The following is a 72,089-nucleotide window of genomic DNA, read 5'->3' on the forward strand; positions in this document are numbered from 1 at the left end:
TTTGGCACATAAGTCCTCAGACCTTGTTTTTTGTTTATAAAATCTGTTCTTTTTAAAATACAACTATTCTAAAAGTTTCATTTTGTTCTTTCTAAAACTAACGCCAACGTAAATACTATTTTCTATTTATTTTGGGGTTTGTCAAAACTTTTTTTGTAAAACTTCTATTTTTATTACATTGCATATTACTTTATGTCAAAAGTTGTTTTCTTAAACTGTTAAATTGTTTAATATCTAGCTGTATATCCCTTAAGTGCATAAAGATTTAGTCGTGTCAGATTAAATTAGCAATCTAATAACCGAATAAAATTTATTACAGTATATATAGGACTCTGACAACCTGCCCCACAAACACATAAAAATTTATGGTGAGATAAAAATTTGGTTTTTACTAATGCCCTTGTTTATAACATCCAGATGTAAACTTTACAAAAACCTAGCTCAGTTTTTTCTTGTAAAAATTTTTTTATTATTGTGATTTATACAACGACAATTATTTTTTTTTGAATTTTACAATTTGTTTTTTACAAGTGTACACACAAAAATTATAAAAATATCGGCTGGTGTCTATCTATTACTGGTAAAAAAGATAGATAAAATGAATAGCATCGGTTTTGTAAAACTTAATGTTATCTCCAAAACTTAAATATTACAAAATTCTTCACAGAAATGTAAAACTCCCCTTATTTTTAAATTTAGATAAAAACAAACAAAAACATTCTTGGTCCATAATATGAAAAAAGTGCCTAATTTTTGTTAAATTACCCTTCACAAAAACTCACTTTATGTGGCCATTTTTTGACTTTTTGGACAAAATATATATTTTTTAAAATTCAACATAGCTATAATTTTCCCGTTCGAAACAACGCTGACCCAACCAGTAAACAAATAATGGTAACATTCTATTCAGACCCACCCAGTAAAACAAATAATGGTAACATTCTATTCAGCAATTGAATACTCACAGCTGATGCTGTTGTTATTAATAGCTTAACTTTTTGAAAAAGTTTTTAAAATTTTTAATGTACATTTCTGACAGTTGCGTACGAACTGTTGTTGAATTCGTATTCAGCACACTGATTTCCTACAAAACTGATGAGTTAAAATCTCGCTTTACGATCGTATACGGGAAGGTTTAAAACAAAAGCCACCGCGCACACTAAAAAAAAAAAGTTAGAAGTTAGGGTATATCACATATCCTACCTTTAAGGGTATATCACATATCCTACACCTTAAGGTAGAAAATTATATCCTTAAGGCAGAACATTATACCCTTGAGGTAGCAAACTATACCACATATGACCATTTTTGGTATAATATCCTACCTTAAGGGTTTAACTTTTAATATGTATAAATAACACGTAACAACTATTTTACAATGCAATTTGCGAAAATGTATCTAAACAAAAATAACCATGCTGTTTTTTCTGTCTTCATAGGAGAGCCGTAGCTTCCCTACCCAAACCTCGATTGGGAGACAGTAACACGTAATAATGAAGGTATTTTTAATGATTTTTGGCCCAAACTACACGTTTTGGGGGCCAAGCCATGGCACTGTTTGAATGAATGCGATAAATTAACGTTTCAACCTGTGGTGATATCGATTTGCTTCAATAATAAGCTTTGCTAATAATTGACAAAAGTCACACTATGCATTTTTCCTTCGTTTAGTAGCATTTCTATTGTAAAGTTGCAAATTGTAGACAAGACTCACCAGTTGTATTTTTAAGTGGTATTGTTGCAATTTATATATATAATTAACGATTTTTGTAACAAAATTAAATTGAAAGTGATAAAGCACTAGTAATCAAATAACAACAATATGACATTTAAATGCGACTAAACAACTAAACAACCACTGGTCGAATGTTTCCCAGATGGGTAGGTCGAACTTACCCCGCAATTGTTATATGCAAACAAACATTAATAAAAACCAAATTAATTTTTTTTAAGGAAACGTAACAATTAAGTTTCTTACTCATGATATCGTTAAGCAATAAATAACAACAAAATTTGAGCATTTAAGATTTTTCAAAAAATAACAAAATAACCTTTTATATCAATAATCATATTTGTTTCTAAATAAATGTGTATGCTCTTAAAGATGGATCAATACTTATATACATTTATAAAAGATCCATGCGGTAATATTAGGCATGTTGAGAAATATTTGAAAAGGTCAAATGTTCCCTGTCTTCCCCTAGAAATGTATACTTGATAAAAAAAATTTTCTTCTTGTTTATAATTTAACAAGCAGTAATTTGCAATTTGCAGTAAAGATATAAATATATCGAGTTTTAAAGATTTAAAAATTAGCAGATTCTCTTTTTTCTTATAATTTTGAATTTCATTTTATTGATGTGAAATTTGGTATGCTTGTGCAATAGAAAATATGCTTTAACTTCGATTAGTTGCATGTTGCTTTAAACATAAAAATGAAAAACACTTTTCATTTACTCTTTACTTTCATGTGGTGGTAATTTGGAAGAATTATTGCTAAAAAATCTAACTGAAGTATTTGTGGAGCAGTTTTCTCAAAAGCAATTCTTCTTGAACATTTTTCTCCATATATCACTATATTTTCAGTTAGTTTTTCTTTTCCAGTCAATCGACATATCGCTCCAACAACACAACCATCTGTTACTACAACGTTTGGCCCAATAAATGTTTTGGCTTCAAAAACATTATTGCTATCAATAGAAATCGCTTCTACATGGGCACCAATTTCAAAAACATTGCAGTGACCAATTACTAATACGCGACCAGGATGAGTGTTAATAATAGTAACCTGTTCTTCTATTAAGTTACCATCACCAATTACAATGCTGCCTAAAAAGACAATCATAATCATCAAACTAAAATTAACTAAATAAAAAAAAATCAACTTTTTAAGTTGAAGTTTACTTACTACAGATAATACCAGATAATAAAAGACAACAATAAAATCTGGACATGAATATGATATACTTTAAATGCTGAAGTCTGTGTGATCATGGTAATATCCAGATTTTAGTGTTACCTGGAATTAACTGATAAAAAATATTGATTACATCTTGATTTTTAGCCCATAGTGAAATATTATGAATATAATTTGAAATCACATTGTTTTTGTTAAGGATTGGAGTTAAGATTAGTTTAAGTCTAACTAAAATAACGAAGTGGCCAAACAAAATCTTCATAAAAAAACAAGGATATTAGAGGGTTTAAAGGAAATTGTTTTAAAAAGAGGACTATAGAGGAGTTTAGAGCAATCGTGGCCACTCAACTAACTTTTTAGTGTAACCTTTTAATTTGGGACTTTTCGTTTTAAATTATCATTTTTTCATTCTAAATTGTCACATTAATTTGGCCAATTTTTATTTTAAGTTGGCCAATTTTGGTATCATTTAATCAGCCAAATGAATTCTATGAATTTATTAAGCTGAATTTAATAAATTCATCATAGGTAAATGTTAGAATAAAATCTTTCATTTTTAAATTTAATAAAATCTACTCAAGACAATCAACAACCCACCACTGCTGCTCCAAAACGTGGCCACCACAAAAAGGTCACTGCTGCCAAACGCCAACGCATCTGCGATGCAGCCAATGCTGGGGGCGACTGGAAAGCAATTGCAGCAGTCATGGGTGTCAACGTTCACACAACACCTCGATACATTGTCAAAGATGATATGGAGCGAGGGAAATGCGGAGGGTACAAGAAGAAGAAGCTTACTGAAAATCACCTTGATGCCATACAAGATTGAAATAAAAACTATTGTCAAATGACTTTAAACGAAATCAAAGCCCGAATATACAATGACCTTCACGTAGATGTTGCTATTTCTACGAAACACCGAGCACTTGATGGTCGCGCTTTCTTACCTATAAAGACATTTATTAGGAACCTTTGCAAATGAACACAGAGGTTGAAAAAGAAGCTCAAAGCAACACGTTCAAAACATTTGTGAACTGCTTGGTGATGGCAAAGTTTCAATTTGGATAGATGAAACAAACTTTAATCTTTTCTTTGCACGTTCCAAAGGTCAACCCAAGCGCAATACCTATGCTGTGGCACCTCGTAATGCACCCCAAAATAGAAAAAATAAAAATGTATATATGTATATATATATTTATATATATATATATTTATATATATATATATATATATATATATATATATATATATATATATATATATATATATATATACATATATGTATGTATACAAAAAAAAGTATATAAATATATACAAAAATATAGGTCCTCAAAAAAAATAAGCGTGGGGGTAGTTTTTTTGGTTACTAAAATTATTTTATCGGTTAGTATACATGTTTACTTTTTTCTCTATATAATAATACTGAACTTAATAATAGTAGTGCCAATCCTACCCCTTCATGCGTTTTTTGATACAGAGGTTTTTAGAACCTTTCTACTAAATATTAAATCATAGAAAAAGCCTTTCCTTTTTCCGGTAGAAAGGCTTTTTGATATTTAGTTATCTGTTGGTATTAATTTATTTTTATATTATATAATTAGATAATTTTTTTACTTTGTAACTTTGTTGTGTTGCATTTTAGACTGTAAAGTTTTGATTAGTATTTATTCATATTCTGGAATTTAGTACTATTATTTTACTAATCTCTTTTACTGTAATTTTCATTTAACTTTCTGCTCTTGCTTAAATTTCCTTCTCAAAATGATTAAATCATTTTCTTTCAATTTCAAAATTTTGATTTTACTCACAAAGCTCTCTTTTTTTTCCTTCATATTATCCACTATTTTTGTGTTGCAAATAATTGCTAATTAATTGCTGTTTAATATACAGCGAAATCTTAAATCTTAAATTAATAAAAAAAAACACTTTAAGCAAGAATAAAACTTTTTTAATTTTTTTTTTCTTAATTCAAGAACCCTTCTTTGCACACACTCACATATGACCACTCCTTTCCACATAATATTAGCAAAAAATTTCCCTCTTCCCTTCTTAAATATTTTTATATTTTATTTAGGCTATGAACAACAATGGATTTTTTCAATTTTCTAGTAAAATAACAGTCATTGTTGTACATAACACTTTATTTGTGTGCATTTTTAGTTTGAAGCTGATCGCAGAGCAATGATGATTACTATAAATTCATTTGGTACTGAACTTTATAAAGATGATCGCGCCAAGTTATATCCTAATTGTGATAAGCTAGCTCCAGATGAATTAGCAAGGCTTGCAACGGCTGAAGATTACGACCAAGATCGACAAGTTGCTGATTGTTATAGTGTAAGTAATTGTATAATATCAAAACTTTTTGTTAACTAAAGATTTTAAGAAAGATTGTATACTGGTATTTAGATTTGAAACATTTAGGAAATAAAACTTTTTTATTTCCTAAATGTTTTAAATCTAAATTAATAAATAATTAAATTTCCAAAGATCTAACATAAAGTACCTCACAACTCATCTCACCTCCAACCATTCTAGGCAACTAAAAGATCTAACATCTACCTAGGAAAAGGAAAAAACTTTTCGTGTCATTTTCATTAAAAAAATGATATTAAGGAAAATTGTCCAAACCACACAAGTGTGGAACCATGGAAGTTAAAGTGTAAATAAAAAAGAAATACATAGGCAGTAGGCTGCAGTGTAAAAGGTGTGCAGCAGAGTACAAGTCGATTTTGCATTAAACATTGCATTTTTAATACTATGGCTCTTGGCTTGATTCTAACAACCTTGTACTCTAAGATTTTTATTGTTGAGAAATGTTTTTAATAACAATATTTAATAAAATAGCTATAACATTATGAAGTGGCCTCGTCCTGAATGTAGTGCTGTATGGTTTCTTTTTATGTTGTTTGGATTCATGTTCACATTGTTCAATGCCAAGTGGTTAAAAGGTTTGATTGGCTGAATTAGAAGTTTAGAAGTAAAAGTAGTAACTGGAGTACTGATCTTTTCCAAATTAGAGCTGACTTTGAAAGTGAGTTTGAAAAAATGCGTTTTTTTATCAATGTTGGCAGCAGCAAATTTTTCATTCAGCGAAAATTTTTATCTACTTGTAATTAAATTATGTTTTATTAAGTATACATATTTGTTTTACTTTTGTTCTTAGCACATTTTTTAACACTGAACTCAGTTTACAACTTTTGTAATTTTTTTTTACTAACTATTCATACTTTTCTCAATTCTTCATGTGGTGATACTCAGTGATAAGACCGTTTGATCTTCTTAGAGCTTCTTTAACAAACAGCAAAAAAAAAAAAATCTTTTATCCACACCGGTATTTTTATCCTCTCAAAATGGCTACATACTTCACTTTCTTTCAAATTAAAATTTTCTGCCAGTTGTTATCTCACAAACAGCAATAGATTTATAATGATAAATAACAATTTAAAAACTGAAAAAATCTTTTATGAACACGTGAAAAAGGCCTGTTGGTTCGCTACTTTTCTACTGAAACTATTAAAACAAAACAAACAAAAATTATGAATTTCTTTCTTTAAAAATTTCTCGGCACATTCTTGTCAGTTTGAGCCTAAAAAAAAAAGATTCATATAATGAAGGATTTTACAAACACTTAAAATATGAAACAATAATCTAAAATAAAAACAAATAGTAAAACATAGTTAAACAAATGTATACCACTTCAAAAAATTTAGAAGAAAATAATTTTCTCCACGCATAAATTAAAAAAAAAAAGAAGTCTCTCAGTTCTCTCACTCAACCAGATTTAAGAATTGATTGTAGAATTGCAGGGTATACAAATATGACAGGAATCAGGATGATCAGTAATAGGATTATTAGTTAAAAAAGACTGGAACTAGAATTGGATTGCAACAGAGAGTTCCTGGTGGTGTTGGTGATAAACAAGGTGGTATTTGAGAATTTGTTGGTTGTAAATGTTTGTAATTGCGATGGTTTTAAATGTGTTGGTAGAGTTAGGGAAATTATAAAACTTAGAAAATATTGTAAAACTGAAAACTGAATAATTATTATAACATTAAAAGAGTATATTATAAAAATATTAAAAACAGGATATAGTATAAAACAGTGGATTATGTCGAACGCTTAAGCTCGCTAGAGTTATAGAAAAGTTATTACAATTTTAGCCAGTTATTAAAAGTTTATTAAATTCTTTAAATACACTTTACAGTGATGTAATGATGACAGTGGCTGATTGTGGCTTATTATAGTGTTTAATGTATATATATAAGTGTAGTATATCAATATTATGTATATAATATACATATTTAAGGTGCACCTATGCACCAGTGGTGGTTTGGCTTATTAGCAGATGCTGATGCATAACCAGTATGCTGTTAGCCGTTTATATCGGGCAATTAATCCGCTGATAAGTCTGCCGATGATTACCGATGACAGACTAGAAGGTCGTGTCATGTCTGATGTTAGGTAAATCTTATATATATATAAATATATTTTACATCCCTAATATTATTACATTACCCTTATATATATATATACATTAAACCCTATTATTAGCCATAATCGGCCTTTGTCATCGGTACATCACTAACACTTTATTAAAAACTAAATATATTTATATGGTACATCACTAACACTTTATTTTTCACTAAATTAAATTAACGTACTTTCAATTTTTTTGTACAATGTTGTTAGTGTCTTGGCAAAATCCAACAAACAATGTTGAGCAAAACCAACCAATGGCAAATTCAATTCTACAATAATTGAAATAGTAAGCTACAATATAAGAATTCTAAAGTTTGTACAATGTTATGATAAAAATAATACGTTAATTTTATGAATAAATAGGATGAGCACCTCATTTCTATTCAAACAACTCATCACCTTGTATCAAATGTTTTTATAAAATATTTTCAAACCGGCATGCTAAATATTTCACTGTTACATGTTTCTAAAAAGTATACAAATGTTATCCAGTGTTTAGACTGATTTTATTTAAAAAAAACACCCTAATATACAAACCTCATTTTCATCCACAAAACATTTATTTAGCAGATAAATCATAAAAAATGTATCTGCTAAATACTATTAACAATATAATTATCATATAATATAATATTATATAATATGATATAATATTACATATTATTAAATATGTGAAACAAACTGGACACATACACAAAGAAAAGAATTAACTATTTTAAATATAACATATGCAAAGAAATTTCAAGCATTTCAAATTTGAAGTTTACCAACCACATAAATAACTACACCCTTCTTAATGGGGCATCAATTACATCTCAATTTGTGTATGGTATGTTACCCTCCTTGTTATTTGCCAAAAGAGCCAAATGAGTATTGATGTATCCTACAGAGACCGTTCCATTGTGAGACCATTTGACAACAACAAACTAGGACATTATGAATAACTAAACTTATAAAAATTTACAGATTACAAATTTTGGAGGTACAAGTTCTCAATAAAATGTATACCATATTGACAAATTATAGTTATAGATGCACTATTTTACTCATTTTACCTATTTTATTTTACTAATTTTACATATTTTATTCATTATATATATATATATATATATACAGTGGCGGCTCGTCAATTGGGGCCATAGGGGTCCGGCCCCACCTATATTTATTTAAGATAAAATATTTGATTATGTTAATATGTATTTTTATATATACAAATATGCAATTATCAGCCTAAACTATTTGCAGACAAGTTTTATAAAAATAAATAGTTCTAAGTTAGTTCTAATTTTAAACTATTTTAATTTATAAGTAATACGTTTATTTGCAATTAATTCAAAGTATTGTAGCGTTGTTTTAATTCATTGCCAATAACGGATGGGCCGATTTTCACTGGCCCTATTTATTTTGTTTATAGTGATATTATTTTTAATGCGCGCGCAGAATTTATTGTGCTTTCAGATGGGACGAAAAAACGCACCTCAGGGCCTCATTGAACTGGCCCTTAAAGAAAAGAACCATAAAAAACATCACGAATTTTAAAAACTTCATACACCATTTTTAATTCTCGATTTTAAGAGTGAAGAATTTAGTTTAGAAGTTTTGTTGACTCAATAAGGTACAGTAATATTAAGAAACTTTATAACATTAAATGTAAACATTTATTTGTAAAAATAATGTAAACACTATACATTAGTTAATATTGGAATTTCATTATGAATATTAACAGTGTTTATATTGCAATATTAACAGTGTTAGTATTAGTTTCTTAAACTGGATATGTAAATAAAAAATTTACGAAGTAGTTATTAGGAGTATAAATTAACAGGAATAAGAACATGGCAAAAATATGATATTTAAAACAATGTAACAGAAATTACTGGTATAAATGTTGGTCTGACATAAACATTTAAAGAGATACAGTTAGGTAAAAGAAATTAGTTTTTAATATTTTTCAGAAACTAGATTTTCTAGGACAAGTCATTTTATTCTATAATTATAAACAGGAATAATAAAAATTATAAGATTGGAAATTTTATAGTTTAGAAAATTGATTTTAAAATATCATAGAAAAGTCCTGCATTTTTTTTATTATCAACAATCTTATACATTTTATAATACTTGTTAGTAAACTACATTTTTCAAACATATATTGTTTTATTTATTTTTAAAAAAGTTTTTTTTTTTTTCTTACAGAGAAAAAAATTGTGGCTCAGCCATATTAATGATGATCTTGATTTGTGTATTGATTGGCAAGTATATATGTTGTGACATGAGAAAGTTTAGTCATTTCTACAAATATAATAAGAGCTTCTTGTTCTTTTCTCAATGAGGGATTGCTAAAGTTTATTTCTTCCAAATAGCTTATGTATCATATTCTGTGGCATAATGAATCAGCAATTGAAAATTGTTTACATTGTTTGGTGGCAGTTTAGTCATTCTATCTTTTAAGTTGTCAATTGGATTGACGCTGAACCAGAGCCAATATCAACCATGATAATAAGCATTAAACACAAGTTTTAAAGACTTGATTTTCAAGTAAAGATTAAAATTAGTCAATATTATTATTAGTTCGATACAACAAAGGTACAAACAACAGAAGATATAAAGAACATTTTTTTTCGATCACAAAAACTCTACCACTAGTGGTACTGTTGCATTTCATAATATATATAAAAATATACAAAGTTTAGATTATTTAAAAATGTTGGACATTTACCATTGCCATCGAAATAAAAAAATCAGAGTGTTTTATTGAAATGTTTTTTTTTTTTTGGTGGGGGGGGAAGGGGGGTTGGGGGGATGAATAAAGCTAAAGTCAAAGAACTAAAACTATATAAATATTTATGATTGCTTACAAACAGATATTAAGTTTTCATCTTTAATTACATAAAATTGTTAAAGCATGTAAAGACAATGTAAATAATCTTAAGAAGTTCACTATTATTTATGACTGACATTCTAAATGTTGTATTTAAGAATTATGGAATTAATTAACTAAAATATGTGTTGTATTATGAAAAGATTCTTTAATAAAATTTTGAATCATGCCAAGTTCATATATTCTAGTTACAATATAGTTTAAAGTTATCTTATTACAATAATTTAGGTTCATTAATAAGATAATTTAACATGAACAAAATTGATAGTTTATTGGCAAAACGTTTCTCGTCATTGGGTCTTCAAGAAAAACTAGAAATCAAAAATCTTGGGGCATACCAACTAAAAGGTGTTCGTATAACTCAAGTTGGTGGTAAAAAAACACGAACACTTTGTGTATCATGGTTTGAAAAAAAATCATCGTTAAGTGTTAGTTGTTTTGTTTTTATTGTGTTTTGTTTGGTGGCGAGAGCTTGTGGGCAGAAAATGGCTGTAAAGATATGAAACATCTTTCTGAGCGAATACAAAAACACGAATCCAGTAAAACACATATAAGTAATTCGTTGCAGTTTCAAATGCTCGGAAAGACAAACATTTTATCGACAATTGATGCTGGATACAGTCTTAGCATAAAAAAACATAATGAATTAGTTGACAAAAACAGACATACATTATCGAGGGTTATAGATTGTATAAAATTTTGTGGTGTACACGAATTGCCCTTAAGAGGACATGACGAAACTATTGACTCAAATAATCGAGGGGTATTTTTAGATATGGTTTCATACACAGCTACATTGGATAGTGCGTTTAGCGATCATCTTAAAGATTCAAAAGTAACAAAAAATACTTCGAAAACAAACCAAAATGAGATTCTAGAATGTATGTATAAAAAGTATACATAGAAGAAATTAAACGTGAGATAGATAAAGCAAGATTTGTTTCCTTGCAAGCAGATGAAACAACTGATGTATCTTGTCGTTCTCAGTTCGTCATTATTTTGCGTTATTTAAAAGGTTATCAACCAGTTGAAAGATTTATAGCATTTATTGATTTTCAGGATAGAACTGCTATGGGTCTTACAAATGTATTAAAAGAAGAATTAAGTTGTTTTGGTCTGAAGGAAAAATTAATTGCACAGGCATTATGATGGTGCAGCAGTTATGAGCGGATCAAGGAATGGAGTCCAAAGTCTAATGAAAGAAGTTTACCCAAAGGCCCATTATGTTCACTGCTATGCACACCAATTGAATTTAGTTTTGAAAAAAGTTTGTTCGTCGAATAAGCAAGTAAGAACATTTTTTTCTACTTTAAGTGGATTTGGCGTGTTCTTTACATCCTCGCCAAAACGAAATGATTTACTTCGCGAAATTACTTTTAAACAGATACCAAGAGTTTGCGAAACACGATGGAATTTTCGTTCAAAAATAGTTACTTGCATAAAAGAAAACAAAGCAAAGATTGGGGAATGTTTTAATAAAATTATAAACGATGAAGGATGGGATGATACAAGCGTGTGGCAATCTGTTGGGTTCAAAAAATGTTTGGAAGATTTAGAGTTCAACTTTTTTTTATCTTTTTTTTATTCAATTTTAGTTGATGTACTTTACAATATATTGCAATCAAGTAACAGCAACACTATTACAATCAAGGAGGCTTTTGAAAAATTTGAGTTATCTATAAATTTTGTGCGAAATAGCATCACTGATAATGTTTCTGGATCGATTCTTAACGATTGCGAAGAAATGCATGAAAACCGAATGAAACGAAACACATCAATCGAACTTCTAATAGAAGATGCTAAAGATGCTTGTGATAAAGTTATTTACGAAATTAGCGACAGGTTTAGAAGCATTAAAATATTTAAATCATTTTCAATTTTGGATCCGAAAAATTTCAAATTTCAAATCATATAAAAATATTCTAACAAACTATCCAATGCTGAGTGAAGTTAAGTTGATGAATTTATATGAAAATGCTGTTTTTAGTGATATTGGCACCATTAGTGCCCTATCCCAGTTTATGCATGAAAATAACTTGATTGAAACATTTTCTGAAATATCGAAGTTGATAGAGATTGTTTTAGTCACACCTGTGTCTACAGCCGATGCTGAACGGTGTTTTAGTACTTTAAAAAGAATTAAGACACTATTGAGAAATTCCACAGGTCAAGATCGGTTGAATGCATTAGCTGTACTATCAATACATAAAGATTATTTGCAGGATATTGATCAGTTTAATCAAAAAATAATTGAAATGTTTTCTCTTATGAAACAGAGAAGAGCAGAATATTTGTATAAATAATATGCTTAAATCATTGTTTTTAACATCATTCTTTATTTCAAAATATATTATACCTTTATGAAAATTATAGTGTTAATCGTATTTTTTTATATTTATGACTTACTTCAAACTAACTAAAAGTTTTTACCATAAAGTTAGAATAAAAAAAAAATCTAAAGAAGAAATATCAAAATCTGTTCAAATCATAATGCACCACTATCAGGGCAGTTTTCAGTCAGTTTTCAGTCAGTTTTTGCTGCTTTTTACGTAGGTTTAAAAGATTCAATGCCATTAAATACTTATGCTTTATTTTAGGAGTATGCTAGCGCTTAACTCTCTCAACCAATCAAAAAACGCTAGCGACCAAAAAATTCCTCATAAACACCTAAGTATCAGTTACGCTGACAGTGAGTCGTTGCGATATTTTTTGGTTAATATTTGCTGGCCCCACCAAAGTTTATTGTCACCGGCCGCCAGTGTATATATATATATATATATATATATATATATATATATACATACTAGCTGTTGCGAAAATTGGCCCAAAAAGTAAACTTAATTTAAATGGAAACCACCTAGACCATATATCCATTCTAGACCATTTATCAGCATGGTGATAAAAATCTAAATGGTTTCTATTTACTCACACATGTAAAATAGAAAATGACAATAAATAAAATGGTTTGTGATGAAATTTAACACACAAAAGATATAATTAATCATAACTATTTGTTCAATTTATAAGGTTGTGAGAAAAGAAAAAATCAAACAAAATGGCCCTCTTATGCTTCATCAAAAAATAATTGATTAATAATACTAAATCATGTTGTGAAAACCTAAAATCAAATATTAAATAAGTTTCTTTCCATTCATACCATAGCAGATTATTTAACTAAATAGCCAATCAACAGTACAATGTACAAAAATTTTTTTTATGTAGAATCTTTTTCAAAATAGATAACTTAAATTTTCAAAAATGTCAACGATCCAATGTCAATGATGCAATAACGTTTAATAAGAAAAATAAATGATATACAATAATGAATCACGTTGTAAAAATATAAAATCAAATCGTTAAGTAAGTTTCTTCCTTCTCATTCCGCACCACTGCAAATCGTATAACTAAATAGTAGTGCAAAGTATAACCTTCAGTACAATGTATAACCTTCAATGAAGATATTTACCTGAAGTATTCTGTAAATTGTCTGAATGTCAAAGTTAAACACCAAGCATAAAATAAAAGGAAGAATGTGACAAACATTAAAAACCTGAAAATTAATAAAACAAACTTGCATTGTTGGAAAAAGTGTTTTAAATATTATTATTTAACACACATGTATTCCTTCGAATCTCATGTATCCCTGTTCGATGAAAAAATACAACTATAACTTTAGTTAATAAAATCGAGCAATTTGACATAATTAATAAACAATGTAGAGATAAATTCAATCAAATAGAAACTCGTACGTGCTACGTGTATCAATCAACAACACGATTTACACGAATGAAACTAAAAGCGTTCTCAAAAAAACAAGCAAATTACAAAAACATTGCTTTTTTAAAACAGTTAACTAAATATTAAAACTATTGAATATCTTTTTCTTTAACGAATATAAGTTCTTATAATAATCTATAGAGATCATGTCTCAATTTATTAAACAGTTTTAGCAAGTACATATAAATATGCTACTACTATTTTAAAAATAAAATTTGTAATGAACTGATCAAACATAAAAAAATATAACATCGACATTAACAACCTTACAACGACAATCAACATCATTCTTGGTTTATTATATAAGTCTTCACTGTATTTTAAAGTGTATATATGTTGTACTTTAGCAAGTATATATATAAATATGCTACAACTACTATAAATAAAATATAAAGTATAAATGTCTGAATAAAAGAATAAATTTATAAAGAATAAGTTATCGTGTATTTAACACATGTGTATTTAAAGGCCCATGTATCCCAGCAAGATAAAAACAAATAAAAACGATAACATTTCAACAACCAACAAAATAAGTTTACAATAACAACCAACGTTAACCTTTTATAAAATATAACTTCAATGTATTTTCAAACACTTATATCAAGCATACACAAATATGCCACTACTATTATAAATCTCCACTACAAAACATAGATATTGAAAGGTATACATTTCTGAAAACAAAGAATAAATTCATAAAGAATTAATTAGTGTGTATTTAAAGCAATAGCAATTAAATAGCAGATATACCAAGTATACTACTACTACAAAAACAAAAATTTTATTAAAAATAATATAAAGCTAATCAAATCCTGATTTAAAACTTACTAAAGAACCTTTAACCAACAACAACAATCTTCTTTTATAAAAAAAAAAAATTTTACTTTTTACTTAAATTAAATTTTTAAATGAAATGAAAATTACAGTAAAAAAGATAGTTAAAATAGTATTTAATTCCAGAATATAAATATACTAATCAAAACTTAAAACGGTGTGTTGAAAAAAATGACAGCTTATGAAACTTACTATACGGAACAAACCAGTCTAAAATATAGCACAACACAACAAAGTTAGAAAAAACATAGTAAAAAAAATTTAAATAAAAAAAGAACAATTATGTAATCTTAACTTGAAAACAGTAAAGTAAACAAAAAAAAAGCAACCTAAACAAAGCCATAAAACAAAGCCATAAAACAAATAGCTGTGACCAAGTCGAATCTTGCGTTTTCTTTATGTAAAAAAAAAATGGCTGATTTTAAAAATTATCGCATTTTTGCGTTTTTTTTTATAAAATATATATATTTATATAATATATATATATATATATATATATATATATATATATATATATATATATATATATATATATATATATATATATATATATATATATATATATATTTTATTCACAAGTTTTAAAAAATTGTGAATTTTCTTGATGTCACATTTAACCTCTCTGAAAATTCATATAAGCCTTTCAAAAAACCAAACGATGAACTATTATATATTAACATTGACTCTAACCATCCACCCCAAGTTCTAAAACAAATCCCGATTTCAATTAATAACAGACTAAACCAAAACTCCTCAGATGAAAATGTATTTAATTCCTCTAAACGAATAAAAAGAATACAAAAAAACGAAATAGAACTAGAAATGTAATTTGGTTCAACCCCCCATATAGCAAAAATGTTTCTACTAACATAGGAAAAGTGTTTTGAAAATTGGTCAATAAGCATTTCCCGCGATCTAATAAATTACATAAAATTTTTAATCGAAATACAATTAAAGTTAGCTACAGTTGCACAAAAAATATGGAAAGATTTTTAAAAGGTCACAATAAGGCTGTGTTAAACAAAAAAGAAATCCTAAATAAAAAAACTACAGATTGTAATTGTAAACAAAAAATCAATTGTCCAATGAGTGGAAGTTGTTTATCAAAAAATGTGGTATATAAATGTGTTGTTTCCTCTAAGAATGTACCTGATAAACAATATATTGGCATAACAGAGGGTGAATGGAAAAAACGTTTTGCCAATCATAAGCAATCTTTCAAGAATAAAAAGTATCCAAAAGACACCATGCTGTTAAAATATATATGGGAATTAATAGAAAAAAATATTGCTGATTTTATACTGAATTGGTCTATCCTTAAAACAGCGCCTGCATATAACAATATTTCCAAAAAATGCATACTATGCCTACAAGAAAAATTTGAAATAATTACACATGCAAATCAAGAATGCTTATTAAACAAAGATCGGAATTAATTTCTAAATGTAGGCACAAAAATAAGTTTCTCCTAAAAAACTATAAAAATAAATGAGTTCAAATAATATTTACATTAACTAATTTTTTAAAAAAACATTTAAAAAAATAGCATTAGTAATCATTTCTAAAGAATTCTTTTTAAAATAGTGTCAGCAAATTCCACAAATGTGTCAAAATTTACAGTAGTTAAGACATTTGCAACTTCCTGTAATTTAATTTTTGGTATAAATTGAAGTTTTATTAATTTTATAATCCATTTCTGATGAATCTTTGTTGATGAAACACAGTTTTAAATGGAAAAAAATTTTGTTAAGTGATTTTCTACTAATATATAATTGCTCTGTTTTTTTAAGAAAAATCGACAAAATTGACAAAATTGACAAAATCTTCAAAATTGCAATCTTCAAAATTGACCACTGCAATTTTGAAGGAAGGTTCGGCAAACAATTTGCCTCGTAATCCTCGAGGACAGTAAAGAACTGGAAAATGGCGAGTTGTCTAAATTTTTGATTATTTCCATACTGTCCAGAAAAGTAATTTGTAAATTTGATAAGCGACAAAAATTAAATTAAACTTAATTTAAATTACTAGAATAAGATTAATTGTAATAACTGCAAGCCTACAACAGTAGTCTGTGTAATTCACTGTATATGTGTATGTGTGTGTTTAAGGTATGTATTTTGAATGAATCAACACTGGAAATATTGGACAACAACTGCCGCTATGTAAGAAAAAGACCAGGAAAAGAATTTCTTCCACAGTGTCTGGTACAGAAGGTGGAACAGTTGATTAAGATCATGATTTGGAGCGTGATATCTTTCAAAGAACCTGGACGTCTATACATTGTAGATGGCAAGATGAGTGCTAAACAGCACAAGAAAGTTACAAAAACTTGTCTGATTTCTCAACTATGGGACAACTCATTTACATGCAAGATGGGGCACCCTACCATATGGCAAACATTGTCTAGGATTGCTTTTTGACATCGTATGGAGGTGATGCCCTCCATACCATGTCAAAAAAGCAAGTAGTCCTGATATGAACCCAATTGAAGGGTTATAGCACAATTTTAAATACAGAGTAAAAGAGGTCACCACCACTAATAAACGTGACCTAATCGAACGCATTGGTCATGTATGATTTTACAACCCGGATATTACACAGTTAATTTCAAAATACTATACAAATATCCAGAATAGAATTGCAGCGCTTATAAAAGTCAAGAGTGGTGCAACCAAATAATGAAAACATATGGACAATGAATGAATTGTTCACAGTACATGTATGTTTCTGATTTTTCATTCTATTTGAACATGAGAAAAAAAAGCAGTTTTTAAGTTTAAAAAAACAATTTATTTGTCAGGTTTCTCAAGCACCATATATTCTTTTTCTGGAACGGCAAAAGACAACAGTTTGTTAAGGATGTTGTTCTTAACTCGGTATCTAGATCTCTATCAGCAAGAGACAAAACCACAGGGTGGGGAGCTATGATACCAAGTGTAAAGTAGAAGGTTCTTGTAGAATTTTTCCGAATATCTGCATAGGCTCCGTAATCATCTGACATTTGGAGCTGGTAAGCTATCTTTAAAGCTCTTAGTTCATTTGAAAGAGATTGAGTTGCCATAGGACTCTTCAGAAAAAATAGACCATGAAAAAACACAATGTAATTTGTAGCAGTGTTTATGTTCTTGAGAGTAGCAGGCACTACTGCACTAAAATTTTAATTTCAACTGCAAGTTGGTGCAAAAGAGTTCCTGGTCTAAATGCATCCTGAGACCATTCAAATTTGACAACTCTTTTAATTTTATTAACTTCTCTATGTTTGCGGCCATAGCTTCTGAGAGTGAAAACATAGAGGTGTTAGCTTGGACTTTTTGTTGTACCAAAAACAAGCTCCCATGACATGCAACACATGACTCTCATATATGTGATGTCTGCACAACAGCCACAGAAAAAGCCTCCTCAAAGCATGAACAATAGCATTCCTTATAGCTTCTTTGTTCTTTCCTTTGTTGCTAGCTGTGTTCTCAGCAAACACTCTAATGATTTGATCTGATAGTATTCAGAAGTACTTTGTATATATTGCTCATCATATTCAGAAATACTTTGAATGGCTATAGCCTGGTCGCTTCCCTTGGAGTTTTTAATATTTGGTATAAATTGAAGTTATATTAATTTGATCATTCATTTCAGATGAATTTTTATTGATGAAACACAGTGTTAAATGAAAAAAAAATTTGTCAAGTAATTTTCCACTAATTTTATATATATATATATATATATATATATATATATATATATATATATATATATATATATATATATATATATATATATATATACAGTGGTTTTCATAAATTTAGACGCGAAATTGAGAATAGAAATTTTTAGTTTAAGACAAAAAAAGTTATTCATAAATTTAGACGCACGATACATTAGGAGGCATAATACTGAAGCCAATCAATATTTTGTGTATCCGCCATTTTCTTTAATACAACTAAGAACTCTTCTAGGCATTGACTCAACAAGAGTTTCGCACATCGTTTCTGTGACCCTATACAAGTTCTCCTTAAGGACGTCCTTCAGCTCGCCGGTGGAAATTTGAACCTTTGCCAATTCACGGTCAATCCAAGCCCAAATGTTTTCAATCGGGTTCAAATCAGGTGAGTATGGAGGCCACGGTATTATCTTGATATTATTATTGTTAACCACTCCTTTGTATAGTATGCAGTATAGTGCAGTAGCGCCATCTTGTTGAAGTTTTCATGGTTTATCATTGAGCATAAGCAGGTCAATTGATGGAATTAGGTTGTTTTTTCAAGAACTTCTACGTATATTCTAGAGTTGATTTTTCCGGTGTATGTTTGGCACATACCAACATCTTTGTAATTGAAGCATGGCCAGATTCCTATCGAGCCTCCTCGACTTTGTAAAGTCGGTGTACCTGTCATAATACTTTTTGTGAGCCATTCTTTTCTGACTGTTATGTTGCATTTGCGATTGATAGACTCAAAGTTACTCTCATCACTCCACATAATGTTTTTCCATTGTTCTATTGTCCAATACCTCCTTTCACGACACCATTTTGGTCTCCTTTGTTTATCAAATGGACGCGGGAGCGGTTTTTTTAAAGCAGAGTAGACTCCAATCTTGTATTTGATAAGTATTCGGCGGACTGTGCTTTGAGAAATAGATGTATTTCGCGTTGTTTTGAATTCTGTGGTCAATCCTTTGTAACTAATTTTTGGATTAGCTCTGACAGCTCTATTAAGGGCACTATCATCCTTTCTGGTGGTTGACAAAGATCTACCTGGCCTCGTTTTCTCGCTAGCACCACCAGTATGAAGAAAGTTTTGCTTCGTTGCCCGAACGTATTTTCTCAGAAACTCCAATTAACCTGGCAATTTCTTCTACTACTTTTTGGTTCCTACTTTAATGTGAGCAATAATTTGCCATCTTTCACGTTGAGTGATACGTCTTTTGCCCATTTTTCGCGTCTTTTTAGTACAAAACTAACTTAACTTTTGTTTATTTATTAAATAATAATTAACTAATTCCAGGTAAGTCATATTTATATAAGGTTTTTTGACAAAATCAATTGATTTAGGCCTATTAATGAGAATTATGGGAAAAAAACTACTAATTAACTATCAATTAACAGGATATTAGACTTTTTTTGATTGTGCGTCTAAATTTATGAATAAAATAAATCAAGACTTATCAATTAACTTTTTTGTGTTAATTGGTATAGAGAATTAGTATTCTTGTAAGAAAAATGAAGGTATTCTATAATAGAGTTTTACTTCCTCTATTAAATTTTATATCAAACATAGCGGTAGCACTTTTTTTTATTTTTATTTTAAGTACAATTCTAGTTCCAGTCTTTTTTAACTAATAATCCTATTACTGATCATCCTGATTCCTGTCATATTTGTATACCCTGCAATTCTACAATCAATTCTTAAATCTGGTTGAGTGAGAGAACTGAGAGACTTCTTTTTTTTTTTAATTTATGCGTGGAGAAAATTATTTTCTTCTAAATTTTTTGAAGTGGTATACATTTGTTTAACTATGTTTTACTATTTGTTTTTATTTTAGATTATTGTTTCATATTTTAAGTGTTTGTAAAATCCCTCATTATATGAATCTTTTTTTTTTAGGCTCAAACTGACAAGAATGTGCCGAGAAATTTTTAAAGAAAGAAATTCATAATTTTTGTTTGTTTTGTTTTAATAGTTTCAGTAGAAAAGTAGCGAACCAACAGGCCTTTTTCACGTGTTCATAAAAGATTTTTTCAGTTTTTAAATTGTTATTTATCATTATAAATCTATTGCTGTTTGTGAGATAACAACTGGCAGAAAATTTTAATTTGAAAGAAAGTGAAGTATGTAGCCATTTTGAGAGGATAAAAATACCGGTGTGGATAAAAGATTTTTTTTTTTTTGCTGTTTGTTAAAGAAGCTCTAAGAAGATCAAACGGTCTTATCACTGAGTATCACCACATGAAGAATTGAGAAAAGTATGAATAGTTAGTAAAAAAAAATTACAAAAGTTGTAAACTGAGTTCAGTGTTAAAAAATGTGCTAAGAACAAAAGTAAAACAAATATGTATACTTAATAAAACATAATTTAATTACAAGTAGATAAAAATTTTCGCTGAATGAAAAATTTGCTGCTGCCAACATTGATAAAAAAACGCATTTTTTCAAACTCACTTTCAAAGTCAGCTCTAATTTGGAAAAGATCAGTACTCCAGTTACTACTTTTACTTCTAAACTTCTAATTCAGCCAATCAAACCTTTTAACCACTTGGCATTGAACAATGTGAACATGAATCCAAACAACATAAAAAGAAACCATACAGCACTACATTCAGGACGAGGCCACTTCATAATGTTATAGCTATTTTATTAAATATTGTTATTAAAAACATTTCTCAACAATAAAAATCTTAGAGTACAAGGTTGTTAGAATCAAGCCAAGAGCCATAGTATTAAAAATGCAATGTTTAATGCAAAATCGACTTGTACTCTGCTGCACACCTTTTACACTGCAGCCTACTGCCTATGTATTTCTTTTTTATTTACACTTTAACTTCCATGGTTCCACACTTGTGTGGTTTGGACAATTTTCCTTAATATCATTTTTTTAATGAAAATGACACGAAAAGTTTTTTCCTTTTCCTAGGTAGATGTTAGATCTTTTAGTTGCCTAGAATGGTTGGAGGTGAGATGAGTTGTGAGGTACTTTATGTTAGATCTTTGGAAATTTAATTATTTATTAATTTAGATTTAAAACATTTAGGAAATAAAAAAGTTTTATTTCCTAAATGTTTCAAATCTAAATACCAGTATACAATCTTTCTTAAAATCTTTAGTTAACAAAAAGTTTTGATATTATACAATTACTTACACTATAACAATCAGCAACTTGTCGATCTTGGTCGTAATCTTCAGCCGTTGCAAGCCTTGCTAATTCATCTGGAGCTAGCTTATCACAATTAGGATATAACTTGGCGCGATCATCTTTATAAAGTTCAGTACCAAATGAATTTATAGTAATCATCATTGCTCTGCGATCAGCTTCAAACTAAAAATGCACACAAATAAAGTGTTATGTACAACAATGACTGTTATTTTACTAGAAAATTGAAAAAATCCATTGTTGTTCATAGCCTAAATAAAATATAAAAATATTTAAGAAGGGAAGAGGGAAATTTTTTGCTAATATTATGTGGAAAGGAGTGGTCATATGTGAGTGTGTGCAAAGAAGGGTTCTTGAATTAAGAAAAAAAAAATTAAAAAAGTTTTATTCTTGCTTAAAGTGTTTTTTTTTATTAATTTAAGATTTAAGATTTCGCTGTATATTAAACAGCAATTAATTAGCAATTATTTGCAACACAAAAATAGTGGATAATATGAAGGAAAAAAAAGAGAGCTTTGTGAGTAAAATCAAAATTTTGAAATTGAAAGAAAATGATTTAATCATTTTGAGAAGGAAATTTAAGCAAGAGCAGAAAGTTAAATGAAAATTACAGTAAAAGAGATTAGTAAAATAATAGTACTAAATTCCAGAATATGAATAAATACTAATCAAAACTTTACAGTCTAAAATGCAACACAACAAAGTTACAAAGTAAAAAAATTATCTAATTATATAATATAAAAATAAATTAATACCAACAGATAACTAAATATCAAAAAGCCTTTCTACCGGAAAAAGGAAAGGCTTTTTCTATGATTTAATATTTAGTAGAAAGGTTCTAAAAACCTCTGTATCAAAAAACGCATGAATGGGTAGGATTGGCACTACTATTATTAAGTTCAGTATTATTATATAGAGAAAAAAGTAAACATGTATACTAACCGATAAAATAATTTTAGTAACCAAAAAAACTACCCCCACGCTTATTTTTTTTGAGGACCTATATTTTTGTATATATTTATATACTTTTTTTTGTATACATACATATATGTATATATATATATATATATATATATATATATATATATATATATATATATATATATATATATATAATATATATATATATATATATATATATATATATATAAATATATATATATATAAATATATATATATATATATACATTTTTATTTTTTCTATTTTGGGGTGCATTACGAGGTGCCACAGCATAGGTATTGCGCTTGGGTTGACCTTTGGAACGTGCAAAGAAAAGATTAAAGTTTGTTTCATCTATCCAAATTGAAACTTTGCCATCACCAAGCAGTTCACAAATGTTTTGAACGTGTTGCTTTGAGCTTCTTTTTCAACCTCTGTGTTCATTTGCAAAGGTTCCTAATAAATGTCTTTATAGGTAAGAAAGCGCGACCATCAAGTGCTCGGTGTTTCGTAGAAATAGCAACATCTACGTGAAGGTCATTGTATATTCGGGCTTTGATTTCGTTTAAAGTCATTTGACAATAGTTTTTATTTCAATCTTGTATGGCATCAAGGTGATTTTCAGTAAGCTTCTTCTTCTTGTACCCTCCGCATTTCCCTCGCTCCATATCATCTTTGACAATGTATCGAGGTGTTGTGTGAACGTTGACACCCATGACTGCTGCAATTGCTTTCCAGTCGCCCCCAGCATTGGCTGCATCGCAGATGCGTTGGCGTTTGGCAGCAGTGACCTTTTTGTGGTGGCCACGTTTTGGAGCAGCAGTGATGGGTTGTTGATTGTCTTGAGTAGATTTTATTAAATTTAAAAATGAAAGATTTTATTCTAACATTTACCTATGATGAATTTATTAAATTCAGCTTAATAAATTCATAGAATTCATTTGGCTGATTAAATGATACCAAAATTGGCCAACTTAAAATAAAAATTGGCCAAATTAATGTGACAATTTAGAATGAAAAAATGATAATTTAAAACGAAAAGTCCCAAATTAAAAGGTTACACTAAAAAGTTAGTTGAGTGGCCACGATTGCTCTAAACTCCTCTATAGTCCTCTTTTTAAAACAATTTTCTTTAAACCCTCTAATATCCTTGTTTTTTTATGAAGATTTTGTTTGGCCACTTCGTTATTTTAGTTAGACTTAAACTAATCTTAACTCCAATCCTTAACAAAAACAATGTGATTTCAAATTATATTCATAATATTTCACTATGGGCTAAAAATCAAGATGTAATCAATATTTTTTATCAGTTAATACCAGGTAACACTAAAATCTGGATATTACCATGATCACACAGACTTCACCATTTAAAGTATATCATATTCATGTCCAGATTTTATTGTTGTCTTTTATTATCTGGTATTATCTGTAGTAAGTAAACTTCAACTTAAAAAGTTGATTTTTTTTTATTTAGTTAACTTTAGTTTGATGATTATGATTGTCTTTTTAGGCAGCATTGTAATTGGTGATGGTAACTTAATAGAAGAACAGGTTACTATTATTAACACTCATCCTGGTCGCGTATTAGTAATTGGTCACTGCAATGTTTTTGAAATTGGTGCCCATGTAGAAGCGATTTCTATTGATAGCAATAATGTTTTTGAAGCCAAAACATTTATTGGGCCAAACGTTGTAGTAACAGATGGTTGTGTTGTTGGAGCGATATGTCGATTGACTGGAAAAGAAAAACTAACTGAAAATATAGTGATATATGGAGAAAAATGTTCAAGAAGAATTGCTTTTGAGAAAACTGCTCCACAAATACTTCAGTTAGATTTTTTAGCAATAATTCTTCCAAATTACCACCACATGAAAGTAAAGAGTAAATGAAAAGTGTTTTTCATTTTTATGTTTAAAGCAACATGCAACTAATCGAAGTTAAAGCATATTTTCTATTGCACAAGCATACCAAATTTCACATCAATAAAATGAAATTCAAAATTATAAGAAAAAAGAGAATCTGCTAATTTTTAAATCTTTAAAACTCGATATATTTATATCTTTACTGCAAATTGCAAATTACTGCTTGTTAAATTATAAACAAGAAGAAAATTTTTTTTATCAAGTATACATTTCTAGGGGAAGACAGGGAACATTTGACCTTTTCAAATATTTCTCAACATGCCTAATATTACCGCATGGATCTTTTATAAATGTATATAAGTATTGATCCATCTTTAAGAGCATACACATTTATTTAGAAACAAATATGATTATTGATATAAAAGGTTATTTTGTTATTTTTTGAAAAATCTTAAATGCCCAAATTTTGTTGTTATTTATTGCTTAACGATATCATGAGTAAGAAACTTAATTGTTACGTTTCCTTAAAAAAAATTAATTTGGTTTTTATTAATGTTTGTTTGCATATAACAATTGCGGGGTAAGTTCGACCTACCCATCTGGGAAACATTCGACCAGTGGTTGTTTAGTTGTTTAGTCGCATTTAAATGTCATATTGTTGTTATTTGATTACTAGTGCTTTATCACTTTCAATTTAATTTTGTTACAAAAATCGTTAATTATATATATAAATTGCAACAATACCACTTAAAAATACAACTGGTGAGTCTTGTCTACAATTAGCAACTTTACAATAGAAATGCTACTAAACGAAGGAAAAATGCATAGTGTGACTTTTGTCAATTATTAGCAAAGCTTATTATTGAAGCAAATCGATATCACCACAGGTTGAAACGTTAATTTATCGCATTCATTCAAACAGTGCCATGGCTTGGCCCCCAAAACGTGTAGTTTGGGCCAAAAATCATTAAAAATACCTTCATTATTACGTGTTACTGTCTCCCAATCGAGGTTTGGGTAGGGAAGCTACGGCTCTCCTATGAAGACAGAAAAAACAGCATGGTTATTTTTGTTTAGATACATTTTCGCAAATTGCATTGTAAAATAGTTGTTACGTGTTATTTATACATATTAAAAGTTAAACCCTTAAGGTAGGATATTATACCAAAAATGGTCATATGTGGTATAGTTTGCTACCTCAAGGGTATAATGTTCTGCCTTAAGGATATAATTTTCTACCTTAAGGTGTAGGATATGTGATATACCCTTAAAGGTAGGATATGTGATATACCCTAACTTCTAACTTTTTTTTTTTAGTGTGCGCGGTGGCTTTTGTTTTAAACCTTCCCGTATACGATCGTAAAGCGAGATTTTAACTCATCAGTTTTGTAGGAAATCAGTGTGCTGAATACGAATTCAACAACAGTTCGTACGCAACTGTCAGAAATGTACATTAAAAATTTTAAAAACATTTTCAAAAAGTTTAGCTATTAATAACAACAGCATCAGCTGTGAGTATTCAATTGCTGAATAGAATGTTACCATTATTTGTTTTACTGGGTGGGTCTGAATAGAATGTTACCATTATTTGTTTACTGGTTGGGTCAGCGTTGTTTCGAACGGGAAAATTATAGCTATGTTGAATTTTAAAAAATATATATTTTGTCCAAAAAGTCAAAAAATGGCCACATAAAGTGAGTTTTTGTGAAGGGTAATTTAACAAAAATTAGGCACTTTTTTCATATTATGGACCAAGAATGTTTTTGTTTGTTTTTATCTAAATTTAAAAATAAGGGGAGTTTTACATTTCTGTGAAGAATTTTGTAATATTTAAGTTTTGGAGATAACATTAAGTTTTACAAAACCGATGCTATTCATTTTATCTATCTTTTTTACCAGTAATAGATAGACACCAGCCGATATTTTTATAATTTTTGTGTGTACACTTGTAAAAAACAAATTGTAAAATTCAAAAAAAAATAATTGTCGTTGTATAAATCACAATAATAAAAAAATTTTTACAAGAAAAAACTGAGCTAGGTTTTTGTAAAGTTTACATCTGGATGTTATAAACAAGGGCATTAGTAAAAACCAAATTTTTATCTCACCATAAATTTTTATGTGTTTGTGGGGCAGGTTGTCAGAGTCCTATATATACTGTAATAAATTTTATTCGGTTATTAGATTGCTAATTTAATCTGACACGACTAAATCTTTATGCACTTAAGGGATATACAGCTAGATATTAAACAATTTAACAGTTTAAGAAAACAACTTTTGACATAAAGTAATATGCAATGTAATAAAAATAGAAGTTTTACAAAAAAAGTTTTGACAAACCCCAAAATAAATAGAAAATAGTATTTACGTTGGCGTTAGTTTTAGAAAGAACAAAATGAAACTTTTAGAATAGTTGTATTTTAAAAAGAACAGATTTTATAAACAAAAAACAAGGTCTGAGGACTTATGTGCCAAAGTTGATTTAAGAAAAAAGTGTATTGTGATTTGAAAAGTTAAATACTGACTTTTTTCTTAATTATAAATAAACATTCTGGGTACGTTCCACTTAAAACCCAGCTTTTATTGAAAAAAAGATACGTTAAAATTTCAGAAAAAAAGCTCAAGTAGTTCTCCTGTAAGTGTGGCATATTGAAAAATCTCAAACTGAGAAAACGCTCCAAAAAAAAAAAAGATAATTATAAAATATACAAATGTACAAAATAGTACATATCAGACTCTAATAAAAATTAAAAACCTGTTTTATAATATGAAACAGGCGGTTTTATATAGATAACATTTAATGTTTTAACTTCCTATTCTAAAGTTTTGTCACTTCTTTTGATACACTTGACAAAAATACATCATTTGCAAGTGACAAGTATGTTACAGCAACTTGGGTTGGTCCTAACACTAGTCAACTGCCCTTTAAAGTAGCTGGTGAGAGTGTCAGTACAATTAAAAGTGTGAGGTTGATGGTTAGATTAGTCACTATGAGTTTTATGCTATAAGATAAAGTGGACAAATGGACGGTAAAAGAAAACAGCTGCTTGCAGTAGACTAGCTATAAAGGTTGCAGTACTAAGATATTTATATATATGGATTTAGATGCGCAAATTTATGCTATTTTATAAATTAAGAAAATACTTTACCTTTCTGTTAATGATAACTCATTGGGACGCTTTAAATCCATACCACCATAAATAATATTTTTTAATGCCAATTGAATCAAAGGAAAATTGTGCTGAGAATCGGTTAAACAAAGGAGATTGTCATTTTTGTAATACTGACTGTAAACTGTTACGCTTAAATTAAAGTTGACCTAAATTAAAATAAATTTACATCAATATTAATAAATTGATTTTGATTAATACTATAATAAAAAATTTTGAAAAAATTGTGATATTACTTCAATACTTCAATACTACTTCAATAAATGGAAGCACTTATAAAAAGTTTATACGTTTATGAAAAAAATTTGTATAAAGCGTTCAAGTGTGTTGAATTAAAGATTATTTCGAGTTATTATGAGTTTCTCGAAGTTGCGCGAGATCACAATACCAGAAGTGAATTTCAAAGTTTATTTAAATCAAATCATTGAAACTTTGCAGTAACGAAGAAAAAAACTATTTAGTGCAAAGTGAAACTTTCGATGTTGGTGGTAGATCTTCATAAGTGCGAAGCAAGTTTAAAAATCGACATAAGTGCGAACTGGCATAAGTTCAAAGATTCACTTATAAAGATTCGCACTTATGCTTACACAGTGTTTGCAAGTTCTTGTGGCGCTTATGCCAGTTCGCACTTTTGCCGATTAGCAGTTATGCAGGTTTTTTCAAATTCCTTTGGCGCACTTATAGCAGATTACACTTATGCCAGGGTTTGCTAGTGCTTGACACTTATGCAGATTTGCACTTATGCTAGTTTGCACTTATGCAAATTCGCACTTACATCATTTGTACTTATGCAAATTCGCAGTTATGAAATTCGCACTTATTCAGTCGGCCCATGAAATCTTAATCATGCGGCACATAAATAAGGTATATAGATAAAGAAGGTGTAAAAATGGTGTCAATAAACTCAACACCTCAACTTGATATATCAATTGTAGCTGCTTGCACACAAAAAAAAATGCACTGTTGACAAGTTGGGTATTTTCTATAGTGATAGATACCAGTTCATTATTGTTTGTACGCAAAAAGGTTGCAACTGTACCTCTCTTTTTAGCAATATTATTAAACCTTGTACTATCAGATAATTCAATAAAGTGTTCTTCAGGGTTAAAAAACCCAATAAAAGTAAAATATTCATCATCAGGGTAGGCCCAAAAAGGTGTTATATAGGTGGAGGGGGGTTGTTTCCATGATATTTTTCGACTAAAAAACAAAATTTGAGTTCTGCGACCTGCCGACAAAGGCCAAGTGCGCCAACTGGTTCAACTAAAACTCATTGTATACACCCCACGCACCCCATATATTCAACTTTGCTCATCATTATTTACTATGTAAGTGGTTTCACCACTAACTACAAGAAAAATTTTGTTTTGGATCTTTACATTGCTCTTCATTTATTTCAAATGCATTGGTATGTTTTTATACATAATCATAGTCTTAGCTTTACTTTTTTTTTTTTCCTGCAGGATTTATCATTGTGAGTATTTGATTTGCAATAATTACCCAACAACCAGTTTGAAAACAGAACACACCATTTGACGGTTAGATTTCCAAAATAAAGTAAACAATACGTCACCAATCTCGTCAATATCTAAAAGGTCAGCGCAAGAAAGTATCATTCAGAATACGATCAAAGTCCGCACTTAATTTATACTAATCATGCGAAAGGTTTATTTTTAAATTATGCGAATGTCGAAACGCTTTAAAAATAGCTGTTTACAAAAGTTCTTCCGTCGTAAACGTAATAAGATTATCTCAACTTAGTTAAAATTCATGTGACATAATAAATAACTAAGTGTGATAAAATTTGACACATAACTTGTGTGAAAAAAGTTAAATTAAGGTTGTTAACTGGTAAGCAACATCCAAATTTTACTTAAATTAACTTGATTATACATACTGAATGAAACTATACATACATACTGAATTTATATTATATTATACATACTGAATGAAAATTTGAATGTCGCGTTAAAGGTAAAAAAAAAGTAATCAATATATATTTTTTGATTTATTTTATTTACATATGTTTGTAGACTTGTTTCTATAATTACTATTTTTTTTTAGTTGAAAATAGTATTAAATACGAAAAAACAAAAAAGTTAAAACATACTGAAAAATCCAAAGTCAAATGTTATCATTAAACCAACTTCAAGTATAATTAAAAAAATGCATGCTGAAGACAATTCAGATTCTAATATGAAACTGGTAATAAATGGTATGTCTCAGCAAAAAGGAATATAAAAAAGTTCCACGTTTAACTATGCAGGCCACTATCTATTGAAAATCTAAAATAAGAGCATAACCAGGGAAAAAGCCAATTAAAGGTGATCTTGAAAAAAGTATTATGCTGGCAATTGTACCCAAATAGGAATTAGTTTTTGAAAATAACATTTATTAATTATGCTGCTAAGTTAGCAAAAAAAAAAAAAACTGGTAGCAACTACTTAAAGAGAGTCATGGTTGTGCAAGTCTTCGTTGTCGAGAGCCAATATATTCTTTGCCAAAATTATGTATAGACAGGGGGAAAATTTTAAAATACTTCACATCTTTGGAGAGACTGATACAAAATGAGAACTTATTTAATAAACTAATATGTATTTGGAATATGGATGAAACAGGATCACAACTAGATCATACACCAAAATGTGTTGTTGTAAGTAAAAGGATCAAAATATATTCAGAGTCAAACAAGTGGCAACAAAGAAACCATTACTAATATAGCTTGTATAAATGCAGCTGGTCATACCACCTCATAATAGTGAAGGAGCAACATTGAGTGTTTCTTGCTGGACTAAACAAGGTTTTGTTAAGTTACGGTTTGAAAAATTTTTTTTTTTCAAATATTAGTTCTGCAAGGCCACTGATTTTAATTCTAGAAAGACATGAGGTGTAAAACTTCCAGTTCACATCCACAACTGGTTGCAGCTTTTGGTCAGCACAGTTTTAAAGCCACTAAAAAATATGCCTTCTGATGTCTATCAAACAATGATGAATAAAACTATAGGGGATAAAGTTTCACATTCTAAGTTATTTGGTTTATTTTCTAAAGCGTATCAATATGACATCACAACAATGCAAGAACTCAACCTGGAGTAAAAGATGATTCAATTGATTTTTCTATTCGAGACAATACTGTGGATATTAATACAAATGTAAGTTTTGAAGAAGTAAAGGTTAATAAATCAACATTAGTTAAAAAAGGTTCGTTTAATAGTTCATTGGTGCTTCATGGTTTTAAATTGTAAGTATTTTTTTGAATTCTTTTGAATAATAAAAAATAGCCTCTCACAACACATCAATAGAACTCAAGTTTTCATTCCCATTTAATGGTTCATCTAGTCTATTAGACAAAGACTCCAATATTTTCACTTATCCTTCACTACAAATTAAACAAAAGAAGATTAACTCAAAAACTCTGTTTTACAGTTGTTTTTTTTTCACATTACAGTCTTACAACACGAAGCTTGAAGACAGCTGCAAAAGTTGTGAAAAGAGAAAAGTTGAATAACAAAAGGTATTAAAAGAAAAATAAAGGAAAACTGTGAACTATAAAAAGAAGTTAGCTGAGATATCAAATTTGAAAAAATCAACCTCTATTGAAGAATTAAAATATTGAAGATATTGAAAATTATCAAGATATTGAAGAAAATGATGGTATTTAGCAATAAGTTTTTTTAACTTTTTTTCGGGGTTCATTACCTGCACTTAGCATACAATGAGTTAAACTGAATAAATTATATTGATTTATTTTTTAGTTTTGTTTTATATCTAAATAATTGCATTAAAATAAATAAATTTTCAATGCTCTATTATTCTGTTCGACGTGTTTCCCATTTACGGATCATTGGCCAATAAATGGTTAAGACATTTGCTAGTATTTGATATAAAATACAAGTCAGTATTTGGTGAAATCTTTATTACCTGCATTATATGTAATTTGATGTTGCGATAGTTACAATAATCCTTGCTTAAATTGAAAGAGCTTTTATTGATCTAAAATTTATATTAAAAATAACTAAAGTATATATGTGATATATACTTCAATTAATTTCTGCAATGGGTATTTCTTATAAAAATGTGGCCTATAACTGGCGAAGTTGTTTGCACTTTTTTTTAAACTGAATAAATGAAGCTTTTGTGTGACCTAAGGGGGAGTTAATTAAAATTGTCCTATTCATTAAGAGGAGTACCTTAATGAATAGGGCAGTTCTCGTGAAATGCTCTTTTTAATTTCATAAAGTTGCTTAACTTATATATTGAAAACAGTTTGATGACCATTAACTCTTGCACTATTATGTACTTTTGGTAAAAAGAACGATTTAGTAGACCTGGTCATTTATCCCATTTATTTAGAACTACTCATTAAAATGGACAAAAAAATTATTGAATGGGACAAATATAAAAGATTAAAAAATGAAATGAGGTCAGTAGTAAGTTTCAAGTAAGTTAAGCTGTAAAGGTTGTTTCTACCACTTAGGGTGCCAAAAAGGCAGCGCATATGGTATACATTTACGCAATAGGAGTGCCAAAACTTTTTTTTTAAGGATTAATAAAGTAGGTATAAAAATTTTATAATTTTCAGTATGTATTCTTTTCAGTAATACTTCTTCCACTGACGGGTCGATTTTACGAACGAAGTACAATGTTTTCTTCACGCCATTATGTCCTGTAGATCTATGAACGTGCTCGATTTCTTTGGAGGATAGCGAAGTACTAATAATACCACTTGCTGCCATTTCAGATGGTTTATCAACCAATTTTAACCAACTATTAGACACTCTAGTAAGGGCATCGGCCAGGTTAAATTCCGTAGCGACAAGCCTAATATCTACTTTGAGTTGGTGTACTGTTTTTGATGTACTGTTTTTGATAAAAAATAATCCTATTAAAACGGAGAATATTAAATATTAAAAAAAACTAGACTAATAACAAAAAAGGAAAAAGTGAATGAGCTGACATGAAAGATAATGAATAATTAAAATAACACAACATTTAATGATCAGATTCTGATCATTAAACGTTGTGTTATCTCATTTATTCCTTCTAAGAAAGGTGATAGAAAATAAAATATAATAAAAGGATGTAAATAAATACTATGATAAGACAAAAAAAAATGAAGTCACTTGAATAATAGCAACAAATGCAAAATGCAACAATAGTAAAAATAATTAGCAACCACAAAAAACCACAAAAAAAAAAAAAGCATGACAATATAAACAGTACACATATGTCTGTATTGATGTACCAATGTTTTCAGAACAGTCACGAGTTATCTGATTAAATTTATCCGTAGGCCCTGATTCGAGATCCTCAAGTTGATCTCTTACGTTAAATGGGCTATGGGGATTGAACCACGATAAGATCTGAAAATACACAAATTCACGCTTAATTTTCTCTGCACAAATTTTTTTTTTTTTTTTAAATATCAAACATCAAGACACATTTTTTTCTTCCATTATATTTGCAATATTCTTGAGTATTCTCCTTAACACCATTTCGTTTGATGCGTTTGTCCTCAATCCAGATTTTTCTGCGAGTGTGTCGGTAACTAAATGGAACACCGCTTTCGAATCGGTGCAGATATGCAAAACTTCCATTTTCGAGTTAAGGCCCATATTTAATCCTTTAATCACTGTATCAAGTTTGGACATGTTTATATGCGCTGTGTATGTTTTCTTAACCGACCTGCGTCTTCGATTATATTGCCATTAAACTCGACAACCACGTCTAGTACGATTGAACTAGCATCTACCCAATTTGTTACCTGACGTTTTTGTCAGGGCGTTTGCTGTTCTTTTAACATACGACAACGCTACACGCAACCAACCACAAACTGGAAGATTTCCTGTCATTCTTCCGCACAAAAAAAAGATATTACGTCTTGTTAACGAATTCGGAATTTCACAAAAATCGTTATCTCTTCTCCAACATAACTTTTTGCTTTCCATTCTGACTTGTAAACCAAGAACTCTCGCTCCATCGGATACGCGGACCGCCGGCTTACAATTAAGCCCAAAGATTTCCAAATGATCAAGTACGCGACAAACAGGTACTATGTCTTCAACAAAAGTATCATTAATGTATGATGACGTTCCTTTCCAGATTGTTTCACCTTGCGATAGCACTTTGTCTAATACCGCTTTCGCTATGACTGGCGCAACGTTTAGTTCGAATCCCAAACGTGTTAAACAAAACTTTGTCCACGGAACACAGCATTTTGGTAAGTCCAGAGTTTCTCATCGATTTTTAGTTGCATATAAGTTGAAGATAAATCAATTATTGAAATATTTTTTCCAAACCGTCTCTAGTCTTGAAGTTTGTCAGCACACGCATCTGTGTTCGCAGTGAATGCTTCAATAAACGTGTTCAGCTCCCTGAAGTCTAATACTGGTCGCACTTTTCCTTTGTTTTGCTGCACCACTGCCATGAGAGGAACCAAACCCTTTATTGGACCGTGTTTCTTTAAATCGTACTTTTGAAGCCATTTTTTCTCTATCCACCCTTCAATTTCTTTTTCGTAATTGTGTTTTATGCCAACAGGGATAGTGTATTCAGCAATCTTATTCACTAGAGTTTCAGGTTGAGAATTATTGTTCCATTTCCACGCAATTATCCATTCTCGATTTTGTTTCTTAAACAAAGCTGTAAAATCCCGAGATATTATATTCGTATTACTGACATCTTTTGAAATATCACCTTTTAGTCCAAGTAAACATGATTTGTTTCTTCCCATAAAACAAACATCACGAGTTGCGGATATTGATACTCCACCAAAAGCCACTATTCCATACCCATCAAAAACAATAACTAAGTGGTTTGAAGTCAACTACAAGTGCTTCCACAAAAACTTCATTTTCATTAGGTGTGACAATTCTAGTTCGGCTAACGTTCTTCGTACTGTTGTTGTTGTCAATTAACAGTTACCACGCTAAGTATTTTCTTCGTAATTTTTGGCGCACATTATTTATAAATGATGCAGCAGGTACATTCTGAGTCGATTAACACATTCCGAGAAACGCCATTAATGTTCAACCGTATAGCAGGTAACGCCATTATTGATTGTTTAGGGAGAGAACTGGCGCAAACATCTTCTCTCTCGGCACGTTTTTTGGACACATTCTTGATGTGTCCTTTCTCTTGACACGAGTAAGACAAAACATTGCTTGTCTCCCGTCTTCGACCCGACTTGTTTCGATTACTATTTCTTCGCAGATGACTATCTCTTGCAAAATGAATGGGGAGTTAACATTCGTAACAATTTGGTTGCGTTTGATCTTCAAACAACCTCGGCTCAGCACGTCTGTAGTTTACATACCAGTTCAACTTTTTCCAGCCATTCTGCGACTGATTGTTGATCGTTTCCACTTAACTCCGGAATTAACTTTAAATCAACTTTAGTCGACATTTTAGCCGAAATAGCTTTTTGTTTCACATCAAAAAGAACTTTATGAGTCAAGCGTAAAACGCCTCTCTCTTAACGTAATTCAACATAATTTATATACTAATTCTCTTGATATTTACAATTATGTCTTTACATTATATACAAATACGTCTATATACATATACAATTATTTACAAGTAACTCAAATCGATCGTTACCTTTAAAACAATCATTAACTATAATTACACTTTACAACAAAATACTTGAACTCAAGGGATTTCATTTATTAAAATATTTAAACTAGAGAGACAATTGGAGTTAAGCAATTTGAAAAATTATATCATGAATTAAAAGTAAATCCTTAAATATTTTTTACGTTGTCATAATTATTTGTGATATAACGAAATATGATAAGTGCTAAAAAAACATATAATTAAGATTTACAATCGTAATAAAAGCTTTTATTGATAATGACTATCACAAAAACAACATGTTGTTTTTGTTATATATTTGTCATCAATGTTACAGTATAAAACTAAAGAGCTGAAACACAATCAACCATAAAAACTAGTTTTGTAATGTTACCATCGGCAACTAATGGTAATACCAGTAAACATAATCATTTTTACCTTAATTATGTAGAATTCCAATTTCTCCCTAACTGTTATCTGATGATTAATAGAGTAAATTTCACATCATATAAATTTACTAAATTAAAACCATGTTTCAACAGTAGGCAAACTAATAAAGCAATGACAAACGCAACTAAAAAAAAAAGGAAAATTGTTATGTTTAAAAAAATTATTATATATTAAAAAAATATATATTCATTGAAATGTAATTAATAATAAATACTTATTACAAATACTAAGATTTATACTTAGACTGAAACTAAAAGTGTTTACGGTAAAAATAAATAAATTGAAATACAACAACACCACTTTCAGAGTTGAAAAAGAACCATTTAGTTTGAAAAAATTGATCTTGTTCTTGAACATGCCTTTACTTAACCAGATCATCTTACTTACTTAACCAGACCATCTTAATTAAGGGACTCTTGACTAAAATAAACCTTATTTAGGTAACACAACTTTTTAGGCATTGCTATCCTTCAAAAATCATGTATTCCTTTAAGACTATATATTAGAAAATTAGAAAATGAAAAACTATTTAAATAAGATTTTTTATCAATCATACACTTTTTGCCTACCATAACAAAAAAAAAAAAAGAAAAGAAAAAATACTAAAGTAAAACTAAGTAGTACTAAAAAAAAAAAAGTACTAAAACTACATAAAAAAGGATTATAAATGTTAAAGTCAAAATCTCTTTTAAGTTAAAGTACTACATGGTAAAGTTATTGTGCATTGCGAACAAAACCATTCAACACTCTCACATTCTAAAATAAAATCAGGTATGCGTTCACAAACACGATGAAACCAACATTCACATTTTCCACATTGCACCATATGCCTAAATGTATTAACACATAAAAAACAGTCAAAAAAATGTGAATAAAAGTAATGTGTGTAAATAAAATAAAAGTAATAAGTGCGTGCGTGCGTGCGTGTGTGTGTGTGTGTGTGTGTGTAACTAGTTAGATTGAAAAGCTAAAACATAACTTAAATAATTCACTTACTTATCTTTGACAACTTTATCAGAAGCCATCCAAATTTGCCGACATACGCAATAAAGAGTAAAATTAAATTCTTTTTCTTTGCAAAATCTGGTCAATTTTCCAGTCTTTGGAAACTCATTTAAGTGGTTTTCTATAACACTTTTAAATAAATGGTTTCTCATTTCATCATTTTCAAATGAAATGTAGTGTGGATTTGAGCCGGTACAAGCAATGTGCTGTGCAAACGCCAATGCAAACAAACCACAGTCTACACCATTTGTTTGTTGTTGCACAGGTAAGACTCGTACTTTCAAACTGTCTTTGGTGCACTGCATTATTGCACAAATTTGTCTGACAACATAGTTCTTTATTTTGCCCTTAAACATGCTGTCTAACAGAAATACCTCACCTTCAGAGCACCCAAAAGTGCTTATTGTCAGCCAGTGTACATCACCATCATGTAATACCTGTACAAAGGAGCCCTTTACCACACAAAATGACAAATTTTGCCCCAAAACTGGATCCTGCAGACCAGAAACACCAGTTATCATTTTTTGTACCGAATGGATAACATTGTCTGACAACATCTGATGGGTTGTAATATCATTCATATCATCTGATGAGAGTTTTGTCTGAGGAAGTAAAACCAGTTTTTCTACTAAATGTTCATCATTGTTATGTGAAATAACTATCTCATGGTCAACAACAAACCTTTCTTTGTTTACAGGCTCATCAACAATTTTATGTTCAATCGAGTCAACTAAGTAACTCTCTGCTACTATAAACACTTTAGAAGCATTTGATGTTTTTTCTTTTTGTGATCCAACACGCTTAGTTTGAGCTTTTATTGGTTTCCGTACAGGAATAGAAATATGTTTTTTGCTTAATTTATTATTTGTTTGAGTGACAGGAATCCCAGATTCTCTTACTCTTCCTTTGTTTAGTTTGTCTATTAGAGTGGAAAGAGTTTTATGTAACATCACTAGTTCATCAGAGTTTGCCTCAAATTCAAATGATAAGTTCTTAATAGTATTAAGCATCTCCCTAACATCGACACCAGAATAAATGGGAATATGTTTTTTACATATGTCATTCTGATCTTCTACAGTTGTATTTTTTTTTAAAGACAAAGATGACTCTTTTAAAGGTGAAAGCAACTTTGAAAAATTGAAAGGTTTTTTTTCATGGAATATATCATAGTTATCTTCATCTAAATTTAAGAATGGAGAATTTACATAAAGTTTTGATAATGTATTCCATGACCAAGCAGGATACTTTTTGAATATAGCAAAAAAATGTTTGCAGGGATAGCCTGTTGATATCCAATCATAACAAGTACATTTTGGCATAATATTTTCATCACCAAAATGCACAAAGTATTTTGTAGAAGAATCAATGGTACTAGATACAGTAAAGATACCATGTTTCATCATTACAACTGTGTTCAAATCCATATAATCAGCAGTAGATTTTCGCAACAAGCAATGCTTAACTAAACTACGAGGGCGATTATATAAATATTTTGGCACCCAACAGCCATATCTCCTGTATCTTGCATCCATTTTGAAGTTGGCATCAGTGTAGCTAAATTGAATAGATAAAACTTAATAAAAATAAAAAGATTATATTAAAATCATTACTGTGAACTTTTAAATTGACAATAGTCCCTTTCAAACATTAGTTCAATGACTTAACTTTTCTTTTAAACTAACCTTTCTAGCTTATCAGTGAAGAATTCTTCAATTAATAAAGTTAACATGCCTGTCAAAGAAGAGTTGTTATATTTCTTTAAATAGCAATACTTAAATGACTCATTTTGTCTTTCAACACCATTGTTTGTGTTGCAATTAATTAGAAGACGATTTTGCCTATACCACCAGATCCATCTCTAAACAATAAGAAAGAAATTCTACTTTTACATACCTTACCTTAAAATAATACAAACCAAACCAAATGATTGCCACAAAATGTATTCTCAAATAAAGGTTTAATTATTTAAACTCATGTTTAATAATAAATACCTTTTTTATAGGCATCCAATACATTTCAACATAATGTTTTAATTTAGAAAAACCATCTTGACACCAAAAGTCAGAAAGCTCTAACGCTTTTATAGCATCTACTTCTTCTTCACAAGATCTTGACCAAGCTATACATCTTAACAATTTTAAAATATCTTCTTTTTTACTAAAACAACCATTGGAAGTTTTTTTTATCCAACGATCCCATGCCTGTTCTCTATGAAAATCGCAGATGAATACTTCACACCCTAATAAGAGAACAAAATTTTATTTAAAATGATTATGAACTTAAATCACATGAAATATAAAAAATGATTTCTTTAAAGAAGTTAATAACTTAAAAATTAAATAAATAAATACAGATTGGAAAAACACACCAAAAAAAACAGATTCCAAAGCACGTATCTCCTCATTACAATAGTCAGTCATGCAGTATAAAGGTTGAAAATCAAGATTCCAAGATTTGATGACATTAAGTGCTTTTTTTATTGTATCAAAAGTTTCACTTTCAGATACAAATGTTGCAACTATTTGAAAATCAACATTAGTTTTAACAACTAAGAAAAACAATGGTAATGAATATCTAGTGGTCTTATATGTTGCATCTAAAAACACCATTTCATTACCATATTTATTTAGAAGTTTTTTTTGCCAACCAGCTTGATAAACAAACAACAGCTCATCCTTACTATGACTTCTTTTTGGATGGTAATGTATTTTGACAGTGGCGTCAGAAACCTTCCATTCATTTATTTTGTTTTCTAAACAATCTTGATCAATGTTTGAGAATCTGAAAAATTAATAAATCTAAAAACTTTTTGATAATATGAAACATCTAAAAGTACTAAAAATTAAATAAAAAAATTACCTAAGCTTTTGACGTTCAATGACTATGTGTGTACGAATGATATTATTTCTTGGATAGAACCTTCTGTTGTTAGAAGGAGGCAAATCTTTTTTTCCAAACATATCACTAACCATAATTTTTAAAAGCCTCTTCATCTCACATACATTTGAAACGCCTTGTTTCACAAATTCAGAAATCTTTGTTGACAATCGATGGTCAATTTTCTGAGACAGGAGTTCACTCTAAAAATAGTATTGAGTAACACAAAATGTAACTACTTATCTGCATTCGTACTACTACATCAATTAATAAAACAGTAGCAAGATATGAAAGGTACATATTATTACGCACAAATAATATAAAATTAGTTGTAACTTTGTACATGTATAAAAATCATGCTTAGCATTACTACTAGCATTACAATATGAAAAATATGTTTCAAAAATATAGTAATAATAATAATAATAAAAAGAAGAATTAATGATTAACACAGTTTGCAATATAGTATCAAAGCGCAAAGCAATTACTTTTCCAAGTGGATGATTTCGGTGACATAATAGGCAGTCTATTTCAACTTTAATTTTTCTACAAAATACAAAAGTATTATGCTTCATCAAAGAATTTCGAATATCTCTTGATACTTGGTTTTTGTAATAATTTGTCATGATGACAACCTGAAAATAAAATGACAGAATTGATCATTCTTTTTATTGTTATAATTTTTCTAATAACGATAGATTCATTAAAAATGTGACTAAAAAAAATAATTACGGTTTTGTAAAATACCTTTAAACTAGTAAAATATACAATCTCTTTTATGTTAACTTTTGCAGGACATTCAAACTTCTTAGTGTCTTGAATAATCACATATTCACCTCTGTACCAATGATCAAACTTCTGTAATAATAATAACAATAATAATATCATATTATTATTATTATTATTATTATTATTGTTATTATTATTATTATTACTATTATTATTATTAGTAGTAGTAGTATAATAAACATAAACATCTACTTTTGTTCTATTTAATTTAAAGAATTTTAAGTGAAATTAAAGAACATTTGTTACAATAATAAATAAGACTATTTAATTGTTACTTTTTGATTTTCTTTTGCATCGATATACTTTTGCTTAGCATTAGAATTCCGATCAACGCCATGATGACAATCAAACCTTTTTGATGACAAAACAACGTAAGGCGTATTAAAAAATTCTGGGGATGTTTCCCATAACACTTTGTGCTTGTGTGAAAATATATCTAAAAAATGAAACAAAAGTTATTCAAAAATGTATTTATATAATATTAAACTCATTAAGCTTTAAGCAGTTGAAAACAAATATTTAAAGAGAAATGGAATCAATAGGGTGTCTGTCTAAGAGTTGCTCAACTGCTTTTTAATAAGATGAAAAGGTTAACAGTTTACTTTTATCTCATCAATACACAGTTTAGTCTGTCATTCAAAAGTCATTCGAAGCTTTCATTGACCTCCCTGATTGAAAACCAGTTTTAAAAGCATATTGGATTACATGAGGTTGCAACTTTTAGTTTTAGGAAGTTTAGGAAATTCTTGTTGCTCACACTGCTTTTTAATAATATCAAGAGGTCACCATTTTACTTTTGGGCCATCCACACACAGTTTTGTCAGATTTATGCAATTGATTGTTGCCAAAGATGTGGTTGTACTCAAGTAAATTTTTTGGGTGGCCCAAAATTTGAGTCAAAGTATTTGTATTCAGCATGATTTAGATTGCTGTTCCAAAACCAAATATTTAGAACCATTTAGAGATTTCCTGATATTTTCTGTTAAAAGTGTAAACGATGCTAAAGACCAAAACTAATAACTAAGTTTTTTTTAGAATAAAACTTAAATTTTTTTCATAATGATTAAATATTAATATATTTGAACAATCTTTTGAGCGATATGATTTTTAAAATAGTAACCTAAAAAAAGAATATTATTACAAAATTAAAAAATTCCCTGACTTTCCCCTGATTTTAAACGAAATCAAGCTTTTCCCTATATTTTCCCTGATTATATCTAAATTCCCTTGACTTTCCCTAAACTCCCTGATTCGGTGGCAACGCTGTATGAACTGTTTATTATTTAAACTGTATAGATATAATCATAAGCTGTAAACACAGTAGAGACAAAAAACTCCATAAATTTGAATAACTGATTATTGCAAAGTGTATATCACAACTTAAATAAAGTAACTCTGAACTTTCATTTAGTTTACATTGTTCCAAAACTTTTTACCTGTACTACCAAAATCCTTTGGAGTTGAAAAAGCAGCAAAGCGAACAGTATTATCTATCTCATAGTTATGAAGACACTGATTGGCTTCTTTAACTGAATCACATATGTAGATATCACTTTTACCTGAAATGTGAAGATCTTATTAATTTCAAAATAAATGCAAAGAAAATATTGTAGAGCAAATAATAACTAAAAATCTTGCAAACTTGAAATTTTTGATGGTTCATTAACAGATAGAAGATAGTGTTCAGCTTCTTCGACAGAATTGTAAATACAAACCGTTTTTTTATCTAAAATTTGAATTTGCATAAGTCAAAACCATAATTACTTTGAATGTTTTTGATATAAGTAAAAATTAAATATTCAAAAAAAAAAAAAGTTAAACAAATCACCCTGAAGACTTAAATCATCTTTTGCCTCATTATTTGATATGTCTGAATCATCGTAATCTGATACATCTGAACTAATAACGTAATGATAAAAACTGATAACAACATTATTGTAATCAATAATTAATATTATTATTATAATATTATAATAATACTACTAAAATAATATGATTATTATAATATTATTATTATAATTGTTATTATTGATTAAACTACTAATAATAATAAATAATAAATTACTACTATTTATTTTATTTATATTAATCAATTAATCAATATATTCTGAATTACATGATTTTACAATTCAAGGATGTTTACAAATAGTATAATTACTAATGATTTGTAAACACCTAATAATAATGAATAATAACATAAGAGTAAAATAATAACAACTATAAAAATCATAACGTTAACAATAATAATAACATTAATAATAACTATCATAATAAAAATGGTATTAATAACAATAAAAATAATGGTATTAATAAAAAAAATGATATTAATAAAAAAAATGATATTAATAAAAAATGACGATATTAATAAAAATAAAGGTAATAGCAATAATAACAATGATAATAATAACAATGGTATATTTAAATATATCTATACTTATACACGCACACATACATACATGTCACACATACGCTTATATATATACACATAAACACACATACATCTATACACATACAAACATATACATATATATATATATATATATATATATATATATATATATATATATATATATATATATATATATATATATATATATATTTATACACACACACATACGCATATAAACGTATACATACGCACATACATACATATACACACAACACACATACATACACATATACACACACATTATACATGTACCCATACATATACCCACACATGCATACGTACATACACATTCAATTATTGTACAAGGACGACAAAAAAGCTGTACAAAAAAATAAAGATTCTTAAAAAAAAAAAGGTATAAAATAAAAAATATATACATAAGAGAGTATTTTTTAATAAGACTATTAACAGTGATATATTGCTTTTATTGGAGTTATTATTCTAGTAGCTATCCAAATATTGTTTTTTTAATCTATTGAAAAAATTATAACGAGAAATTGAGTTTTCGGTTTTTCTCTTTTCAAAGAATGAGGGAGATTGTTCCAAGCATTGGTGCACTAATGTTTAATTGATGCGCTGCCAAATTTAATTGTCCTAGTATGTTCTACAAAGATATTGTTGCATGAGGAGGATCATGAAGGAGGAAGTGAGAATGTTTGTTTAAGTTTAACTATAAATAACCAAATTATAACTGATAATGCCCTAATCACTAACTCATTTAATGACTATTTTTCCACAATTGCAGAAAATCTTTCTAAAACAATCACCTCTCCTAGGCATAACTTTAACCACTACCTTAAAAATACTCCTTACACCTAGTGCAAAATACTCCTTACACCTAATACTCAAATATTGATCTTAGCATCAAAAGATTTAAGCTACCCTTTGAGCATTATGATGAATAAATCATTCGAAATTGGAGTGTTTCCTGACTTGTTTAAAGTTGCTGAAGTTGTACCTATTTTTAAAAGTGGATCCAAACTAGATCATTGTAACTATCAACCTATATCTTTACTTTCAAATATTGGCCAACTAATTGAAAGATTCATGTTTAACAGACTAGAAAACTTTTAAAATCAATCTAATAGTTTCTATAGCCTTCAATTTGGCTTCCGCAAAAAGCACTGTACAAATCAAGCATTCATTGATATAACTGTGACAATACGTGAAGCTCTGGATCAAAAATAGTTTGCGGCTGGAGTGTTTGTTGATTTGCAGAAGGCGTTTGATACTGTTGATCATGAGATTTTGCTGACTAAATTAAATCATTATGGTGTCAGAGGAGTTGCTCTCAAATGGTTCAAGTCGTACCTGTATATGCGCTCTCAGTTTGTAAGCATTGGAAACACTTCCTCCAATACTAGGTTTACATGTATTGGTGTTCCACAAGGTTCAATCTTAGGTCCTCTACTCTTCCTCGTTTATATAAACGATCTGCACACATGTGTAAAATTCTCCAAAACATATCATTTTGCTGATGATACCAATCTTCTTATTGTTAGTAAATCTCTTAAAAAACTAAATAAAAATCTTAATCATGACCTTGCATGTTTGGTACAATGGCTACGATCAAACAAAATTATACCAAGTCTGAAATAGTTATCTTTAAATCTCAAAGCAACAAAATTACAAAAAAACTTAATTTCAGAATAAGCGGTAAAAAAATTAATACCATAAATAAGATCAAATAATATAGGCATTATATTAAATGAAAGTCTATTGTTTCACCGACAAGTAAAAGCAATATCTTCCAAACTAAGTCGAGCTAATAGAATGCTTTCCAAAGTAAGGCATTTTGTCAACTACGAAACATTGATAAATATTTGGCATGCTATATTTAACTCCCACCTAAGGTATGGCTGCCAAATTTCATCTACTCATCTTAAAAATCTTATAAAACTTCAAAATAAATCTATACGAATAGTTCATTTCCAGCCAAGTAATTTTAATCCAGACTTATTGTATAGTTTATCAAATATCTTGAAGTTAGATGAACTCATCTTCTTATTAAACTGTGTTTTTGTGTGGGATATCATTAATAATACCATGCCTATTGCTTACAACAACTATTTTAAATTCACAAGTGATATCCATAATTGCAAACTTAGGTCAACATCTTGTTATAAACTAGCTACCTTCAAAAAAACTAGCAAATATGGTATTCAATCAACTAAATACCAATCAATTCACTCTTGGAACTCTCTGCCACTTTCAATAAAAATAAATCTTCCAAACATTACTAGAAATGCTTTCATTGCCAATATCAAAAAATTTATCCTTCATAAAAATACTCAATAAAATTCTAACACAGCATTTTCACTATCTTATATCTTCAATTAATTCTGTCTATTTTTCTAAATTATAACAGCTTTTAGTTTTCCCTTATTTTAAACCTATTATCAGTTATCTCTTCTACCACTCCTTACCCTTCTGTTCCATATATGTATATATTTGTATGAACCTGAGTGTGCATTGTGTGTATGTATGTGTATATGTATAATGTGTTTACTTATTTTTTTATATGTGTTTATTTACATTAATGCATATGTGTGATTATGTATATGTATGTATTGTGTGTATGTTTGTATATATATATGTGTGTATGTATATGTATGTATGTATCTGTATTTATAAATGTGGGTATATGTATATATGTGTTTATATATATATATATATATATATATATATATATATATATATATATATATATATATATATATATATATATATATATATATACATATATATACAATATATATATATATATATATATATATATATGCATATACATATATATATATATATACACATACACACATACATATATATACACATACACATATATACATACACATATATATACATATACATATATACACACACACACACACACACACACACACACACACACACACACACACACACACACACACACACACACACACACACACACACACACACACACACACACACACACACACACATATATATATATATATATAAATATAATGTATGTGTGTGTCTTAAATAAATGTAGGTATTGCTTATATGGTAGTATTTATAGTACTTCCTCAAACGACCACTTCTATGCCACATATTGTTATTGTAAAGTATTATTATCTCTGTAATTGACATTATTATTTTTATTACTGCTACTGTTGCAAATTACTAATGTTATTATTAAAATTATTATTGTTATTACTACTATTATTATTACAATTATTATTACTGTATTATCATTATTAATTTTATTACTATTATTAATTTACTAATAAGTTTATATACTTTTACAAATTTACGGATAATATTTGTAGGTCGTCACGTTTTTGTCAGTTACATAACTGTTTGTGACTGATCCTAGCTTTGTATTAATTTTATTTTATAAAGTAAAATAAATGATTGATTGATTATTGTCAATAATCAATCAATTGATTGATTATTGTCAATAATCAATCAATTGATTGATTATTGTCAATAATCAATCAATTGATTGATTATTGTCAATAATCAATCAATTGATTGATTATTGTCAATAATCATTTATGTCAATAATATTGACAATAAGTGCAATTTTTTGTGTAAGTCACGATTATTGACAATAAGAATAAAAAACTTATACAAACTGAAAAATCCTTACAACGGCTTATTAAACTTTAGAATTAACATATACCTTGTCATTTCTATATCCATTTAAAACTTTTTTTAATTTTAAAACTATAATTTTATTATTTTTTAGCTTACGAGCACGCTGTCAACAAGCTTTATAATGATGGAATAATTTAAATAAAATTTGCATAACTTAATTTAAATAATACACGCATAATTACGTATTTTTGTCATTGGACTTTGATCGTATTCTGAGTGATACTTTCTTGCGCTGACCTATCTAAAAATATAAAATGGATGACGAGAGAAAACGTAAAATGGATGGTTCAAGCGAAAGTTCTGATGCTGGCCAGTTGAGCATTCAAGATAGTACGCAAATATACAATGCCATTCCGGATATTAAACAAAATCTGATCAAGACTAAAAATGATTTAAATCTAAAACGAGATCTAGTTGGGGATCCCTATGTAGATCTAAAACGAGAACCAGTTTATAATGACGATGTAGATTATAAGGAACTTTTTGAATCGGATTTTTATTGCTATACCAATATTGAAAATAAAGTAAATCGTGATAAATCCGAAAATAAGACAGATGTAAGTAATACAGAATTCAATAAATTGGCTAAAGATGTGTTTAATATATGTGGCAAAAAATATATTTGTGCTACGTTAGTACCATTACCTCCTCATAAGATGCTTATTTCTTGTAACCGTGTAATTAAAAATGAATTCCGTGATGACATAAAATCGAAAATAAACAAAAGCCCATATATTAAAAAAGCATATTCCCATAATCAGGAAATTCACCCTGTCTTTCTTCCTAGTGGCAGTACAGAATGTGCACATGCAGAGATGTATTGTTTGCAATGGCTTTTTGATCATAAAGAATCAATTGAAATTTCAAACATAAAAGAAATATCGTTTTCAACTTCGAAAATACCTTGTTTGTTGTGTCATACTTTGTTGGTCGAATTTAAAAAATTATACATGCCCAATCTCATTTTTGATAAGAATCATGGAAACCTATGTACAAAATGGTCTTGTAAAAATTTTACATTTTTAACGAATGAAATGTATTTCAAACTTCATTCCAATTTAATTAAAGAATATTCGCCTTATTTCGAACAGAGTGAAGATAGAAAATACAAGTTTAGTCATAAAAAGTTCAATGAAAGAATATTTAAAAGTAATGATATAGAGATGTTAACTTCGCACTATAATCAAGCGATGAACCTACACACACCTACCAAGCCATCTGATTTTTCTGATGAGGAGATTTTAAAAACTAAGAAAGAACCTTTATGTATTTCTGTAATGTAAGTGTAACATAATTTACATAACTAGTTATTTAACTTAGTTATTTTGAAAATCATAGTTTTTTAACGAGGTGTTTACATATAAAAATTTCATCAAATTTTTTGTTTTAGTAAAGAAAAGAACTGTATAGAAAATGAAGAATCAAATTATCACTATACAGTAGAAAATGACAAGGAAGAAAACAAAGATAGTAAAGCATGTGAAGATGACATAGAATTTTCAGGAGATGTGAATAAATTGTTATGTAATTATGAAATGTAAGTATACTTACAAATCTTTTAATGAGTTGAAATGTTATAAATTGTTAAAATGTTATGTTGATTTAGTTTACTCTGTTTTAGTAAAGAAATAAATTTTACAGAAAACGAAGACGGAAATAGTAAAGCATGCGAAAATGAGGACTAACTGGTGAGTTGGAGAGTCTGGCTGCGCAGTAGCTATCGGAATTGTAGTTGTAGCAATTATATATTTTTGAATATTATTGTTCCTCTTTTTATTGATTTTTTTTTTACTTTTAAGTATATCTTTCCTAAAAATTCCTCGATTTTAATATTCTAATAACTTTTCTTTTTAAAAATTTTTCCTTTTTCTTCTCTTTATTCTTTTGTTTATTTTATTGTTAATATTATTATTATATTTTATATTTATATTTTAATTATTTTGTTAATATTATTATTACTATTAATTTTATTTTTGTTATAATTACTGTTATTAACATTATTATTGTCTCACGTTTTTAATGATACACAAAAACACAGGACAATGCAGAAAATAAACAAAACTTAAAAATTATTCTTTATATTTTCTTTCAATAACGGATCTTTTTCATTATTATTTTCCATTTTCAAATTTTTTTTCTTTTATTTGGGGTAGATGAGGCTCCTTAGCTGTGATGAAGGCAACTTATCTAGGAGAAGGAAAACTCTGATATAAAATCCCCACGTTAAAGTGGTCTGGGTAGGAAGAGCTCATTAACCTTGGCTGGTAATCTTCCTAGTGATAGTGTCACGATAAAAATACTCAGTCCTGTTCTGTAAAATAGGTTAATTTCGGAAGAGCATCCAGTTGTAAAAATTTGCTCCAAACTTTTCAATATATAATTATTATTAAAAAAAAGATAATATGAAAAAAACTTTAAAAAAAAAAACCTTGTACTTTGTTTTAAGTTCTTTTGTTTCTTTTAATTTTTTTGTTTTGGTTTTTCGTAACTTTTTTTGCTTTATTCTTTTTTTTTTCTTTTATTTATCTATTATTTTTGTTCAAAACTTCTATTAAAACTCTTCTTTTTTTTTCTTTAACTATGAAATTTTTTTAATTCGTTATTCCGAAAACACAAAAACACACGACAATTTTTTGTTTTATGTCATTGTTAGTTGTTACGTTTTATCAGTTTTTAACTGTTTGTAACTGTGTCTTTGCATATACAACTATTTTATATATGCTATTATTTTCATAATTATCATTAGGTGTTAACTTTACATTTACACCTTGAAATGTAACAACTATTTCAGAAATATATATTGATTACAATCTGTTTTTTTGCTATTTTCTTGCATCAGTTTATTAAAAAAAAGTATTCAATTTTTATCAAATTTTACGTTTTCTTTTTACAATATTATATTATCTACTTTTCAGCTAACTGCATCACACAATTAACCTTAACTTATGTAACATTTATTCAATAGTAAAGAAACTCAAAAATGATAGGTTATAACACTACAAAAGCAAAGCTTCTAGATGAAAATTAAACTTCATTAATGTAACAATTTTCTTTGCTTTTTTGATGCCACGTACAAAAGCAGTATATCTTGAGATGTCTAAAAGTCATGATTTTAATTTTTTTTTAATGGACCTATATGTAAAAAACTCTATAATGCAAAAAAAAGGTTTTCTTTTTTAAATCTTATTTATTTGCATCAAAATTTTATAATAATAAAATTCAAAAAGTGTAACTATATGCTTAGTTCTAAACTAATCCTATAAATGCCTAAAAAATGTAAGCCTAAAATGAAATAAGAATTAACTTGAGAGAATTATCTTAAACACATACCATCTCTTAAAGGCCAATAATATGACCTTGATACATGAATGTTATTTAAAAGTCTAAAACAATATTTTCATTAACTAGTCCGATCCATGGACAGGGGCGGATCCATAGGGGGACGAGGGTTGGCAAGAGGGGGCAATTGGATCAATGGTCACCCTTACATGATTTCAAAAAAAAAATTAAAAGTGTGGTTAAGACTATAAGACTGATATACAAACAAAAATTAACCAAAAAAGTTTTATGATTTGTGGGAATTGCCGAAAAAATCTGAAAATCGACCACCCCACCCCCCTTACTAAATGGTCTGGATTCGCCCTTGTCAATTGCGAATCTTGCTCCATTTTACTTAAAGTTTTCATGTTTGACTCTTGATAACTAGTAGAAAAACTAGTTCCTATGATTTCATTTTTGCAGAAATCAAACATGCAGATGCCGTACGTATATGGTTGTTTGTTGTTCTATGAAGGCTAGCAATTGGAGTTAATCTTTTCACAGTCCGTTAATACCATCACAGGGTGATTTACCGTGACTTGTTGCAAAGTGGAACTTTGTACATTTTATAGAAAAATCCTGTTCATGGTGGCATATATTTATGAGTTGTTAGCAGTTTTTAGAGTTTCACACCCACCTAAAAAATAATGAATAGTTTCTATTTACTGAGTAATATTGATTTTAATATGCTCAATTGTTAACTTTATCACATGGTATACCGTGTCTACATCATGCAGTATGTTATCAGAGATAAAAAATTGAATCGCATTTGGGGACATTGTTTACTTTGTAATGCACAACTGTTGGATGGAATGTTGCTTGAATTTTATTCCTGTGAAACTTTGTGTTGTGTCTTGTACAATAAATTCGCAAATTTCTGAATAAATATAGTGGACCGAAAACTATAGTGAACTGAAAAAATATAGTGGTTACAGTACGACCTAGCTCATTTTTTAATTTTATTAAATAAGCAGCTTGACTATTTGCAATGTAAGAATGAACAGTAAGTTTTTGTCAACTATTTATCACAGTACGAATGAAGCTGCTTGTGGTTTCAGTTAGACTTACTAGTTCAGATCGGTCTATTGTCTGACCCCTCCAAAGGGTTCAAGAGGCCTGGGTCATTTTAAGATTATAAGGACTATGGTGAGTAGTAAGCGTGTGTTTGGAGACTAAAAAAAAATGCCCGATTTCTATGCAAAGCAACTTTTTGAGTGAAGGCCCAGGTCAGAAAGCCCTCCTGACCCCCTCCTTCCTGAGATAAAGGCTGTCTGCTTTTTGCTGTTGTTACACGTCGTTTGTAATCTATAAAAAAACTACATTTACTTCATCAATATCATCTTGATAATACAACTCATTCTCAATATGACGCCCTAATATAACATCTTTAGGACACAAATGGCAACGATGTATCATGCAGTTTTTGTTAGCTCTACTACAGACAATTATATCAATACGTAATCCTTTGGTAGTTTAATAATAATTTAATAAATAATCTTTTGATAGTTTAACTAATTATTAACACAGGTATGCATACTAATTGTATGCGTACCTAATGCACCTACTCTAACGCACCACTTTCGACGATGTGATAAACAGTAAGTAAAGATTTTGTTATAAATCATTTAGAAAAACACAGTACTGTTAGAAAAAAAGTCTTCATATCTGGATGCTCTTTAGAAACTTTAACTTTGCATACAGTTCTTTTAGATTTGAGAGAATCAAATGCTTTTGTGAGATTTTTTAGTAATATACACTAAAATAAAAAGTCGAAATTTCTACCATTGAGGGCATATCACATGTTCTACCCATTAAAGGTATTAAGTTATACCTCTAAGGAAGAAAATTATACCCTTAATGTAAAAAATTATGCCAAAAATATTAACTTAAGGTATAGTTATCTACCTTAGGGGGGTAATTTTCTACCTTAAAGGGTTAGGATATGTGATATACCCGTAAAGGTCAAAAATTCTACCTTTTTTTTTAGTGTGTACTCACAAAATCTTTTTCCCCAGGTATTTATTTACTATTTTCCTCGTTATAATAGAATTCAATAATTTGATCTACAGTCTCTTGTCACCAGTCTCTTGAGATATTTCCTTTCCTTTTTTTCTTAAGAGAGAAACAGAATCCCGTTTTTCTGAAGCAACTTGCGTGAACTCACCATATAATTAGTTGCACTCTTTTTTTTTTTTTAATAATTAATTAAACTCTTATTCGAACGCACCACTTTGGACGATGTGATAAACAGTAAGTAAAAATTTGCTTATAAAACATTTAGAAAAACACAGTACTGTTAGAAAAAAAGTCTTCATATCTTGATGCTCTATAGAAACTTAAACTTTGCATACACTTCTTTCAGATTTGAGAGAATCAAATGCTTTTGTGAGATTTTTTAGTAATATACACTAAAATAAAAGATAGAAATTTCTACCTTTAAGGGCATATCACATTTTCTACCCATTAAAGGTATTAAGTTATACCTCTAAGAAAGAAAATTATATCCTTAAGTTAAAAAATTGCAACTTGCGTGAACTTATATTTTTATGTTGCAAAAACATTGTAAAAGCTTATTTCTTTTTAATGACCAAATAAATAAAAAAAAAAAAAAAAAAAAAAAAAAAAAAAACTCACCATATAATTAGTTGCACTCATTTTCTTTTTTTTAATAACTAATTAAACTCTTCTTCTATATAGGGTAAAGTAGTCTAATAACGCGACCTTTTTATATTTTGTTGATTATTATTATGTAAATATTACATTTTTGAAAAAATCATTTTATGATTAAGTATGTTTGAAGTATGATTGTTTAGCTCTAGAAACATTATAGATTTAGTGCTCTGAACTAAGATAAATTCTAAGAAATATCATTTTTTGAAAAATAGTACTAATGGCGTTACGAGGCTCATATGCCTCCTATATCGCCACCCACAAATTTCTTTTTATTATGTTATTCATAACGCAGATAATATTAAAAATATGATTAAAAAATGAATAATTACTCATTAAATCATAATACTTATTGAACTTTTGAATAAAAATAATGCCAAGTTTAAAAAATTACACAAAACACGCAAATTATAATTTGCGTTTTTTTGTGCTGTTTTTTAAACTGACAATATGTTACAGTACTTTGCTTAAATTTTCAGATCTATGTTTTTATACAATTCTTAATCAAGATAAAATACTCTATCATATTATCAGTAATAAAAATAGGTGGTAGAGATATGAGATTCATAGAGATCCTCTAACTTTGGGCACCAAAAGAGATACAAAAAAGTATACGAAAGTCCACTTCGTGAAAAGATCCCCTAATGCCTAATGTATTGTTTTAATGTTATTTTAGTGGTCTATATAGGCGATAGTTCATTGAGCACTATTGCAACTCATAACCTCAATATCAAAAAAAAACATGCGGTGTAATTAGCCAAATATGGTCTGGGGTTATCGGCCACAGTACTACATTTCGTGTAGGACGGTTTTTTTTAGGCGCTCTGTCAAGTCGTAGAGTATAAAACACTTTTTCTGACTTGGGTCGCGGAGATTAGAGGCCACCTTTGATTTAAATACTTTTTCCGAAGAACTAAGCCTTATATCTGGATGTCACTTTTTAGGCTGTTTTTTTACCAATCAAGGTGTTCCATCAAGTCGTAGCGTAACAAACATTTTCTGACTTGGGTTCGGCCAAAAGTTTTTTTTTTTCTGAGCAGATATTTTTTTCTGTGACTTGTTTTGCGGAATTATTTATTTTCGGAACCCATCAAAACAAGTCACAAAAAAGTTTTCCTCGACTTATTTTCATCGCACCGTTGTTTTTTTTTTCCAAGGCCACGTCATAGTTTTATTTGGAGCCATTCAAGACAAGTCACCGTGAGCTGCCGAACCACCAATTATTTTGCCGTCTAGTGTCGGAGATTCGTTCGGCTTAGCACATTACAATAGATGCACATTTATAATGAATGAGAAACTATCATCGGTATGCTACAACCCAAAAGGGTGCTGGCGCGGACTTACTGCTATCAAGAAACTTGCAACAGTCACGAAAGTCCCTAAAAAGGTTGCTGACAAATGGTTAAGGAAGCAGTTCGTATTGTAGATTTACTTACTAGCCCCAAAATACATGCTCACAGTCAATGAAACCAGTCCTAATGCAGTCCACCAGGCGGACTTAGTTTTTCTACCGCATGAAAAAGTTGGCCGACAAACCTAGCAGTACACCTTGGTATTCGTTGATGTGGCCAGCTGTAACAAAGAAGTTGAACCGCTTATAAACAAGACTGCGATAGAAGTTGTAGATGCCTTAACTTGCATATACGAGCTGATGTGGCTGCGATTGCTTCACGTATATTCTGGTTGCAAATTCAAGGGAACTACTACTCAACTTATCAAGAACCATAATGTACAGGTGCGGCAAGGCGTTGCCGGGAACTATCGTGAGCAAGAAATCTTTGAGGGCTTTAATCGTACTATACGGAAAGACTACTTGACGCGCATTATGTACAAGAGATGTTAATTGCAGCGCACGGTTCTTCGAAGAGATTAGCCTAGTGGATCAAGTCATTGTCATTAGTAATGGCTGCCCTTAATAATGAGCCAACTCGATTATTAGATAAGAAGCCGAAAGGTGCTATCAAGTTTGAAAAATTCAATACCGCTTCAAAACCAGCTTGAAGCGGTATTGGTCTAAAAAAGAGCCTATAATATATACTGGTGCTCAATAAATATGCATTTTATCGATTCCGTGATGCGGCAATAGTACCAATCTGCCCTTTATCGTTTTGTAGGTTGGCCGAATCGAGGCTTTGTTTTTGAAGAAAGTGACCATAAGCAAGGATGGTAAAGCCGTAAGGAGCGATTCATTCTTTAGTATCGAGTGGGGGTAAGAATGTCTTGCTAAAGTCATAATGCTCTCAGCTATCCATCGTATCCTAGTAGATCTATAAAGTTTTGACATCAAAGAAAAGATTATTAGTGTCCTACACCAATAGTCTTCTCTTCGATGAAGAGAAGACTATTGGTGACTGCAGTTTTGGGAGCAAGGGGATAATCGTTGTGGGTGTCATGTAATTGCTCAGGATACTCAATATCAACTTCAAGGACATAGCCTTTCGATGCATCGTCAGATGTTGCTAGTACTTCTTCCAGTGATGGCGACACCGTTGGAATCCGCCAATAGGTAATGTTTGCATCATTAGCAATTTGGCTTAGTGATGTCATAACTAATCACGCTAAAAATCCAGGGCACTCTGGATTATTAACCAAAAGTGAATCTTTTTGAAACCATTGAGATACCGCTACGTAACGCTTTTCCGAAGAAGAGGTGCATGTCGATGCCGGTGAGGAGCTCAAGGTTGTCTTTTTGAAATAGACTCAGCCATTGAATGATTCTTTTTCAGGAAAGTGTTCATGACTTTCCCGATAAACTAAAGTAGTTGGCTGGGTCGAGTCCATAATAAGTCCATTAATGTCTTTCGGAATTTGAAGACGTCATCTAGGAGCGTCACATCGTGGTACTTGCCAAAGTTCTTAAAACCAAGAGTGCTCCAGATTTTCAGATTATCATAATTACTTATTCCACTCTTAGTAAGTGATGAGTAGAAAACCTGTTTATGTGGTAGCTGAGTTTCATTAAATCTGTCAAAGCTATCAACATACTCATAAGAATAAACACTCTTGCGTCGCAATAATTTTACCTAAGCATCTGTCATGCCTTTGCTTGTAATAGATAACTCCTCCTGCAAAGATTCTTTGATAGAGCATTGAGTGAGGAATTCAGAAATTATAACATATCGATGAAAGACAGCTGCCCGACTGAGAAGGTCATGTACTTTTCCATCGTGTTAGGTATACATGATATCTTTTGACCTTCTGCGGCTGTGCCAAGAGCCTGTATGATGAGATTAGATTATGATGAAACCATTAGGAGATGAGGTTATGATGAGACCATCATAACCTCTCAACTTATGGAAGACTACTGGTACTTTGGCTTGCTTATGCAAATGAGACCCGATTATCTTCACCCATAATATTTTTTTTCTTTAGAAAAGACCTCGTTTATCCTTTCCAACTTATCTTGATGGCTAGACAGAAAGTTCTCCACCGCATTATCACCGCAAAATAATACTGGATCATCAGCTTGACCATCGCTACGGACTTTTAAATAACAGTAGCTGCATGGATCCTGCTTAGCAATCAGATGAGTAGAGCTTTTCTCTGGGTTACCTGTAGCGCCTTCTACGGGTATGTTAAGACACTCGAAATTGGCATAAATGACGTACGGTACACGCATCTACTTATGATAGCTAGTGAAATTAAGAACATTCTTTGCAGCTTCTGCCATCAATGTTCTCTGTGGTTTATCGCCGATACCAAGACAATCATTTTGATGGGCTTCCAGCAGGTCAGCTCTCGAGAAGACAAAAAGGCATCGGAGACACGGATCTTTTGAGTTGCGATGTATGCTTGTATAGCAACACATTCGTGCCAGGTCCATGATCCAGATATAATGTGACTTATCTGGATCGGCTTCAACAACTTTGACTCAACCGCGAAACCTTTCTGCTTGCTTACGTAGATGGGTTATAACCCATTCTGCCACCCAAAGATGTTATCTGATAGAGATGTGTTTTGACGCTCAAACCTATCAACATTGCTGACTTTACTGGGAAGCTTATATCTGTAAAGTCTAGCTCTCCGAGATCATCACTATACTTTGATGTGTGATCAGAGTGTTTTTTACCAGTTGTGCGGTCAGCGCGAAATTTGGAATCTACTGGGTATTTCTCGCTGAGGATAGCCCATTCAAAGCACCGATTGTCAGCGTGTTTCATATTCATGACACATCGCTTTGGAATGCAAGTAGGTGTTTTAATGTAGGTATACCGTGTAAAGGACGGTATTGACCAAAACCGATAAATAATATTTCGCAGCGGCTAAGATTCCAGCCGGAGATTTTATTAACAACTTTTCCAGCAACTCGACGATTCTTGCACGACCGTTTACAAGCAGCTCCATGATTATATTTGTCTTAAAGACTGTCACAGTTAATGCGAGGAGATAAACTTTTTTTTTTATAATATCTCCTACTGGCTCACCTGCCTCACATAAAGGTTGTCGATGCCGTTTTGATGAAGTTTTCTTTTCCCTTTCAGCCACTAGGATCAGTGTAACTTTTTATCCATCTTCCTGAATCGCGTTTTCTATTTTATCACCGAAGCCAGGAAGCATTTTGTTTAGGAACACCAGTGCATCGGATTTAATTGTAAAATTTAATCCGAGCTGCTAAACTAGAAGAATTGATCCCCTTAGTTAATGATAATAGGGCTGAATTTGATGATTACGTAGCTAAACTGCGGGGAAACAAAGGCTCACCCTTAGACATATGTTTTCGAAAGTCATTTGTGAGGGGGATAGCGTTGATTCAACATCCCTATGCTAAAAAAGGGGAGGGCAATGCGGACCGAGCAATTCAAAAATATCAGTCTCAAATGCGCTGCACACATACGCAAAAAAACTGGCGTAAATATTTACGCCAGTTTTAACACGATAGCTAACTTCATATACAGGCGGTAAAGCTAGTGAAACTTATAAAATAATTAATCGAGATTGATTACGATTCGGACAGCGACATCTGTAAGGCTGTGCATAGTTCGGACAAAGTGGCCACTCACAATAAACGGATTATCGAGAGACGCCGGTCGAAAAGAAGCAAACCTTTGATTTCGGTAGAAGGGATCATTGAACAAATCTGAATGTTGTCCGTTGAGGGTAAAGATCTTATACAGAAGGCGATAAACCAGCTTGGACCAAACTAATGCGCCATCCACAATGGCAGCCTTGCTTGAAGAGGTACTGGCCAAGAGCTGTGTGACCCATAGCAAGTACATCTGCGCGACAGTGGTACGTTGGACTTCCGCAGTCTTCAAGGTATTTGACCGTGGCACAGGTTAAACGGTCCCAGGAGTGACCTTGAGAATGAAGAAATAATACGATCTCTCGTTGACCGCGTCTCACAGCTAAGGTGATAACTGTGTCGTCCCATGCGCACTTTTCAAGAGAAACGTGACAAAGTCAAGAGATCTTCTGCGTATGGTGGTTTTTAAAGCTTGGATCGTTTTACTCTTTTGCCGAGACGGACAAGGGGTTAAATGAAAATTTTACAATTGGACATCCGTTGAGCCTCGCTATAGCAGCGCTGGATTCTGTGGGCTCGCTACATCCATCCCGGTCCAATAATGCTAGATGCTCAAAAGCTCCAGTGATGATTAATTGAAAAATAATAAAAAATATAAAAAAAAAATTGGGCCAAAAGGAGGAGAAGATTGAAGCGGGAGATGGAACGACCTATTTCTGCTTTAAGGTGGAGCTCTTTTTCTGCTTTTTGCCTAAGAAATATTACCATCCGATCAGGCCTCCCGTGACGGCGGCTCTAGCAACGTATAAATACTCATTCATCCTTTTGTCATCGCTCACTTTGTATTAATCTGAGAATTGGGGGCTTTTAGGTAGACTAAGGAGGCCTCCTTCCAGTTGCTCACCTTTGGCGCTGACCACCTTACGGTACAGACGACTAGCTTGGACGTAGTTGTCGAGACGCGATCTGAATGCTTCTTTGGCCGCTAGCCACTGGTTAATTTTATTTAGGTTCTCTGCTTGTTTCTGAGCGTACCTTTGTTGAGTCTCGGTCAGTGTCTCCATCGGTTTGTTACGTCTTTCAATTTCATCTGCGCTCGGATTACCAGATAGTTTTTACGCAACGACTAAATTTTCTAGTACCTGACCTTAAACCTTTTTTTGTTTTATTTAAGGTGCTCTAAGAATTCCTAATACTCTTTTGCTGAGCACCGCCATATGGAGAATAGCATTTAATAAAGAATGGTCGTTGTATTACTCGGTAAGAATTTCTTTCCACGCTTGTTTGACATGGCAATCGACACCTCTATTCAATGGTTGTAGAATATGTGAAGATTGCTCTGGTAGACAAATCGAGATTATATTGTGTTTTTTGCATAGCATTACCGCTTCCAAATGTGATTCGTATGCTTATATAGTACTGAAATATGAATACCACTAATTTTCTCAGTTTCAGGTATAAATACTTCTTTCAGTCATTCAATAAACGAATCGTGCTTCATCCAATCTAATTTTGAAATTGAATATTTGGTGTGAACTGGACCACCTCATGCCAAGTCAGGACAAAAGTTTCATTTTCTTTTTTTTCTTGTAGGTGCCCCAAGAGTCCTAACGGTTTTGTCCTAGAGCACCAAGGAATAGCATTTAACTAGGAAGTTCACGCCTCCTTCCTTACCGATGGCGAAAAATACGCCCAGAGCTCGAGTCGAACCCTTGACCGCTTACTTATGAAGCAAGCGTGCTGATGTTTTAAATTTTTAAATTTTTTGCTACGACTTTTTTATTTTACTTTTTCAAAAGTTATCAAATCTGTACAGTACAGCTAGGGTTTCCCGCTCCAAAAAAAACAGCGAATATATTAATGGCGACGATTACCATGGTTATAATAAGAGGAAGGTTTAAAATAATTATATTTTCAGCGAACAAAATTAAGGGATTACTTAATAATGTTGCAGTTCTTAAATTGCTGCTAATAAAAAATACCCCCATGCAAGTGATAAAAAACTGCATTGCTAAGTTGTAAAAATGCACTACAATCATCGAATATGATTGATTAGGGAGCATTCGCTAAGGCTGCAACCCGCTTGATACTAAAACTGGAATTTTCTGCCAGTTAACAGTGGTAACAGTGAAGGTGAGTTTACTTTGTTATAACAAAAAAATAAATAATTGGAGACAGGAACTAATAAATAGATAATGCACACACTGTACCAACACAATGTTGTTCCCTAACATTAAAATATAAAAGTAATTTTAGAGCACAGATTTTCATCTGCGGGGGCCAAAAAGATTTTTTGTACAAATAAACAATGTTTGTATCTTCATGGATCAAAAGGTTCTCATTCCGAATTCTGGGAGGGTGTTGGGTGAATGTAAAATACTTTGGGATTTGATTTGATGTACGTTCGGAATTAGAAACACGTGTCCCTCATTCCGAAAGAAAACTTCACTTTCTAAAATTTAAAAATGACAGCATTTTTATTATCTATATACTTGTTGCCTAATATTGTTCGATTCAGTTTATGATTTTGTATCAAACCATATATATTTAATTTTGTTAAAGTATTTTAAATAACAAATTTTGGAAAAAAAGTATAATTGTTTAAAATAGCTTTCTTAGCAATAGTTATTTTGTAAAAAATAATTGTTGGATCAGTACCTTCACGTTGTTTTTTTTATAAGAAGTTTATATATAAGAAACTGGTACAAGAAGCCTCACATTCTTAAAACCTTTTAACGTTGAACAAAAAAAACAATGAATCAGATTTCTCTCTTTTTTTCTACCCATATTTGAATTTTAAATATCACATCGTCATCATAATCGTAATAATCTGAAACAGCATAAAAAAGTCAAAACAAAGCTATTATTCACAATGAGAACAACAGTTTGAATGAGTATTTAATCTTCACTATTTCTGTATTTTGAAAATCTATAACGTAAGATAATCTATTGCCAAGCATTGCCATTTGGACTCTCGCATCATGTCTGAACAAAAGTCTTTTTACACTTTTACGTTCTTTATGTATTAACTTTTCTTTTTTTGGCTTCAGGTGATATATTAGATCTTGGCAATGGCATTAAGATTTTGAAAATTTTACATTTTCTAGCTTTTTTTTCATCTAGTTTGAGTTGCTTTGTTTCTTCTCTTCTTTTGAGATGGCCTATATTACCACTATCTGTAATACTTTAGCCAGCAACTTTTGAAACATTTGGTTTTTTTTACATGAGACTGATTTTTCTCTTAAAAAATCTCTTTATCTCATATGTCATTTCATTTTTCATTCTCATGTATTGCTTTATACTTGTCAAACCTCGGAGATGCCGTTACTCTGGTTCAGACAATAATGGTAATGGCTGTATCGTTGGCAATGGCGTTGAAAGTGTTGGTTGATTAAATTGAGAAACGGATGAATATTTTCTTCATTTAAATATACTAATATCTAAATATTCACGACATAGCAATGAAGCAACATCATGATGTAAAATATGAAGGTAGCAGATATTAGAGTGAGTAAAACCGGGTTAAACCGATCAATAAAAACCAAACTTAATTTTTTTTTTTAAATGATGAAAAATATAAAAACCGAAATTATTTTCATAATTAAAAATAAAAAATGTTAATATCTTTTTGATCGAAGTATTTTGTAATATCATCTTCATTGTAAACTGTTGTCATTAAAATTGTTGACACCTTGAGTGGGATAATTAATAAATATATTCAGATCCAATTTGTAGAATAATTTTATAGAGAAAAAAACCGGAACTTACGCATGAGAAAATCCGTTAATTTAATTCAGATAGGTACCTATTTTAAAAATTCATAGAGGTACCTAATAAAAGAATTTATAAATAATTAATTATGTAAATGGTTTTATCAGAAAAGATTGAACTTTGTTGTTACTATTTTGAATAATGTAAAAATGATTCGGTTTCTACTAGTTTTACAGAGTAAAACCGGGTCAAACCGGACACCATATCATTCCGCATACTGATCGAAATTATCAAATAAAAACTGAACGGATATGTTTATGAAAAGAATAAATATAGACTCTAATGCCGATTCAACTCCATTTTTATACACTTTAACGGGGTGTTAAAATTTTTTATATATTTCTTATCGTTTCGAACAAAATAGTGCTAGAACCGAAACTGATATAAAATAATTTTAGCACTATCTTGTTGGAAGTTTACTTTCCATTCTGATAGTATAATTTTTATGAAGCTACAACAAAAAGTTAAATCAAAAATCAAAAAAGTAAAAAAAAACTCTCTTTTCTGATAAAACCGCATAAGATTAATTACTTAGCGCCTATCTTTATCTAACTAACAAAGCGTTAATTCCGTTTAATCTCATTAAAAATCACTTATTATGTTATTTCTCAATATAATCATCACTCACTCAATTCAACTCAACTCGTTCACGTCAAAATGTCAACTAAAAAAATAAAAGCGTACAAGGAAGATGGTATACTAGCCACATGGCTCAGGTACAACAACGGTACTCTCAAATGAAAGAATGATAGTGCATGCGCACCAATCATTTGGTGACTGGGGTTATGGTTTGAAATGAAATGAACTCCTCGAATGAACTCCTTGAATTTGTAACTGACTACCTTGAACGCGAAGATCAATTGCACTTATTCAAAAATGGCGAGCTTGGCAAAGACTAATTTTGCCTTTATGAAAAAATGGTCAAAAAAAATTTCAACATGAAAAGAGGACAACTTAGCATCTAACAGAGCCGCTTCTTGTACTCCAGAAATAACTGATCGTAATTTTGAATGCGTCGCCAAGCAATATCAACAGGCTGGTGTAGCTTCTGGGTCGCATATTTGGAATTGTGATGAAGCAGATTTTTTGGGTGATCAAGGCAAAGAAACCGTAGTGTGTCGATAAGGGATAAGACTGCATTGAAACTTAATTGATGATAAGGAATACACGACCAGTTCAAACACTTTTCACATCCAACCCATTTGCTGCTTGTAGTTTTGTCCCAAAGGGTTCCTCAGAAATAACAAAGATGTTTGACATGATAAAAATTACAGCTCACGGCAGGAAGACACTCAATATTTTGACTAGTAGACTTCTTTGTTGTTAAAAAATTCATTATATTTCTTAGACCGTCTCAAGGGTTGCTTTAATTTTGAAAACCTTTTTTTTTTGAGAATTGCTGCATCTAATTTTTTTTTTTCTTAAATAACTTTTTTGGCTAATTTTTCATCTAGTTTTCTTTTTTTAGCAGCTCTATGGCCTACTATAATTACACGGCCGGATATCTTGCTTTTCGGAGCGAAAAATTAGAAGGATAACTTTTTGACTTACATAAACGTATACGTATTTTAAAACAGTTTATTCAAATATTCTTAATATGGTTAACACATGTGCTGTAATTTACTGTAAAACTGGATATAAAAAGAGAGAGAATCGAATTAATTTTATTCCTGAAAAGCATCCACTTTTTGGATTTCCAGAAAATAATCCTAACATTAAATCAGTGGGTAGTATTTATCAATCAGAAGGTATGGAAGCCTAGTAAAAATTCGGCTATTTGTGCTAAACATTTTGAAGAAAAGTATTTAAAATTTGGCAAAAGAGTTACATTAATTTGGGATTTAAATCCCGTGTTAACGCTATTAGGGCAATGAATTGAAAATAATTTTCAATTCATTGCCCTAAACAAAAAACAAATTATTTGTTTTTTGTTTAATTATAAACTAAATATATCTTCATTGATAGATTTTAAAGTAGGAACGACCACCATTTTTTTAAAGTGGGAACGACGATTTTAAAGGTTGTTCCTACTTTAAAAAAATCTAAACTTTGATTGTTTTTATTATTGTCCCATTTTTATTATTATCATCTTATTATTGTCATCTCATTCCTGTTTTTTTTTTAGTAAGATCTTCAGTTCATTAATTAACAAATGTTTCATATTTTTTTAATGTTTTATAATATATGTAAATAATCTATAGACGTGGATGGAATGAAATTTGATCTTCTTGTTTCACCTTTTAGGTTTATAAAAAAATATATGATTTATAGTGCATAATATGAATGCGGGTAGGATAAACCTTTAGCATTTTACATTTCTAAGATTTACTGTTTACATCCATAAGTAATTCACTTTTCGGTGTATCAGAAAAGTTTTCCGTGATACACCGAATATTTTTTTTGCTGTTTAAAAGTTATCACTGGACAGCATTTTGTTGTTGTTTTACTTTCATGAATACTAGATTTATTTATAAGCAACTGATTGTTTATAATATATATCAACAATTATCCTGAGAACTTTCTCTTTATTTTAAAGCTATTACTGTTTTCAGTTAGATCAATGAAGCTTTGATATTTTGAGAAGAGAAAAGGTTTTTATTTTCTGGAAACAATTTATTTAAAGGAGAAGCATTATAAAGATTGTTAATAGGTTATTATATAATATATGGATTGGTAATAATAATAAAAAAACCATTCACAGTAAAAAACCCCGCAGCCTTCGTATAGACCTCATTAGTCTTTATAGAGTTATTAAAAAACGTCTTAGTTCTCTAATTGGTCTTTGGACACTTGAACCTCCCTGAATACATGGACTTACATCGTACTCCTGGCTCGCTAAAAATTGGAGTCCAACTATTTATTTTTGAACTATCAATACGTCACTCCCCCCATCCATAATAATTGTGTGGTGCCAATAGTATTAATGCTTCCATGGGTTTAATGGACTTGATGATTTCATGAATCCAATCCCAAATGTTATATTTCTAATCAACCCTAATTTCTAATCAATCTAGATCATGGGTTTTATTAGACTCCACGAATCTTTATGGAAATTATTACAATTCTTCTTGATCTGGCCGTTTTTGAACCTCTTTGAACAGATCGCACTACGGACCATGATTTTTTTTTAAATATGTATATTCTTTGAATTTGTTGTAAAAGGTGATATATTTTGTATTCTCTTGAAACTAAACATCTTAATTTAATTTTCCCACTTACATTATAGCTTGCTACTGATATTATTATTGGACTCCATAAACTAATATATTTGGGTTAAGGATTCCATAAAGTCATATATGGAATCCATAAACACATTTTATGGACTCCACAAACACATTTTATAGACTCCACAAACACATTTTATGGACTCAACATACACATTTTATGGACTCCATAAAATCATGTACAGTATTTTTGAATGATATCAACTTTTAATTGACATTTTTCAAATAAACATTATATGATGCATACATTTTAATTAAAATGGTGTTTTCATATTTTGATTGAAAAATAGCTTTTTTAACTACCAGTCAACCAATTTTTAAACAACTTTTAAACAGTTTTACATAGAATTTCATTTTAATAGTGTGAAACACTTTATTGTAAAATATAGAGTATTGTTGCTTAACTATTTCTACACAAATCATTACTTTCAGAAGAAGATAACTTTTACAGGTAAAAGATTTTACCCTGTAAATGTGTACTTTTGTATCAGGTTGTTAAGGAAATAACAGTTGATCAGAAATATATAAGATTAATTGAAGTTCAGGCATGTCTAGTCTGTCTTTATAGTTATTATACGTCAACAAAATAAATGGCATTGCAATGCCTAAAAATATTTATGGTATTGCTATATTTAATGTATGAATAATGATGTCATAAATGCAATTAATAAAAATTTCCCTTGATTCTATTAATATTTTATGAAATGTCATGATGAAGCAAATTCCTGGCATTGCAACTCCCAACGAAGCCAATTCTTAACATTGCTACTCCCACCGAAGTCAATTAAATCTAGATATACCTATACTAAGATACCTACACTATAAGAGATATATCTAGATATATATCTCTTAAATCTTAAGACAATGAAACTTAAAATAAGTCACTTAGCTGGCATTTTATATAAAAATCGAGTAGACAGTTCATTTTTAATTTTATATTACAAAAAAGTAGAATCAAAAAGGTAGGGTTTGCTCTGTTTTTTCAAAAAATGTTTTATAATACAATATATTTTTTTGAAAGAAAGCAAAAAATGTTGCCAAAAATTCTTACTAACATTTGAAAAAAAATCTGTTTTATTTAAAGTCATTGGCGGAAGGTGGAGGTTGATTAAGGAGGAGGGATTGTTTACATAATTATAAATAATTAGTGTTAGCTTTAAACTCATTTACAATATTCCATTTGTTTGTCTGAATATGACATTTGGAACTATGACATTCAAAAATACTACGATTTTAACATTATTATAAAACAGAAAACTTTCTCTTTTTTTATAAAGACTATGAAATACTATTAAGAAATCATAAAGCCTTTTTTACATTCTTAATGACCGTTTAACTTTTTATATATTAAATGTTTGCAATAATGTTTTTATGACATAATCTACCTATTTTAATTTAATACAATCAATGAATTTTTTCAACACATTTTTCAAAGATCAAAGGAATACTTATTTTTGAATATAAAATCAAGGCCGCTGCCCAGAAGCAAGTTGAGCACGGTACTACCAGAGACATGGTGGGGATTGATCTCAAAACCTTTCGCATATAAAGTGAGAGTTCTACCACTACACCATTACCGCATATATATTGGCAGATAACCAACATTAGGTAACTGATACTTTCAGTCCTCCTTCCAGGCAACCAACCAAAAGTAGGAGTGACCTCAGTCCACCATGTTACCGTAGGTTGCGTTATTTTTCCTGCTTTTATCAAATTTTAAAAATACTGGAATAAAAATTGGAAGTTTACTGTTAAAAACAAGAATTAAAGCTAAATTTTTCTGAAATCAACCTTCATGTTATACACTATTATAACAATTTTTTAAAATGATTATTTGGTTTTTTAAAATTTAGCGTACTAAATATTGAACTCTATAAAAATGTAATCAAAGAAACTGTTGTTTTAAATATAGTTCTTCCTCCTATTTAGTCATATTTTTGTCATTTTTTCTCAATAAAAAAGCAGATCCTCCCAGCAAGATAGTTTCAGATCACTTTTTACTTTGCAGATTCTCCTTATAAAAGCTTTTACAACTCACAAAAACCATTCACTTAAGAATTGCCTCGAATTTCCTACTTGTGGAAATAATGTAAGGGATTTGCAGTGTTGTAATTACTTGCCTAGAGAGAGAGTTATACTAATTCTTAATATTTTATCCAGAGAGGGAGTTGTAATAATTACAATATTAATTGAGATCACAAATTTGTGCTTTTACGAACTTTTCCATTCTTAGCATATATTTTTTTAGCATTACATTCTTAGCAATAATCTTTTAGCAATACATTCTTAGCATTACATTCTTAGCATTACATTATTAGCATTGAATTATTAGCTTTACATTTTTAGCATTACATTATTAGCATTACACTTTTAGCATTACATTCTTAGCATTACATTTGTAACATTACATTTTTAGCATAACATTATTAGCATTGCATTATTAGCATTACATTCTTAGCAATACACTAATAGCATTACTTTCTCAGCATTACATTATTAGCATTACGTTATTAGCATTACGTTATTATTAGCATTACGTTATAATTAGCATTACGTTATTAGCATTACATTCTTAGCATTACACTTTTAGCATTACTTTCTTGCATTAGGCACATTACATTTGATGATGATGCATTGAAGAAATATTTATGTAGAGCACTTAATATACTTGAGATGTTGATTTGATTCAAATTTGACTGGAAAAGTGAGCTTACATTTTCTTTTTTAAAGAAAAATAATCTGTCATTTTTGTTCTTGATTTTAGTTTTAATAAAATTAGCCAATTTTATTGATTACACTAGTCTTATATTTAAACTAGACTTAACTACATCTTTGTGTTATCTCTGTTTTTTCTGTTGAGTGTCTCTGTTATTTGTGTACTGTACTTTGTAAAATTAGATATATATAATTCTTTTAATTTAGTTACCACTTCAAAGCAACTGAACTTAATCCAAAAATTAAGCAATAGAACAAAAATCCAAAAAAAGGATGTTTGTATGGTGTAAAACAAATGCCTGAAGCTCATACTACTAAGTCAATCTGTTCAACTTTTCAATTGAAAATTGAATAGAACAGCTGAAGCCTAAAGAAGAACCATTACCAGTGAGTAACAAAGTATTATAATATACAGTACAATGCGTATAAAATATTTTTGCTTTAAAATAAAAACTATAGATGTTATTGAATTAGGACTAAAAAACAATATACTCTAAAGAATATAATTACTCTAAAGAATACAATTACTCTAAAGAATACAATATACTCTAAAGAATACGATATACTCTAAAGAATAAAGTTACTCTAAAGAATACAATTACTCTAAAGAATACAATATACTCTAAAGAACACAGTTACTTTAAAGAATTCAATTACTCTAAAGAATACAATATACTCTAAAGAACAAAATTACTCTAAAGAATACAATTACTCTAAAGAATACAATTTCTCTAAAGAATACAATATACTCTAAAGAATACAATATACTCTAAAGAATACAATTTCTTTAAAGAATACAATTACTCTATAAAATACAATTACTCTAAAGAATACAATTACTCTAAAGAATACAATTACTCTAAAGTATACAATATACTCAAAAGAATACAATTACTCTAAAGAGTACAATATACTCTAAAGAATACCATATACTCTTAAGAATACAATTACTCTAAAGAATACAATTCACTCTAAAGAATACAATATAGTCTAAAGAATACCATATTCTCTAAAGAATACAATTGCTCTAAAGAATATAATTACTCTAAAGAATTCAATACACTCTAAAGAATACAATATACTCTAAAGAATACAATTACTTTAAAGAATACAAGTACTCTAAAGAATACAATTACTCTAAAAATTACAATATACTCTAAAGAATACCATATACTCAAAGAATACAATTACTCTAAAGAATACAATATACTTTGAAGAAACAATTACTTTAAAGAATACAATTACAACATTTTTAAACAAAAATTGAAAAAGTGCATTTTGTTGTTGTTTTTGTAGCAGTAAAATCTTGTTAATAGTTTAAGGGACCTGTCATATGTTTAATGATGTTATAGGGTTAATGAGCTACTCCTAAATATACTTTTTGTAAGAAAAGTTTTGAAACTTAGTGTTATTATGTCATATAGAATATGTTGTTTTGATTGGCACCCTAATATATATATATATATATATATATATATATATATATATATATATATATATATATATATATATATTTGTCAGATCAGGTTATCCTGCTACTGGTAACATGTTACCCAGTACAATCTGCTTCATGTCCTGCTGCCTTGTAGGATACGCCTTTTTAGGCAAAGGCTAGGAGATGCCAACTCCGATATAAAACACCCTCTGCCTTGGGGCTCTTGGTTGAGTTGAGGCTAGAGATGGTGTCTCGATAAAAATACTCATCTTGGGCAGATGTTAAATGCACCCAGCTACTGTCTTGTAGAAGGCCTCCTAGGCAAAGACTTAAGGGGTAAACAGATTCTATCTGTTGACCAGCCTTGCACCCCTTCTTCATCTATTAGGCTGGCGCAGATGTATTTTTAATACATTGTTTCCAGTCTAGGAAGTTGAATGCTGGATCTTCTTGACTCAATGCATGGGTTTGCTTGTGTCACTCTCTTTATGACTAGGCATCTCATTCTATTATCTCCTTATGAGGGTACAGCTCTAAAACTTAGTTTTATGGTTCTGAGGCCGGCTGGTAGTCAGGTTTCCCGAACTCTGTGGTAGCTCTCAGAGAGGCTGATTCCATCAATAGCTGAAAAATATCAAAGTATTAACAGTGCCAATGTTGCGCATGGATGGTGTGCCTGTTTGTAATTTTGGTGTGCATTGCGGAGGCCACATTTGGAGCCCTTTGTTACGGCTTAGGGTTTATTAGTAGTAATGAGAAAATTTCTTGGGCTATTAAACGGTGTTCTGAGTACTATCTATGCTTTGAGTCAAATTCTTCAATCTAATTTAAAAATGAATAAAGTACCGAAAACTATAAAACACAAAAAACCATCATCATCACCAAGTTCTCTAAACCTATCATTCACTAATATTCGTGGTCTTGGAAGTAACTTTTCTTCTGTTGAGTCTTATCTCTTGCAAAGTTCACCAGACCTACTTGTCTTTGTGAGACTAATTTGAGTTCAGCTGTCTCATCTTGTGATCTTAGTGTTGATGGTTATCTTCCTCTGATTCGTAAAGACTCCAATAGTCACATGGTTGACCTGGGCATTTACATTCGTAAGAATTCACCTGTTTGTTGTAAAACTAGGTTTGAATCCACAGACTATTCTTTCATGTGCTTTCGTTTAGCACCACTTCACTCTATTGCCTTTCTCTTTGTTCTATATCGCTCTCCTTCATCTCAAGACTGCACTCTTTTTGATGTTATTTCTGATCATATTGACGAAGCCCTCTCTCTTTATCAATCAGCTAATATAGTTGTTGTCGGTGACTTTAATGCTCGCCACTCTGAATGGCTTGGCTCTAGTGTCAGTGACTCTGCAGGCATTAAAGCCCACAACTTTTGCCTTTCTCAATCCCCAAATCAAATAGTCAACTTTCCAACTCGTTTTCCTGACAACCCTATCATTTACCTTCTCTACTCGACTTATGTCTTGTTTCTGATCCTAGTCAGTGCTCAGTTTCTCCACATTCACCCTTAGGTGCTTCTGATCACAGTTTGATCTCTTTAAAACTAATATCTCATTCTTCTTCATTACCTGAATACCCCTATTATCGAACCTCTTACAACTACAGTAAAGCTGACTGGGATTCTTTCCGTGATTTTCTTTGTGATGGCCCTTGGTTAGAAATCTTTTGTCTTCCTGTCGACAAATGTGCTTCTTACATAACTTCGTGGATTCAGGCTGACATGGAATCTTTTATTCCCTCTCGACGATTCCAGGTCAAGCCTCAGTCTCCTCCATGGTTTTCCTTACACTGTGCTGCTGCGATTGCCAGTCGAAAACGTTACTTCCATATTTATCAACAAAATAATTCTCCAGAAAACAGACGTCTGTTTATTACTGCTAGAAACAATTGTAAAAAGGTTTTGTCTAAAGCCAAAACACGCTATTTTCAGGTCATGAAATCTCGTATCTCATCTAAAAAATTAGGCTCTCGTGACTTCTGGAGAATCTTTAATAATATCAATAATAAGGGCAAATCTATAATTCCACCTCTCTTGCATGGTTCAAACTTTGTCACCTCACCTAAAGACAAAGCCGAATTGTTTGCTAAAAACTTTTCATCAATATCATCTCTTGATTCCACTAGTTGCGTTCTACCTGATATTGCCAACAAACAGGTTGATCCATTGCTTGACATTCATATCACTCCAACAATCTAAAGTGATTTCCTGCTAAGATTCTTCTACAGCTTGTGGCCCGGACAACATACCTGTTATTGTCTTGCAGAAGTGTTCTCCGGAGCTGTCGTCTATATTCTCAAAACTATACAACAAGTGCTTATCAGAGTCTTATTTTCCAGCCTGCTGGAAAGCCGCATCTATTATCCCTATCTTCAAAAATTCTGGGGAGCGATCTGATTCGTATAACTACCGTCCCATAAGTCTTCTTCCTATCTTAAGCAAGGATTTTGAATCTTTAATCAACAAACACTTAATTTCTCATCTTGAATCTAATAACTTACTTTCTGACCATCAATATGACCAGTAATAACTGACAGGTTTTATCGTGCATTAGATGAAGGTGGAGAGGTTAAGGCCATCGCTCTTGACATTTCAAAAGCGTTTGATAAAGTTTGGCATGCTGGTCTTCTCCATAAGCTTTCTTCTTATGGTGTATCCGGCAACATCTTTAAGATCATTGAATCCTTCCTTTCCAATCGTAGCATAAACGTTGTCCTCGATGGACAACACTCTTCTTCTTATTCTGTAACTTCAGGGGTTCCTCAAGGTTCTTTCCTTGGCCCTATACTCTTTTTAATTTACATTAAATATCTTCCAGATATTTTCACATCTAAGGTGGCATTGTTTGCTGATGGTAATACCATTTATTCTTGTCGTGATAAGAAACCAACACCCTCCGATTGCTTGGAAGGGGCATTTGAGCTTGAAAAGGATCTCACTTCTGCTACAGCATGAGGCTCACAGTGGCTGGTGAACTTTAATTCAGATAAAACTCAATTTTTTTCAGCCAATCGTTATCGCAATAATTTAGATCTTCCTATATTTATGAACGGTGATGTACTCGATGAGTCACCTACTCTTCATCTTCTAGGATTAACTCTTACTTCCAATCTATGTTGGAAACCATATATCAAATTGGTTGCAAAATTAGCATCTGCTAAGGTTGCATCTCTTTATCGAGCTCGCCACTTTCTTACTCTGGATTCTATTCTCTATCTCTATAAATCTCAAATCCGGCCTTGTATGGAATACTGTTGCCATATCTGGGGCGGATCTTCTAATGATACCCTTTCTCTTTAAGACAAGGTGCAAAATCGAATTGTAAACATAGTTGGAACTGCTTTTGGAGCCAACCTTTAACCATTATACATACAAATACATATATATGTATATATATATATATATATATATATATATATATATATATATATATATATATATATATATATATATATATATGTATATATAATAT

The 72,089-nt window shown here is 30.1% G+C and overlaps 4 protein-coding genes and 2 long non-coding RNA genes across 8 annotated transcripts; 3 read left to right on the forward strand and 3 right to left on the reverse strand.

The window, feature by feature from the left end:
- Positions 1-2,449: 2,449 nt before the first annotated feature.
- Positions 2,450-2,845, reverse strand: LOC136082751 (dynactin subunit 6-like). Its single transcript, XM_065802174.1, has one exon. It carries the CDS (start codon positions 2,843-2,845, stop codon positions 2,450-2,452), a length of 396 nt encoding a protein of 131 aa, XP_065658246.1.
- A 2,585-nt stretch (positions 2,846-5,430) lies between these two features.
- On the reverse strand, positions 5,431-15,142 carry LOC136082457 (uncharacterized). The gene is made up of 5 exons (XR_010639706.1): positions 15,081-15,142; positions 14,883-14,913; positions 7,772-7,865; positions 7,582-7,668; positions 5,431-6,506 (listed from the first exon to the last, which is right to left on the reverse strand). It is a non-coding gene; the product is annotated as an uncharacterized LOC136082457 (long non-coding RNA).
- Positions 15,143-24,183: 9,041 nt separating this feature from the next.
- On the forward strand, positions 24,184-24,579 carry LOC136082752 (dynactin subunit 6-like). The gene has a single exon (XM_065802175.1). It carries the CDS (start codon positions 24,184-24,186, stop codon positions 24,577-24,579), a length of 396 nt encoding a protein of 131 aa, XP_065658247.1.
- Positions 24,580-29,423: 4,844 nt separating this feature from the next.
- Positions 29,424-31,474, forward strand: LOC136082458 (uncharacterized). Its single transcript, XR_010639707.1, has 3 exons — positions 29,424-29,696; positions 29,787-30,963; positions 31,171-31,474. It is a non-coding gene; the product is annotated as an uncharacterized LOC136082458 (long non-coding RNA).
- A 4,256-nt stretch (positions 31,475-35,730) lies between these two features.
- LOC136082459 (uncharacterized) lies at positions 35,731-46,591 on the reverse strand. Of its 3 annotated transcripts, none has more exons than XM_065801812.1 (12): positions 46,535-46,591; positions 42,244-42,314; positions 42,058-42,141; positions 41,852-41,974; positions 40,691-40,851; positions 40,374-40,484; positions 39,609-39,829; positions 39,118-39,530; positions 38,741-38,988; positions 38,432-38,607; positions 36,741-38,303; positions 35,731-35,868 (listed from the first exon to the last, which is right to left on the reverse strand). In XM_065801812.1, the coding sequence occupies exons 1-12, from the start codon at positions 46,552-46,554 to the stop codon at positions 35,817-35,819; spliced, it is 3,243 nt and encodes a 1,080-aa protein (XP_065657884.1). In that variant the 5' UTR covers positions 46,555-46,591; the 3' UTR covers positions 35,731-35,816. The 3 variants fall into 3 exon arrangements, with proteins under 3 accessions (XP_065657884.1, XP_065657883.1, XP_065657885.1); XM_065801811.1 differs by lacking the exon at positions 35,731-35,868 and adding an exon at positions 36,426-36,574; XM_065801813.1 differs by lacking the exons at positions 35,731-35,868; positions 40,374-40,484; positions 40,691-40,851; ... (2 more) ...; positions 42,244-42,314; positions 46,535-46,591 and adding exons at positions 36,426-36,574; positions 40,115-40,255.
- Positions 46,480-48,285, forward strand: LOC136082460 (uncharacterized). The gene is made up of 3 exons (XM_065801814.1): positions 46,480-47,788; positions 47,900-48,046; positions 48,131-48,285. Exons 1-3 carry the CDS (start codon positions 46,764-46,766, stop codon positions 48,192-48,194), a joined length of 1,236 nt encoding a protein of 411 aa, XP_065657886.1. The 5' UTR covers positions 46,480-46,763; the 3' UTR covers positions 48,195-48,285.
- Positions 48,286-72,089: the final 23,804 nt, after the last annotated feature.

The sequence above is a fragment of the Hydra vulgaris genome, chromosome 07, assembly GCF_038396675.1.
Source record: "Hydra vulgaris chromosome 07, alternate assembly HydraT2T_AEP".
Classification (NCBI taxonomy): domain Eukaryota; kingdom Metazoa; phylum Cnidaria; class Hydrozoa; order Anthoathecata; family Hydridae; genus Hydra; species Hydra vulgaris.

Coding starts and splice junctions, on each gene's coding strand:
- LOC136082751 (XM_065802174.1), bottom strand. CDS start 2,845: ATGATTGTCTTTTTAGGCAGCATTGTAATTGGTGATGGTAACTTAATA.
- LOC136082752 (XM_065802175.1), top strand. CDS start 24,184: ATGATTGTCTTTTTAGGCAGCATTGTAATTGGTGATGGTAACTTAATA.
- LOC136082459 (XM_065801811.1), bottom strand. CDS start 46,554: ATGGATATAGAAATGACAAG. Junction 42,315..46,534: donor ATGGATATAGAAATGACAAG/GTATATGTTAAT, acceptor TTACGTTATTAG/TTCAGATGTATCAGATTACG. Junction 42,142..42,243: donor AGATGATTTAAGTCTTCAGG/GTGATTTGTTTA, acceptor TTCAAATTTTAG/ATAAAAAAACGGTTTGTATT.
- LOC136082460 (XM_065801814.1), top strand. CDS start 46,764: ATGGATGACGAGAGAAAACGTAAAATGGATGGTTCAAGCGAAAGTTCT. Junction 47,789..47,899: donor CCTTTATGTATTTCTGTAAT/GTAAGTGTAACA, acceptor TTTTTGTTTTAG/TAAAGAAAAGAACTGTATAG. Junction 48,047..48,130: donor TTGTTATGTAATTATGAAAT/GTAAGTATACTT, acceptor ACTCTGTTTTAG/TAAAGAAATAAATTTTACAG.